The 72,089-nt window shown below is 41.3% G+C and overlaps 1 protein-coding gene across 1 annotated transcript; it reads right to left on the reverse strand.

The window, feature by feature from the left end:
- Positions 1 to 12,081: 12,081 nt before the first annotated feature.
- Positions 12,082 to 50,567, reverse strand: LOC126237236 (glutathione S-transferase 1-like). Its single transcript, XM_049947134.1, has 6 exons — positions 50,511 to 50,567; positions 29,765 to 29,927; positions 22,662 to 22,720; positions 19,900 to 20,038; positions 17,499 to 17,663; positions 12,082 to 12,358 (listed from the first exon to the last, which is right to left on the reverse strand). The coding sequence occupies exons 2-6, from the start codon at positions 29,906 to 29,908 to the stop codon at positions 12,209 to 12,211; spliced, it is 657 nt and encodes a 218-aa protein (XP_049803091.1). The 5' UTR covers positions 29,909 to 29,927; positions 50,511 to 50,567; the 3' UTR covers positions 12,082 to 12,208.
- Positions 50,568 to 72,089: the final 21,522 nt, after the last annotated feature.

Genomic DNA, 72,089 nt, shown 5'->3' on the forward strand with positions numbered 1-72,089 from the left:
AGCTCAGACAGTTCTAAAACAGGTCTTGGTGCTATGCTAATTCATTAATTTGAGATAGATGGAGTGGCAAAACATCGTAATATTGCTTTTATGATATGGGTGGTCACAGAGTGTGAACACGACTATTCAGTAACTGAACTTGAGGCTTTGTATGGGGTACTGTGGAATGCAGGATCTACTTATTTGGCCAGACAACCAAGGTTTGTACCAACCACAGAGCACTGGAATTTTTAATGACTGCAAAACTGATTCAAGTTCATTTAACGAAGTGGCCACTGTATCTTATAGAATTAAATTTCACCACTGCCTACATTCCCGCTCAGGATATAATTCTTACTGGTGCGCTTTCAGGGTCCCCTCTAGGGCTGAATCATGGGACTGAGAATTGAGGATGATCTCAGAGAAAACTATTTTAGTATCAAGTATCTGGAGAAAAAATGGCTCTAAGCACTATGGAACTTAACATCTGAGGTCATCAGTCCACTAGACTTAGAACTACTTAGACCTAACTAACCTAAGGACATCACACACATTCATGCCCAAGGCAGGATTAGAACCTACGACCGTAGCAGCAGCGCGGTTTCAGACTGATGCGCCTAGAACCGTTCGGCCACAGGGGCCGGTGCATCTGGAGAAAGTCACATTTAAGAATTTCAGTACAACGTCCTTTGAGTACACTGCCAACGAGCAACACAAGGATCCAACATGAAGGAGATAAAAATAAAGTGTACTGATAACAACAATGCTGCCATTCGACAATATTGTTCTTAGAAATATTGTTCGTGAAGAGAGGTGAAGATGATTTGCAGTAGTGATAGTAATTTCCAGAATTATTGATGAATGGGTCAATAAAATGATGTGGTACACTCATTTAAGCCATGCGCACTTTGGTGACAGGGATTGTTTTCACACTCTATGTCAAACATGCTACTTTTCGAATATGGAGAAATGCGTTTCTAATGGTTTGCTTTCATTCAAACCTGGTCAGAAGATGATACCAGTGACAGGTCTCATCATCCACCATCGTTTCTGATAATTCCATCGAGATTAAAAGGTCTTGCAGCAGCAGACGTGTTCAGTTCCCTTCCAAGAACTAATAAAATGGATTCCTGTATTGTCGCTCCTATCGTATTAACTTCCAAATTTGTGTCACTAACACCATTAAGGGGAGCTGTTAGTCAGTCTGTTGTAAGCACATGCTTTAACCAGTTTTGGACAGCTGGAGAAAGTGATATTGGACAATAGTCCAAAATTCAGATCAGTAATCTGGAAGTGTGCTTTAAATTGTCACAAAAAACTGTTTACGTATTACTATATCATCCCGTTTTAATATATAATGGAATAACTAGGAAAACTTTACAGAATTTACTATCAAACATGCCATAAGTCATGGTATTCGTATATTCGAGGAATTCGTTAATGAAATACCAAATTATTCCAACTCCCTACGAAGAATTCAGATGCCCATAGAATCAGCTCCAATGGGATAAAATTCGAGAGGTCGTACCGTTTTGGACATTCATCAAGTTAAGACATAGCGATGTTGTCTAACTAACATCAAGGAGTATCGCAAGGGCTGGTGAGCTACAGCAGAGAAATCGTAAGTGCAAGACAGTAGCAAAATCAATAGTCATAGGACAAACGGTGTTGATAACATCACGTAAATTATCCAGTAAATGACATCATTGGTAAACATGTTTTTCCCTGAATATTTAGAACTCTGCCAACTGAAAATACCAAATGATTCGACCTCCCTAGGACCAATTCATGTGCCCATAGATTCATCTCCAATGGGATAAAATTCGAGAATCAGTACTGTTTTGGACATTCATCAAGTTGAGACATAGCGATGTTGTCCAACCAACCTTAAGGAATTGGACTTAATAATAATTAAAGTAATTAAAGCGAACTGCTGAAGGAACAACAGTAGCCACGAAAGGAATAATTAGAGAATGATCAGGAGATAGGCAATTCAATAATTTTATTTATTTTTATTTTATTTTTATTTTATTTATTCAATAATTTCATTCATGAATAAAATATTAATACTTTTATTTTCCATCACTGTATCGTGGAAAATAAACATAATCTATTTAACCTAAGGTATTAGAACTATGGTAAACCATTGGTGAGAATTAATTCGAGAGGTTTGGATGACTTTTTTCTTGTTCCCACAAGTATCCATCTTTTCGGCGTATGAACCAGCATGTAAGTGTGTGTATGTGATTTTGGAATGACTTGAAGGTGCTTATTCTTCTTGTATCCTTGGCATCATGTTTGGATTATAACGTTTCTTATTTGAAGTCTTCAGTTTCGCAGTCATCTTATTGTTATACATATTTCCTGTTTGTTACGAGGTTTCACTTGTCAGTGCAGACGATTTCCAGTTGCGATAATAAGCTGTTACTTATAATACACATCGCCACGCCTCTGTGCTTTTCTACTGTTATATACCTAGGGATCTCTTTATAAACGTTCACTTTAAGGAACGATATGTTCTCAAGAACTACTTACTTCCAGATATACTTGTAATGGGCTTTTGTTAATGAATCGTTCTTTCTTGTAGACTGCAGACTTTTGGAAACAGACCGTGTCTATCGTTTACTAAATTTTTTCTCTTTGTTGTTACTGTCGTTTTCCACAGAAGGAAGCATGCTACCTGGTGGTTCGAGCCTGACTGGATGAATGATTTTCCTCCTTAAATTTTCTATTCTTATCTTCCTATCTCCCTTGTACTTACTTGTGGTACATTTTCCTATACACTGTTCTGAAGAAGGGCACTAGGTACCTAAAACCAGTAAGGAAATAAAATTTCGTTTGCAGCACTGGTTGCTGATTTTTTCATCGAATATACTTACAGTTGCTGATGACTGATAACGATCTAAATATTGAAACTCGCTAATAATGCGATAATTCTAAGAATGTATCATCTCTATGTTTTTAAATTTTTATACCTTTGCTTCTTTAATTTTCTAATATTCTTATTTTTCAGATGGAAATATCTGTCTATGATTGTTATGAGCTCTTGATAGTTCAGTGTTCCTATAATTACAATGAGGATGAGCGGAGATTTTTTTAAAAAAGCGTAGTAGAGAAATGGTAGTCGGTTCCGATTAATTGCTGTAGTCAGTGTAGTGGGAGATAGACTGGTGTGGTAGACTGGCCAAACGTTTAAAAGACAGGATGGCAATCGTAATCATCCTCGCAGGAGGAGTGCACTCAGTGATTCTTACATGTGATATCTGGGTAAATACATTAAATGAAAGTATAACTTTGTGTAATGTAGTTCAGATTGAGGGAGTTGACACTGCACATGGCAAGAGCCTGGGCATAGTTTAAATTCTTTTTTTAGCATTTCAGTTTCATAACTTTATCTACCTTTGTGCATGACATTTACTGTACTGTAATAACATGGCCACAGTGAGGCCATTTTGTAAGATTATGTGTAATGGTCTTCTATGAGTCAAGCAACTCTTATCAAATGAATCTTTCAGGAGCAATTTTCTTTTCTATAGTTTCATCTCCAAAGTGTATATCTGTATTCACTATAGCTGTATGATATCTCGTACACAGTGTTTCAAAATAATGAATTATCTACATATTTTATTTTACTGTGAAGATATTCAGGTCATATGAGGTCATTTACCATCTATAGTTATCTAAAAGGAATTAATGTACTTTAATGATTTTATCTGAGCTATGTATCCTAAAGTGGCGGTTATGCTTAATGAATTTTGATATGCTTTAAATCTTATCCATTTTCTTGATGAGGGAAATGTTGACGATCAACTCTGAATGTGTTGTGCTGATCACACTACAGGAAACATTCCAAGCCGACTCTCTTACTCCAGGGGAATCTGATGAAAGACGTCTGCTTTAGTCATATTTCATATGTTCTATTTATTTACGTATCATGATGGGACGCACTTATGGTTTTGTATCGGTAACCCACTGATCGATTTACGCATTTTTTCTCCTACATCACCTACAATTAGGTTTATGCCTGTGATCTTCCGACCGAGTTTTAACTGAGCCAATGAATAGCAAGGTCGTGGTAGCCTCACTTGGAGAAGCTAGTATTCTAAACGAGGAAGTGGCAGTTGGAGAGTAGCAGGCAACTGTAGTGTAGCAGTCAGCTGGAATGTTTTTTGTTGTGGAGTTGAGTAGGTAGACAATGTTCGCCAGGACATGGCCACTATAAGTTGCACGTGATGGTCGGTTGTCTGATGTATCCTGTTTTGGCAGTGCTGTGGATAGAAGGCGTGACATTGGTATGACTTTGCAATGAAGGTCGCTAAAATACGACCTACTGAAACGCAGAGAGACAGAGAGCTCGTGACCTAGTGGTGAGGACTTGAGACGAATAGGTGTATACCTCTCCTCTCAATTTCTCTGCTCAGCAATACAAGATAATACGCACTTTTTCTTTACGACTAGGACTCGATCTTTGTATGACTATGATGAGAGCAGTAGTTCAACTGGGTAATGATTTTTCAAAGTCTGAAGTTCAGCAGTAATTATGATGTTAGAGAAAATCTCATAGCCTTATTTCAGATCTGCACCTTCCATTAATTTTGTTAACAGAAGCATCAATTTCATCAGATAGTAGAAGGGTTCAAATGGCTCTGAGAACTATGGGACTTAACTTCTAAGGTCATAAGTCCCCTAGAACTTAGAACTACTTAAATCGAACTAACCTAAGGACATCACACACATCCATGCCAGAGGCAGGATTCGAGCCTGCGACCGTATCGGTCTCGCGGTTCCAGATTGTAGCGCCCAGAACCGCTCGGCCATCCCGGCCGGCTAGTAGAAGGGAGCACGTTCGACGTGTAGCCCAGTGCCTACGTATAAGTACTCAGATTAAATATTATAGTACCTATTCCAAGTCAGTTCATCAATTAAAAATCATTTCTGCACGTGGAAGCTGCTCACAAAAACTTACTTTTTGCATTATCCTGTTATTTTCAGGTCCTATGATATAACTCACTTCGAGAGCTTCGAGACGGTGACTACCTGTTTTGTGGTGTTGTGGCGTTGCGAGGTCATATCGAGGAAAAGCTAAAATTTGAGTTTCTGTCTTCCTAATGTAGGAGATATTAAATAGAAGTAGATGTTCCGTTGCGATGTATAATTATGTGTATCTTTAGAATAGAAACACCGTTCACCTCTACTCTCAGCACAGTTTCTACCTGCAGAAACAAAATATTGAGCGCACAGACAGGCCATATGAGAGCCATCTATCACCAATACCTGTGATAAATGAATCAGTAACACTACAGTCCCTAAGCTGTCCTGGTACCACTGAACACATTCCTTGTGGTCGTTAGATTTTTTTCCGGCTATGTACATAGAACAGTAGATATTAATTCGCCGAAATATCAACATTAGAGATTGTTTACAAATGGTTATTGGAATTTATACAGAGTCTTCATAAATTCCCGTTACGAACTTCTAGGACTTGTGGAGGGGAGTGAGTACATAATATTTTGGATATTACCGTTTCCGTTCTACGACGGTTTCAGTTCAGATGTTCAACTGATCCCCTTCCGTTTGAGGAATTGAGTTAGGCGTGACGTAGTTCAGTCGTCAGGTAGCAGTTCTAAAAGAAACAGAACGAAACAGCCGTTTATCACATAAGCACATTTGTTTGCATTACCTCTTGAATACTACGTTATTTACGTACAGTGTGTTGCGTTCTTTTTCGGTTTGGAATAATGTAAAAACATAGTGTTTGTGGGGTATGCAAATATATGCTTAAATGATAAATGGATTTTTCTTTACCTTTCGTTTCGAATTGTTGCCTAGTAATTATACTGCGTCACGCCTAATTCTACTCCTCAAGCAGATGTGGATGAGTGATCTGATTTGAAACCGTCGCACAACGGAAACCGTACGTATCCAAACATGGGATGCTATTCAAAATATTATGTACAAGTCTTAGAAGTTTGTAACGGTAATTTCCGAATATCCTCTATGAAGAAGTTTTCAAGTTACTGATCTTCTTTCAGTAGGTTAAATGATCAGCTATCTATTGACATGAGGAATTTAAAAGTAGCATTCGATCGAAATTTTTCGTAACAGGAGAAAAGATGATTACATAAGTTTAAGTGATAATATATTTCCTTCAGAAACTGTGACAGAAAGCTGAAGTGCTTCAGAATATGCAGCTTCAGACAACGAGTCGTTACGGTACAATGAAGGCAAAGTGTAAGAAAAGGAACCTCACTTATACACTCCTGGAAATGGAAAAAAGAACACATTGACACCGGTGTGTCAGACCCACCATGCTTGCTCCGGACACTGCGAGAGGGCTGTACAAGCAATGATCACACGCACGGCACAGCGGACACACCAGGAACCGCGGTGTTGGCCGTCGAATGGCGCTAGCTGCGCAGCATTTGTGCACCGCCGCCGTCAGTGTCAGCCAGTTTGCCGTGGCATACGGAGCTCCATCGCAGTCTTTAACACTGGTAGCATGCCGCGACAGCGTGGACGTGAACCGTATGTGCAGTTGACGGACTTTGAGCGAGGGCGTATAGTGGGCATGCGGGAGGCCGGGTGGACGTACCGCCGAATTGCTCAACACTTGGGGCGTGAGGTCTCCACAGTACATCGATGTTGTCGCCAGTGGTCGGCGGAAGGTGCACGTGCCCGTCGACCTGGGACCGGACCGCAGCGACGCACGGATGCACGCCAAGACCGTAGGATCCTACGCAGTGCCGTAGGGGACCGCACCGCCACTTCCCAGCAAATTAGGGACACTGTTGCTCCTGGGGTATCGGCGAGGACCATTCGCAACCGTCTCCATGAAGCTGGGCTACGGTCCCGCACACCGTTAGGCCGTCTTCCGCTCACGCCCCAACATCGTGCAGCCCGCCTCCAGTGGTGTCGCGACAGGCGTGAATGCAGGGACGAATGGAGACGTGTCGTCTTCAGCGATGAGAGTCGCTTCTGCCTTGGTGCCAATGATGGTCGTATGCGTGTTTGGCGCCGTGCAGGTGAGCGCCACAATCAGGACTGCATACGACCGAGGCACACAGGGCCAACACCCGGCATCATGGTGTGGGGAGCGATCTCCTACACTGGCCGTACACCACTGGTGATAGTTGAGGGGACACTGAATAGTGCACGGTACATCCAAACCGTCATCGAACCCATCGTTCTACCATTCCTAGACCGGCAAGGGAACTTGCTGTTCCAACAGGACAATGCACGTCCGCATGTATCCCGTGCCACCCAACGTGCTCTAGAAGGTGTAAGTCAACTACCCTGGCCAGCAAGATCTCCGGATCTGTCCCCCATTGAGCATGTTTGGGACTGGATGAAGCGTCGTCTCACGCGGTCTGCACGTCCAGCACGAACGCTGGTCCAACTGAGGCGCCAGGTGGAAATGGCATGGCAAGCCGTTCCACAGGACTACATCCAGCATCTCTACGATCGTCTCCATGGCAGAATAGCAGCCTGCATTGCTGCGAAAGGTGGATATACAGTGTACTAGTGCCGACATTGTGCATGCTCTGTTGCCTGTGTCTATGTGCCTGTGGTTCTGTCAGTGTGATCATGTGATGTATCTGACCCCAGGAATGTGTCAATAAAGTTTCCCCTTCCTGGGACAATGAATTCACGGTGTTCTTATTTCAATTTCCAGGAGTGTATTACTGCTGCAGCAGGGAGTGAGCGAAGCATTAGTGTGACGACCACAGTGGTACCGTGAGTCGACGAACCAGCGAGAGCGATAACAGGAAGCGGCCCAGTGTTCTCTTCGTTCCGGAGTGATTGGTCCCACGAGTGTGGTGGCGGACAGCAGAACCACCTGGTCCTGGAGAGTGCGCGTGGCGCCTGGCAAGTGAGCAACCACATATGCAAGAAGCGAGGGCCGGACGGTGTTATCTTGTGGTCCAGCAGTGTGTGAAGCAGCAGCCTAATTGTTGAACCTCGGAGCACGCAGGTTGGATGCTGGCAACATGTGGTAGTTGGCCAGTGTGCATTGAAGGAAGAGGCGGCCACCATAGTCTTGGTGTCTGACGATAGCCAGTTGTGGAGGAACATGGCAGCAAGGCCTTGAAGAGGTGCCTGAGGTGCCAAGTAGTGGCTGGCGGCTGACAACACGAACGAGCAGTCGCAAAAGCTAGAAGTACGGGCTCGCCGGTGCTGCCATGGCGTACAGAAGTACATTCCTTGCTGTTCCGGGAGAGCACGAACTTGAGCGGCTAGTCGGGCTTTGTGTGTGTGTGTGTGTGTGTGTGTGTGTGTGTGTGTGTGTGTGTGTGTGTATGTGTGTGTGTGTGTGTGGCTTGAATTCAGTGCTTCCCGAAGACCAGAGTGAGTTGTGTGCTTACAGCAAACAGAACAGGCACTAGTGCTACATAGTGTGCATAGTCAGAGATTTTGTCCAAAGCTGCCTTTAACTGATTTTGACTATGGTTGGTAACTCTTTGTTGTTATTCTTCTGGCTAACACTATTTACTGCACTTCTTGCATAAGAACAGGGTGTCAGAAAGAGTTTGGAAAGTTCGTAAGGGTGCTACGGTATAGGCTGCGCTAAGAAACATTTGTTAAGAAAAAAAAAACATTCCCTTTGTTGCGCCGTTTCCGATTTAATCAGCATAGAAGTTAGCCAGTCATTATTTTACCTGCGCCAACTTATGCAGCCTGCCAGAGACATTGCAGCCAAACGTGTTCTCAGTTGTTTTTATCAAACTGAACAATTGGTTCAAATGGCTCTGAGCACTATGGGAATTAACAGCGGAGGTCATCAGTCCCCTAGAAATTAGAACTACTTAAACCTAACTAACCTAAGGACACCACACACATCCATGCCCGAGGCAGGATTCGAACCTGCGACCATAGCGGTCGCGCGGTTTCAGACTGAAGCGCCTAGAACCGGTCGGCCACTTCGGCCGGCCCAAACTGAACAAACGTGCTTTAATTTATCAAGTCAAAGAAAGTCGCGTTTTATTTGGTAAAGAACATTTGAACAAGTTTAGTTCACAGCCCACAGATGCCTGTGCATTACCGCGTTTTAGCGCGTGTACGTGCTTCAATTTGCGGGTGCAACAACTTGACTGACTAACGTCAGCGCTAATTAAGTCGGAAACGACACAACATATAGAATTTTTTTCTGAACAATTATTTCGCAGTACAACCTATCCTGCAACGCCCTTATAACCTTTTCAGACTGTTTATAACAACCGTCTGTAACGTGAAGCAATTTGTATTCTGACTGTATGATGCACTTGCGTCTGGAAGGTAAAAATATCGATACTGATGGTTATCATTGTGTACTCGGGATTCTAGTGTAATTTATTGTACCTTTTCCTCGTATCGTTAATACTGGTTTTCCCTAACAAGCGCGCCGGCCGGAGTGGCCGAGCGCTTCTAGGCGCTACATGCTGGAACAGCGCGACCGCTACGGTCGCAGGTTCGAATCCTGCCTCGGGCATGGATGTGTGTGATGTCTTTAGGTTGGTTAGGTTTAAGTAGTTCTAAGTTCTAGGGGACTGATAACCTCAGAAGTTACGTCCCATAGTGCTCAGAGCCTTTTGAACCATTTTTTGAACCATAACAAGCTTTTGTTTTGTTCACAGTGGATTCATTAAGAAAACGTAATTACTGTAGCTATATTATACACATTTACTGCCACACATAAAATATGTGATATTCATTGTCTATTCATTAAAAAAGTTTTAATTAATGTTATTCATTACGTTTTTGTTTGCGAACCTTTTATTTTTCTTTGAATCTTAGGCGAAATTTTGTATCATAAAAGGTTGCTTTATTGATTGTGAAATCATTTGAAAGATTGTCTGTAAGGTTCTATGATTAGTATGTTTATTATTAATAGATTCGCTTGTTTAGAATTATATGTATTGTTTATATTATCAATAAATTGTGTATTTGGTAAGAAAGTTATATAAGTACATCTACAAGTACACACGTCTCAAGCCACCCAATGGCGGGTGGCAAAGGGTACTTCTGGTATCAGTAACTGATCCTCCCATGCTGTTCCACTCGCGAATGGCGCATGGGAAGAAAGATGTCGGTAAGTCTCTGTCTGGCAGTAATTTCTCAAATTTTCTGGTCGTGGTCACTACATGTGATGTATGTGGGAGGAAGTAGCACGTTGACCGGCTCTTTCGGAAAGTGATCTCTCAAAATTTCAATAGTAAACCCCTCTTGAAACGTCCCCCAGTGGAGGTCATTGAGCATCACGGTAATTCTCTCGCGTTAACTGAAACAATCTCGTGACGGAAGTGGCCGCTTTTTGTCGGATCTTCTCTATCTCTTCTATTAGTCCTACCTGATATGGATCCCATGTTGATAATACTCAAGGATCGGTCGAACAAAAGCCTCATAATCCACTTCTTTCGTGGCTGAGTTACATTTTCTTAAGATTCTACCTATGAATGTCAGTCTGGCATCTGCTTTTCCTACTACTTGTGCGATGGGGTCACTCCGCTTTAGGACACTCTAGGTAGTTATTCCTAAATATTTTACAGTAGATACTGTTTCCAGTAGTTTCTCATCGATAGTGAAGTAATACAGTAGTAGCTTTCTTTTCCTGTGTGTGAGCAATATATTACATGTATTTATATTCAGAGTAAACTACCAGAACCTGCACCATTCATCGATCCTCCACGAGTCATTCTGCATATCGATACTGTCTCCTGGCATTGCTACCTTGTTATTGACAAACGTTTCACCTGAAAACTGTCTTAATGAGCATCCGACTGTATATAGTAAGAGTCTTATCTTTACGCTGAATATCAAAACAAGACATGGTTGTCTCACTGGGAGGTCCGCGATCGTTCATTAAGTGAAATATGGCGTTTCAGTCTTCGATCGCTATTCTTTATTCTCAATAACCGGTTTCGGGCTAGCTGCCCATCACTGTCATAAGTGAACTGTGTGTTCTGTACGGACAAGTTACTCTGTAACTACAACATATGATCTGAAGATGGGCAGCTAGCCCGAAACCGGTTATTGAGAATAAAGAATAGCGATCGAAGACTGAAACGCCATATTTCATTTACGCTGAATTATCATATGTCATGGGACAGGCACCTAAGATTTCGTGGGGCCCACTCTGGCCCTGCGGATCGCAGTGAGACGCCGTGGAAGTGAGTCTACAAGTCCATATTATCGCTCTGGAAGCAGATGACACCAAATCGTTTGCAGAGCAGCAGCCAATTCTGATCTGTTCGTGGGTGCTGCAGGACCCATGGCATGGAGCCTGCGTTTCATGACATCCCAGATATGCTCGATTAGCTTCAAATCTGAGCTCTGGGGTTGCCATCTCAGTCTTTGGACATCCCGTGCATGTTACCACAAAATCGTAAGGCGCTGAAAGGCTAAAAATGGGTGGATATGGTCCCCGAGCAGCTCAACATACCGCCACCATCGCCTTGGCAGGCACGATCCATCGATTCATGAGGTCTGCACCATACACGGTGCCTCCCAACGGCATGGGAGTGTCATTCGTCGACTATATCTCATTATGGTTACAGTGTCCATCCCTGGTGACTGCCGACAAATGAAAGCCGTTGCGCCAGGTGAAGTTGGATTAACAGTCGCATCCACGTGCGGCGCCGGTTCCCATACCCCATGCAGCTCAGCTTCCTATGGATTATCCACTGGGAGACGTGTCTAGCTCAATTCTGTGTTGAACAGAGCCGTGATCTGTTGCACTGATGCCCTTCATCGAGGGTGGCTGGACGGCCGTTAGTTCATCTTTTGTGGACTGCGACACCGTCATTCAACCCTTAACGATACACTAAGGACACGGTTGAAAGTGCGAAGCCGAATTGTTACACCATTGCCGAAATCGAAATTCCCATTCGTCGGGCACCGACCGTCATACACTGTTCGAACGGCATCAGCTCACGACGACGTTGCATGTTACCACAAGTCGCTTACACAGCGACTTCTCAAAAGGTCTCCCATACAACCTGAGCGCCCACTCACTTACACTCCTCAGCTCATGATGCTGCTAATTCGACCATACCAACACGAAAGATGATTCTCACACTATCATGAGAGGAAAAATTGGGAGACCTACAATCATTCTTTACAAATGGAAACATCAAGATATTTACTATTTTATTTTGGTCTTCTCTTTAGTTACAGTATTGCTCACACTTTTAGCACAACAATACAGTATTTCCACAGGTGCAGTATTTACTCATTAAGAAAAACAAATGGATATTTAATACTTTCCATCCTGCAAAAATACTTTCAGCGCATTCTCAGCTATCTCGTCATACTTCTTAAACAAGGGACTAGTCTTATGGAGTAGGTCCATCCACCTCTGGATATTTTTGTAATTTGTGAGGTCTATTCTACTCTTTTGTGGAACCTGAAAAAGACAAGAAACAAAACATGTAGATATTCTACAGGCTCATTAAATCCCCAGCGTCAAAGCAATAACAAGAGAATTAAGTCTATGTTTCCGTGTTAAGGTCTTAGACTTTGAGAATTGATGGGGAATTTAAGAATTAGCGAATAAAATGAAGAGCTCACTCTGCAGATGCCACAAGAAAAGTGTACAAGCTCGAAAAATTACTGAATGTCTATGGTACCATTTTTCTAAGTACCAGGGTGTGGTAAGAAGAATGTTTCATGATGTTAAAAGTAAAGATGCAAAAAAATGGTTCAAATGGCTCTGAGCACTATGGGACTCAACTGCTGAGGTCATTAGTCCCCTAGAACTTAGAACTAGTTAAACCTAACTAACCTAAGGACATCACAAACATCCATGCCCGAGGCAGGATTCGAACCTGCGACCGTAGCGGTCTTGCGGTTCCAGACTGCAGCGCCTTTAACCGCACGGCCACTTCGGCCGGCCCAGTAAAGATGCAATCGCGTTAAATAAGAATTGCATTCTAGAAAAGTGTCACATCTTTCAGTTCCACTGCACTTTAAGCGAGGAATCTGAAGCATCACGTGCAGAATTCTGAAGGCTGTAAGCGTCGCCGAACAACTAGATAACACATTTTAATAACTCACATAGTATATTCATCCCGCAATACAGTGATTTTGGGTAGAAGAGTATTATACTGCACTGAGTAGTTAATATTACACCCTCTGACGAAACAGGTTTAATCAGAAGAAAGTATCCAGATTTAAAACTGATTTTGCTTCACGAACAGCTGTAGTAATGTTCGACTAAACATAACACGAAGTCTGAAACAAACTCTGGGTTGATGTAGTTATAGCTCTCCTGTTCAAGCAGTAACTTACGGATAGTGCTACTCACACATCCCAATTCACTTGTAACTGGGCGAGTACTTACTGGCTGTTATTCAGTCTTGAAATGCAGGAAGAGATTTGGTTTACTGATCATTTTTATAAGAACTGAGAATGATATTTTCCCTCATAGCTATTTAAATTTTTCACATTTGACATGTTGTTCGAGGACCATAAAGAATTTGAATGCATAGGTTATCAGTCAGTGCTCACCTACACTAATGTGATCAAAAGTATCCGGGCACCTGTCTGAAAATGACTTACAAGTTCGTCGCGCCCTCCATTGGTACTGCTGGAATTCAATATGGTGTTGGACCTCCCTTAGTCTTGATGACAGCTTCCACTCTCGCAGGCATATGGTTAATCAGGTACTTGAAGGTTTTTTGGGGAATGGCAGCCCATTCTTCACGGAGTGCTGCACTGACGGGAGATATCAATGTCGGCCCGTGAGGCCTCGCACGAAGTCGGCCTTCCAAAACATCCCAAAGGTGTACTATAGGATTCAGGTCAGGCCTCTGTGCAGGCCAGTCCATTACAGGGATGTTATGTCGTGTAACCACTTCACCACAGGCCGTGCATTATGAATAGGTGCTCGATCGGTTGAAAGATGCAACCGCCATCCCCTAACTGCTCTTCAACAGTGGGAAGCAAGAAGGTGCTTAAAACATCAGTGTAGGCCTTTGCTGTGATAGTGTCACGCAAAACAACAAGGGGTGCGAGCCCCCTCCATGAAAAACACGACCACACCATAACACCGCTTCCGAATTTTACTGTGGCACTAAACACGCTGGCAGATGACGTCCACCGGGCATTCGCCGTACACACACCCTGACATCGGACCACCATATTGTGTACCGTAATTCGTCGCTTCACACAACATTTTCCCGATGTTCAGTCGTCCAGTGTCTACGCTCCTTACATCAAGCGAGGCGTCGTTTGGCATTTACCGGCGTGATGTGTAGCTTATGAGCAGCCGCTCAACCACGAAATCCAGTTTTTCTCACCTCCCACCTAACTGTCATAGTACTTGCAGTGGATCCTGAAGCAGTTTGGAATTCCTGTGAGATGGTGTGGATAGATGTCTACCTATTACACATTACGACCCTCTTCAACTGTCGGCGCTCTCTGTCAGTCAACAGACGAGGTCGGTCGGTACGCTTTTGTGCTGTACGTGCCCCTTCGCGTTTCCACTTCACTATCACATTGGAAACAGTGGACCTAGGGAGGTTTAGGAGTGTGGAAATCTCGCTTACAGACGTATGGCACCCAATCACCAGACCACGATCCGTGATTACTATTAAAAATAGTCTTGATCACGATTTATCTAACAAGGTGACCGGTTTCGACCACTACTGTGGTCATCTTCAGTCCATTGAGTAGGAACCTCTTTCTGTTGGAGAATCTCCAACAGAAAGAGGTTCCTACTCAATGGTCTGAAGATGACCACAGTAGTGGTCGAAACCGGTCACCTTGTTAAATAAATCGTGATCAAGACTGTTTTTAATAGTAATTATTTATAAGACATTGATCACTGCTGTTCCCGTAATGCATTCAAAAGTAATTCACGATCCGTGAGTTCCGCGGAGCACCCCATCCTGCTCTCTCACGATGTCCAATGACAACTGAGGTCGCTGATATGTGCTACCTGGCAGTAGGTGGCAGCACAATGCACCTAATATGAAAAACGTATGTTTTTGGGTATGTCCGGACACTTTTGATCACATAGTGTATGTTGCCTATTGGGTAAATCAGTTTCAAGAGTTACGTCCTTCACAAAAGCCCATATTACTTCTTAGCCTAAGGTTGCGTCAGTATATATCAATAACGTCCATCCATTCAGGCCTCGTACTAGAGGCTATGAGAAGGACATAACTGTCACAGTCGCTTTAGCCAATAAACAGTATACATCAACACTGACTGATAACCTCTTTACTCATAGTTATTTGAAGTCTAGAAAAAATCAAATAGTTAAATGTAGTCTACGTCTAAACTTGTTTCCACTGAAACTTTTTTTTTTACCTGTGGCTTCTGTTATGGCATTACTAAAGAAACATATCAGTGATTCCTGCCCACTGTGCCACATTGGATAGCACACTGTAATCCTCCTATCACGTACAAGAAAGCTACTAAACGCCCTTTGTCTTACTCATCCTCATCCACTCCACTCCCACTCCATATTACTAGATTTGCATACTCTCCAAATCGTTGCTTAACGTTTTTTAGGTGTTGGTACCTTTTGCCAATCATCAACCAACAATAAGCGTTGTTTCAGTCGTTTCCGGATTAACCTTCCGCATTCCATTTGCGCTTCTGCATCATTTTCGTGCTGCTCCCCATAAACATAGGTTACTTACAAACTGCTCAATAAAAACAAAATGCTGAAGTGGTACGCGCCAGAATTATCAAATGTATTGAGTCAGTGCTTCTGAGCTAGGCTAGTGAGAAAGCAACAGAAGCGAAAACTCTGTGCCGTACGAACGAGATCATCTACAAACGCAGGCACCGCTGATGCCGTTTTCTGCAAGACTTTTTAGATTAATTTGAAAAAATTACAGTTGTTATTTCAACATCTGCTTGTGTAACGCATAATATCGTATTGATCTGCCGATACCGGGCAAGTGACTTTCAGGTACAGCGTCTGATCTGTACGGGAATGTACACAATGGATGAATGAGGACAGATCGCAGACGCATGGTTGCGCCATATGCAAGTTTATGTCTGGCAGTAAGTCGTGCTCGGATAGCCAAATGGTAAGGCGAGCGCTCGCGATAAGCGGGAGATCCGGGTTCGAGTCCCAGTCTGGCACAAATCTTAATTGTCGTCATTCCAGTCTACAGGTGAATGTCGTCCTTATTCGCAATTGAGAATCCATTTGATGTACTTCACAACGGCTGTAGTGGCTGGAGTGCCTATTGCTTGGGACATGCATTCTTGCATGCATGCATCAACCGTCTTCCTCTCGACTGCGAGGCCAGTGTGCTAACCACAGCGCCACTTCGCTTGGTGTGTAATACCTGTTGCTGATAATATTTGGTCAGCCGCTCCTTCCAGTATATCTATTTGCAGTCAGCAGCTACGCCTGTGAAGTCCAATGCGTTCATTTTAGTTTCCATGAATGCTTTCTACACATTCAAGTGGTGAATATGGAAACCACTATAAGTAAAACGACCTATCGGAACTCAGAAAGACGTGAACATGTAGCAAAAACATTACGTTCGTCATAATTATTTTTAATAAAGTACAGAAAACATACACTCCCAGAATTTGTTGTATAAACTAGATGAACTCTTGCATTCTCCGCTACACTGAATTTCACGGCTCCGTAGAATCAATGAAACTTCGTAAACTAACACTGTTACATAAAAGCCTTGTTTCTGACTGAAGTGAATGTAGTCTTCTTGCAAGAAAACCAAAATTAAATTTGGATGACATATTTACGTCATAGGCCGAATGAGTGATCAGTCCGCACTGCAGCCGAATTATGGCAAATGGTTATTTTTAAACACTAAGCAATCACAAGTATTATGCAATTCTTAAAGTAAATCGTGATTTTATATCGCTGTTAGAAAAAAAAATAGTTCTGTACTGAAATGTTTACACCTACAATTAATAGTCACACACGTTCTCATGCTGACAAAACGTGGCTAAGTCCTTAAATATAAAACACGTTTTTTATTCCAATAAAATATTCACATCGTGTAAATCACCTTGCGTTTACCGAAACAACCTGAAAAACTAAGGCGTAAATCGGACAGTATTGCATCTGAAGATGAAAATACAGGAACTGAAAAGCTTTTGCGATTAATAATTAATATTGCTGAATAAATAACATTGTTATAGATACGTGATAAAACATAAAATGAAGGTAAATCTTTTAACTTCGCAAAGAAGTTGAGGAAGACAAATGAGAATGTCGAGCTGACGTAGTTAAGAGCTGAATGTGAAACCTTACAGTAGGTATCTACATCATTTATTACGCAACTTCCCAGTCAGAAACGTACTGCATGTCTCGGACAGGACACAATTATAAAGGATGAGGAGAAGATGCAAAAGAAAATAAATAAATAGAAATATATTACAAGTTCTTTGAATGCTCTGAGTATTATGAAAAAATAAAAGTACACGAGAGCTCATAACGGAATAGCTGTAAGATGTAAAAAGCAAACTATACTGCCTCCCCACAATTGTAACGTACTGTAATTCCTAAGTTTAAGAAAATGGCGCTCTAGTAGCGTACAAAATGTACTTACGTCAACAAATGTGATGCTGCAGTAGCAGCAGTAGTCAGCAATGGTTAAGCTGTCCCCGGCAATAAATTTGTTGGTGGTCAAGAACCGCTCCGCCGTCTCCAGACTGTCTATCAGACTGTCCCTCGATTCGTCACTCGGCTCCTTTTTGAAAAGCAGAGGGGCTACCTGCGGGAAACATCATATCAGGATTAGAGAGAGTCACATGATACCTTCATTAAAAATTTACGTAACTATAGTATGTGATGAGGCTAAACGAGATGTTAAACAATCAATATTACGGTTGTGGCAAGTTGCTAATTGAACTATTCTCAGATTATTTTCTTCTAACCTTTGCAAACGATGTACAAGACGTCTGCTTGATGCTGAATAGGGCTTTCAATGAGCAGCAATGTTCCGATATTATCATTGGTCGAAAGATAAATGGAAGAAAGGGGGAGTGTAATCTAGTATGTTTGAGTTTAACATCTCTGCGACACGAAGTCATTCTAAACTGAACATCATCTTATTTGTAGCCCTATGATAGAAGCAATCGCCGTTCGAGATCTCGACGGAATGATCTCGGCACTGACGGGAAATGATTTAGGCATAAGAGATTGGGAAACTAAAATTGTAGGTAATGTTTAGAGTAGCGGAATTTCCCCCATTCGGAAGGACACTCACGAAAACAGTTTACGGTACCAGAAATATAGTGACTGTCACTACTTTCCGCAGGGACCAGATGCGTCATTTCACGGATACACTTCCTGATTTGGCGATGTGACGTTTTTGATTATTCATTTATTTTCGTTCGAGAATAATTTGTTAATAGAATGTTCCATCCATGTTTTATGAAGGACAGGTCATGGTGAGTCACAGAGCTGATGCCTCCATGCCACCTCTTCCTGCAGTTATGTGAACTTCAACTGTCTGTATGATTTCTACGGCTTTTTTTAAATTGTTTTTCAACATACGTTCGTAAACATTTGAGATGTATAGCCGTCTCTAGATGTCTGTGAGGCCAGTAAGACTTTGGTATAAGAGACTGCAGGTCTTAGTACTCATATCTGGTATGCAGATATGCTTCTGCCCATAATGTTTTCAGCATTTTTAGTACGTGGAACTTGAAGGTAGCTATGGTTTCCACTGGAAAACTGGCTTCCCTCAGCAATTTCGATTGATAAAATATATAATTTCATGTTTATAGGTATAATATGTTACTGGCAGTCTACCAATATGTAACTTTGAGCTATTTTTGAACCATGAATCGTTCCTCTAAGTCCTTATCACTCGGTTACCGTAGGCAATGGAGCATTTTTACTTCGTTTTAATGAAAATGGTTCAGGAGTTGGTTTATGCAACACTGTCGATCGCTATGAGGTAACTGACTTTACTCACAAATAATACTGTGTTCATGAGTGTCTTTCGGTATGAAATAACGTGAAGTCTTCCCAAAAGACTGTTCCCAAAAGACTGTTTCCCCTATTTTTGAAAGCATATTTATTCAGCATCTAGTAACACACACGTATTATCGTAGCAACGTGAGCAGCATTATTTGAACTTAAATATTTAACTGCCCTGTGAAATTCAAACTGCATAACTGGATTACCTGTATATCTTCCGCCGTTTCCATCATCTCGGCTTCAAGCAAGCCATTCCCATCGACTAAATTGTAATTGGTTCAAATGGCTCTGAGCACTATGGGACTTAACATCTTAGGTCATCAGTCCCCTAGAACTTAGAACTACTTAAACCTAACTAACCTAAGGACATCACTCACATCCATGCCCGAGGCAGGATTCGAACCTGCGACCGTAGCAGTTCCACGGTTCCAGACTGCAGCGCCTAGAACCGCAAGACCACCGCGGCCGGCTATTGTAATTCAAACTTAAATTTTACACCTGTAACCTTCCGTGTACTACAAACAAATTTCTGTGTGTACTTAAAGTAAACCAAATCTCCGTCATTTCGTTCAAGCTACCTAAGACGTCACAAAGTCAGTTCTAGGTGCAGATACTCCGTTTCCTATTTTCTTCACATTCATCTCAACTAGCCTCGCTTCTTCTTAATAGTTTCCATCAGTATCGTTAGTGATTTAGCCTATTTGCTTCTTAGCAATATCTCATTAAGCAATAGCAATAAAAGTACTTAAAAACCATTTCACTTGTAATACCCTTACTTGAACACATTTTAACTGTGCACTGCAAGTTCAACTGAAGATAAGTGACTACCTTTGCTTCAATACGCCGATTTTTCAACAATGTTTACTTTACAACAGTCTCCAAACTATTTCAATAAGTAAATATAGAGGACACCACATATCACCAAATCATTACATGTCAAATTATGATATTTAGTTAAGTCTGTTTTTCATTTATTTGCAAAAGTAATTGTCTTGCTTCTAAAATGAGACACAAATACTTACGACATAGTTTAAAACTTTGGTATACAATGCGACGTCGAAAAACAGCCTCTCATGAACTATAGAGCGTTTCAGGATGTCCTTCGGGTACAGGCTATCATTCTTTGCATATTTGTCCACTATGTAGGTCACTATTGCATGACTGAAACATGAAATAAACTGAAATCAAATCCTTCTGATAAAATAAATCTGAAATATTATAAATGAGCATAATAAACGTTCTTTCGCGCAATCGAAATCACTTTAGAATTTCTAAGAGAAACTCTTTTTTCATCTGATGCTTGACGTTTATAGATAATAATAACCAAAGATGTAAGGAATCATTTTCTCTGGAAATTGCACTCCTTTAGAGAACATTTAATTTTGCTCTTAAATCCCAATGAAGGTTATACCACAGATATCTATGATACATCAATGAAAATCAAAGGTACATTCTAAATAAATTTCAAGTCAAAAGCTGTTTCCGTATTATTTTTGCAAAAAAATATTTAGGCTGTACCATGGAACTTGAAAATAATTTTTCCTAAGGATAGTTACTCTTTACTCTGTACTCACTGTCTGCTAAGCCAAATTATATTCCTGTGGTTGATTTAAACACATTATTTACTGTAGGAGTAAATTACTTTACAAAAATTACCAAATACACATCTACCTCAACGGTCTGAACATTGTGCAGTGTGACAAACTGCCTATTGGCTTCTGTCTCGGGTTCTTCGGCCGACGTTCATCTAATGATTTTTCTGACGTTTCGCCAGCACGAGTGGCTGGCATTGTCAAAGCTTCACCCTCCATTGCCGGTGGTGAACTGGAGCCGAGCTCGCGGCCGCAGACTATATGTACCTGGCGCGCCAACGTCCGAGGGCTTCTCCGCGGTCATTTCCGGTGCGGTTCTCCTCTTGCTACCTGCGACGGTCGTTCGCTGCAGTACGGGAAGCCAGGATCCGTTGACCTTAAGGCTTGACAATGCCAGCCACTCGTGCTGGCGAAACGTCAGAAAAATCATTAGATGAACGTCGGCCGAAGAACCCGAGACAGAAGCCAATAGGCAGTTTGTCAACAAGTGGCCACGAAAGCCTCAACAATTTTGTATTGTGCAGTGTGTGATGAATAAATTCGTTGGCTAAAGGAAATATAAATTATTAAAAATAAGATAAATAATAGCTGTTCTGGAAATGTTTCATGTTTTCAACACCACTGTAGAGTGTACAAGAACGAAATCACTTTGAACTATTGTATGAAAGACAGATTATAAGTTGAATGTAATGAAGACCACATAACTTTTACTATCATTGTTAAGAAGGTAAGTTTCATTTAATAAATGGACAAGGGATAATATATTTTTGGAAAATGATTCCCATATTTACAGTGCCAACTATAATCAACACATACATTAACTGCAGGTAGAAATAAATTCTATCTTGACATAATTGCAACAGTTTTCGAAAAGTTTGCTAGTAGACTGTCTGGAATCAGAAGTGCGTGAAAGGAATTACCTGTCTACAAGCAACTATGGCTTCAACAGATGTACTTTTACATTTTTAAAGTGTTCAACAAAGGCAGGCAGGTGGCACTGAGGGTACTGCCGAACAACGGGGACTTGGGACCCTCTGACGTAATTAAAGCATGTGCCAATGTGGCACCCCTCTGATCACGCCTCATGAGGGTACGAAACGAGAGGGCTGTAAAAGCGCAAAAACTCTTTGCAGCACGTCCATATTTCGTTGAATGGACATGAACGGCCCTTAGTGGTTCCGTCCTGTATGCCAGAGTTGAACTTGCAGTCGCACTGCGCTGTAAAAGGGTGTGATCACGTCCAGTGGAGTTGCTGGTCCACGATGGCCTTTGAGAAGACTTGAATCGGCCGCGGAGTGTCAACAGTACCAAGGTTGTCCAGAACGTCGTCCTGCTGCTCATTCAATGCTATCTGTCGTTTCCGACCGCAAAGTGTATGGAAATTAGCGCCCTTTATGTCACTCTCCCAAGGCCTTTCCTTGCCGATTCCGAGTGGCGGTGTGCCTGAAGTGTTTCCCTCGACCACTCGAAAAAAAAAAAAAAAACCGGTGATTTCAATGCGGCGTGTCACAGTACTGGTCTACATTGCACAGACGTTAACGTATGGACTGAAATGTGGTTAAGGGTGTCGTGATGGCCTTCCCATCGTGTGACACATCCGCATGGTGTTAGGCATAATTGTGGTGAAATTTGATGACAGTGCGACATCATGAACCCACCTTGCAACGCATATGAACTTCAGAGCTCTGGCTTTTCCTTTGCATGTTTCGACACCTCCCTATGTCAAGCGTCGCAGAGCCCGAGACTGAGGCTGCAAGTCGCCACGCTTTTGCACCATTACAAAGGAAGTTTTTAGGGTCCTTTGACCCAAATTTCAGACTTATGTGCCGCAGCGGGATACAGTTACGGGGTTTCGAAAAGGTGATCCTTTAATTATGTCACTTAGTGTTGTTATTAAAATCTTATATAAGTATTAAAATCAGTCGTCCTAGCAAATAGGCCCATTAAGACGACATAACTGCTGTCCATATCACAAGTAAATTACAAAATATTGCTCACGCAAAGTAATTTCATTAAAGCTGACTGGAGCATTTAACCATATCAAGCACCAGCGTTAGTGCACGTCAGCTCATCCCTAATCAACGTCTAAATTCGTTTCCAAAGTTACAAGTGCATTCAACACAAAGTACAAACAACCAGTTAGACTTTGTAATGAATCCAGTATGGAAAGAATAACATTTTAGTACACTTACCTGTCAGACAAAAAGTATCCTCCATCATCAATGGTTGGAATCTGGTGCATTGGGTTCATCTGTAAATGAAATAAACATGAGAATGAGTATTTAGCTCCAGAAAGTAGAAATAACAGAAATTACTAGAATGGAACAGAAATTGCACAAATGTAGTATTATCAGAAACTTGGTATTAGATCAGATCGAAGAGGAATGTCAATTCTTTAAACCGCAGCATATTAGACAATTACTCAGCACTGATTTTTGCGTATCGATTTCACATGTCTAAGTTATTTTAAAATATATTTACCAGTAACAAGACGTATGTGAAAGATTGAAATTCTTATGCCTCAGATGTCAACCGCATGTCAGAATGAGGAAGACTGACACGTTTGGCTACCCGGCAGAATAACTGAGGCTGAACCGTAAAGAAGAACTAAGTGTCAACTAAAAGTGCTATGTGTGAGATACAGTTAATTAGAGGCTCGGTGGAGGGTAAAGTCTTCCAACTTGTCTAAGCTTCTTACATCTGTCAGATACAGTACCGCATAGGATTTGTCGACCGGGAAAAAGCGTCCCGCGACGTAAAATTGTGCAAGATGTTCGAAATTCTGAGAAAAATAGGGATAAGTTATAGGGAGAGAATGTAACATATATTATGTATAAGAGCCAAGAGGGAAAAAAGAGTGTAAGACAGGGATGCAGTCTTCCGTCCCTACTCTTCAGCCTGTACATCGAAGAAGTATGACGGAAGTAGAAGAACGTTTCAGGAGTGGTATCAAAATTCAAGGTGAAAGGATATCAATGATACGATTGATATCAATGATACGATTCGATGATATTGCTATCTTGATTGAAAGTGAAGAAGAATTGCATGATCTGCTGAATGGAAGAACAGTCTAATGAGTATAGATTATGGACTGAGAGTAAATCGAAGAAAGACGTAAGTAATAAGAAGTAGCAGAAATGAGAACAGCGAGAAACATAACATCAGAATTGATGGTCGGGAAGTAGATGAAATTAAGGAATTCTACTACCTAGGCAGCAAAATAACCAATGACGGACGTAGCGAGGAGGTCATAAAAAGCACATTAGCACTTGCAAAGAGGGCGTTCCTTGCCAAGAGGAACTCTACCAGTATCAAACATAGACGTTAATTTGAGGAAGAAATTTCTGAGAACAGGAGTGAAACATGGACAGTGGGTAAACAAGAACAGAAGAGAATCGAAGCATTTGAGATATGGTGCTACAGACGAATGATGAAAATTAGGTGGACTGATAAAGTAAGAAATGAGGAGCTCCTGCGCAGAATCAGAAGGAAATATGTGGAAAACATTGACAAGAAGAAAGGTCAGGATGGTAGGACATCTGCTAAGACATCAGGGAATGAGTTCCATAGTACTAGAGGGAGCTCTAGGGGGCCAAAGCTGTAGAGGAAGACCTCTCTTGGAATGCATCAGTAAATAATAGAGGTAGTAGGTTGCAAGTGCTACTCTGAGATGAGGAGGTTGGCGCATAAGAGGCATTCATGGCGGCCGAATCAAACCAGCCAGAAGATTGGTGACAAAAAAAAAAGAACTAAGAACAAAAAACCACATAGTTATGGAAGTGCATGTTTATTGTTAAGTTAACTCTTTGCTGCTCGCAGCAAGCTATTGCGTTGTGACCATAGTTCCTAGAAATTTATGAGCTTTAGAATATCCAAAATATCTGTGTTTTTCTATCACTTTAGATCCTGTAGTTGGTAGGAAATCATATTCCAACTCTTACTTTTTAAGCATTTAAAAACTGCGTATGCGCATTTGCGTCACTGTGCAGTTTGTTGCTTGATTATATTTACTGATAAAGTACTTCATTATTTTATGCAGCTTCACTTAAGAGAAGCTTTTCTTTGTCCTGCACGAAGCACATCGTCTTCATTTAGACCTGTGGGGTTGGTGCATCGACCCGATCGTGGGTTCCTATGGCTTGACAACTGTTGTGATTGTCGCTGATTGCTGTAATTAAGTGGTTACCACACAAACACTTTCACTTACTTATATTTGGTTTCACGTATCCCAAAAATTAAATTAATTTTCGTAGTAAGAATAATTTAAGATTGCTTTCCCTGGACAGAAAAGTGATGCATAGTAAAGCAAATTTTAAATTCTTCTCGAAACACAGCCTACGTGACAGTAATTTCACAAAATACGAACCCTATCACAAAGCATCTAAACATAAAATAACAGTCCAATATTAAAGAATCTGGCACTTATAGACCAAATTCATATTATACGTTAAACAGTAACTCAAGTCACAAGAGTAGCCCTTGAAGTTCTGTACACGGTGTTGAAACTGACTTTCACATTATTTTGTCTAAGCACTTTATATATGTGAATATAGTTGATGATTACACTTAATAAAATACTCCGGGGTATTACACCGTGGTCGAATGGATTTCTCATTAAAACCTAACGTTTCGTCCCCATCTGCAGAGGATGTTGTTGATGTATGATCTTCTCTGAGAAGATTCTGCGTTGTTGTTCTTTCATTATAGTTTATTGAACAGAGTAAACTTAGGTAGCCTGTTATCTAAAAATTAAGATGTTAACAAATGCAACGATAGTTTGACGACGCAGCTTTACTAGCTGTCTACGTGTGTTGTGGACTTCAGTCCAGAGACTGGTTTGATGCAGCCCCCATGCTACTCTATGCTGCGCAAGCTTCCTTATCTCCAAGTAACTACTGCAACTTACACCCTTCTGAATCTGCTTAGTGTTTTCGTCTCTTGGCCTCCCTCCACGATTTTTACCCTCCACAATTTTTACCTCCACTCTGCCCTCCAATACAAAATTGGTGATCACTTGATGCCTTAGAACATGTCCTACCAACCGATCCGTTCTTCTGGGTCAAGTTGTGCCCCAAATTACACTTCTTCCCAGTTCTCTTCCGTACCTCCGCATTAGATACGCGATCAGCTCATCTAATCTTCAGCATTCTTCTGTAACACCACTTTTCAAAAGCTTCTAGTTACCGTCCACTTCCATACATGACTACACTCCATACAGATACTTTCAGAAAATATCTCCTGAGACTTAAATCTACACTCGATGTTAACAAATTTCTCTGCTTCAAAAACGCTTTCCTTGCCATTGCCAGTCTACATTTTAGATCCTCTCTACTTCGACCATCATCAATTACTCTGCTCCCCAAACAGCAAAAGTCATTGACAACTTTAAGTGTCTCTTTTGTAATATAATTCCCTCAGCATCACCTGATTTAATTAGACTACATTCCATTATCCTCGTTTTGCTCTTGATGACGTTCATCTTATATCCTCCTTTCAAGATACTGTCCATTCCGTTAAACTGCTCTTCCCAGGCCTTTGATGTCTCTGACAGAATTACAATATCATCGGCAAAACCTCAAAGTTTTAATTTCTTCTCCCTGGAGTTTAATTTCTACTCCAAATTTTGCTTTTGTTTCCTTTACTGCTTGCTCAATATACAGATTGAATAAAATCGGGGATAGGCTACAACGCTGTCTCACTCCCTTCCCAACCACTGCTTCCCTTCCATCACCCTCGACTCACATAACTGCCATCTGGTTTCTGTACAATTTGTAAATAGCCTTTCGCTCCCTGTATTTGATTCCTGCCACTTTCAGAATTTGAAGGAGAGTATTCCAGTCAACAGTGTCAAAAGTATTCTCTAAGTCTAGAAAAACTAGAAACGTAGGTTTGTCTTTCCTTAGTCTATCTTCTAAGATACGCCGTAGAGCCAGTATTGCCTCACGTGTTCCAATTTTTCTACGGAATCCAACCTGATCCTCCCATTACTGTTAATATTTTGCAGCCGTGACTTATTAAACTCATAGTTTCGTAAGTTTCACACCTGTCAACATCTGGTTTCTTTGGAATTGGAATTTTTATATTCTTCTTGAAATCTGAGGGTATAGCGCCTGTCTCATACATCTTGCTCACCAGATGGTAGAGTTTTGTCAGGGCTGGCTCTCCCAAGGCTATCAGTAGCTCTAACGGAATGTTGTCTACTTGTTTCACCTTAGGTCTTTCAGTGCTCTGTAAAATTCTTCACGCAGTATCATATCTCCCATTTCATCTTCATCTACGTCCTCTTCCATTTCCATAATATCGTCCTCAAGTGCATCGCCCTTTTATAGCCATCTGTATACTCCCTCCACCTTTCTGCTTTCCCTTCTTTGCTTAGAACTGGCTCTCCATCAGAGTTCTTGATATTCATACAGGTGGTTCTCTTTTCTCCAAAAGTCTGTTTAACTTTCCTGTAGGCAATATCTACCTTACCGGTAGTGATATATGCCTCTACATCCTTACATTCGTCCTCTAGCCGTTGATGTTCAGCCATTTTGCACTTCCTGTCGATCTCAGTTTTGAGACGTTTGTATTCCTTTTTGTCTACTTCGTTTACTGCATTTTTATATTTTCTCCTTTCATCATTTACATTCAGAATTTCTTCTTTTACCCAAGGATTTCTACTAGCCCTTGTCTTTTTACCTACTTGACACTCTGCATCCTTTACAATTTCATCTCTCAAGGCTACCCATTCTTCTTTTACTGTATTTCTTTCCCCAGTTCTTTTCAATCGTTCCCTAGTGCTCTCTCTGAAGCTCTCTACATCCTCTGATGACGTCACTGCTGTACTGACTCAGTTCTAATCAAATCACAGTGCTAAATTTTGACTCTGGAGTTTCATAATACTACAGTTTTCATGTCACCGCCACGTATTGTTAGCGTATGTATGACCGAGGAACAGGCGATTGCATGCCGGGAAGAAAATGGGTACTGACTAACTGACAAGCAACACGATCTTACCTCACAGATTTTCATTTATTATTCCCACAGTTCGCACATCCCTAAAACCGTCTATTTCGTGCATTGTTTACTAGTACCATGCGGGCGTAATTCTTGATTAACATTACAGTTCAACTTTAACTAACCTTTATGCTATGGTCTCGTAATATCAATGCCTACAGCGCATGATTGGGGATTGTTTTGTGTTGTCCTCCGTACAATACGTGTTCTATTAACCTACTACTTCCAACACAATCTCTCAGCGTTCATGCTCATGCTGCGAAACGATCTCACTGTAATCGACTGCCTAGCAAGAAAACTATTCTTCAGTATCTTGCACGCAAATCTCGTCGGAAGACATATTAATTCCACAAAAATTCATCTGAAAGTATTTACTTTATTTGCTAAGGATCTCATGAAAATATTAAATGATCGATCTGCACTGTTTCCATTCCATTACATTTGATCCCAATACCCACGTCACTTGCATAGCTATGTACTGGTGTTGGCAACTTATTTTTGCACCGTACCCCCCGGTGCTATTCTCTATGCATTTCTTTGTACTCACCATTATGTAGCTTGATGAGACTGCTCCACACGCTCAGTATTTCAGACACTATATTTTTCCTGACAAAGTTAAATTTAATATCCAGAGCGACCCTGCGCATTTCCCAGTGTAATTCGATCATTTATGAACCGCCGGGTATGTGGCTAATGTACTCACCAGTATTTTGCCGACGGAGTACAAAATTAAAAGCTTCACACGATTTTACTTATCTAGATTAGCTTCATCACACGAATTTTCCCACGTAAACATACAGCGTGGGTGGTTGCCCGAGTTGAACTCAATACGTGTCATTGCATAAAAATTTTAAATAATGAATTAATAGAAAAGTATGAAAAATGAATTGTTCCCGTATATATATATCAGACGCAATCCTGAAATTAAGAGTAGTTCAAAGACTTCTGGTCTGCTTTCTCCATAGCCATAGAGCTCATTGTGACAGAGGCTCTACATAAATTTTTCTCACCCTTGAGGAAGTACTTCACCCAGTCAAAAATCTTCACACGGCTTTCTTAATTAATCTCATCTTGAAACCTCAAACACGGTGGTATTTCAATGCGCGCCGAACACAGACAGTTACATTATTTCTTAATCACGTCCAACAAAGATTAACCGTTGGTCTGAAACAAAGAATCCCAACATCCCCAGATTTACACATCTAAAAATGCATCAAAATTCCTCCCCCCATCTGTTTGTCAGAGTTGTTGTCCTGGATTGCTGGGTTGGCTATTTTAAGCACACTATTAAGTACTTCATATCAGTCTGCAGAAAAATACTTGGAGCACAAGACAAAGTTAAGCGTTCAGATTGGGTCCTCTTTAGGTGAGCAAGAGATTGGTCAAAGAATACCAGTGACTACCCATGCATTATCTAGCGTCTCCTCCACACACACACACACAGCATCAAAACAGAAATAAATTATAAAACAATACAAATGAGGGCATAAGAACCAAATGAGATAGAATGTGAGCATGCAAATCCGAAAGTATTAAATAAATATGCCGAAGTCGTATTCAGACAAGAACAACGATACTGCTAAATAAGTGAGGAAAGAAACTGTGAATTGTCTCCATTTGTGTGGAGAAGTTTGTTAAAGTGTTGATTTGCAACAAAAATTAAAGGGAACTCGAAGTAAAATTAAAAGCTCTAAACAAATTCATCTATGGATCGGTCATTAGGAAAGTGTCTAGAATCAGTAATTATAAGGATGGAATATTAATTACTGGCACTCCCTCTGTTAGAAGCCTTACGTGCGTTCACTGGTGGTGAGACTGGGGAGAGAGGTTGTGTTACCATTACGATTCTATCCTTCTTGTTTCAAGAAGAGGAAGAGGAAATTATGGTAATGTGAACTAGAAGTAACTGTTGTAGTGAATTCCATACTTTTCCATAGATATTTGTAAGCAGTTTCTGAAATTGTTATCCTTGTGGTCATTCACAACAGGACGATTATAAACGTACATTGCCAGTCGCTCATAGTCATAGTCATCAAAACTGATCTTCGACGGTTTAAATGAAATAACATATGGCGCGCACAGTGTTTACCATAGCCGACAGTTTTAATGCCAGGCTGGTAGCTTCAGTTGCGAGAGCCAACCGCTGATGTCACGACGGCTGACTGGCGAGCAGCACCAGCGATCACCGGCCCGTTACTTTGTCTGACAACAGTACCCATCTGCTAGCTGTCGCTGCCAGCCACTGTCACTGGCAGTTCCAACTAATGGTTCTTCAACCCTCCGCCAAGTGAGTTACCTTGAGATATTCGGGTTTCTTGCACTCTCCTCTCAAGGGGTAGGTCCTCTTGAGGTCTACGTCCACTCCCACCGCCTCGGCTACCATCCTCGCTGCTCGCGCCGGTGGGCTCAGGTCGTTGCCATATACCGTGATGGTCGGCATGGTGCCTCGCAGGATTATCCTGAAAAAATTAAACAAAATCACCATGACAGGATCTGTTTATGCATTAAGGTAACAGAGTCCCCGGCTACAGCTTTGTTGTAACGGTATGACAAAAAATTACTTACAAACAGTAGTGGTTACTCACAAAGGAGCAATAATGAACAAAAGGTCAATTATAATTGATTAAATTGTTGCTACAGTAAAACTATCCAAAACAATGGTTGTTTTCAGTCCAACGACTGGTTTGATGCAGCTTTCCACTCTAGCCTAGCCCAAGCACACCACTTTACTTCTGTAGGTCTGTAACTACTGCATTCTGAGCCTTCAAAACTATCTTATTGCAGTCAAGCCTGTTTCACTGAATTATTTTTATCCCTCTCCCCGCCCGCCTTCATTACCAAATTCCTTCGCCCTCATAATCGATTAAGTAACTTTTCATTTCTTATTCGATCACATTTCCTAATCTTTTATTTCCTTGAGACCTCTTATTCTTCGCCTACATTTCGCTTCCATATTAGGTTACTTTACAGTAAATATCTAGATAGTTAAATTTATATCAGATGTCAAGATACAGTACTTCTGATTTTCAGAAACACTTCCTACTGCTGCATACAGCAGTTCCCTCGCCTGTACTTCGTTGTCGTCAGTTACGTCCCTGTCCAAATAGCAAAACTCATATGTTGCCATTAATGTCTTGTTTTGTAATATAACACCCTCCACGCCACCTGATTTTAGATGACAACGTCCACTATACTTGAGATACTTTTGCTAATGTTTATCATATACACGGATGATTGGTTGGTTGATCTGTGGGTGAAATAGACCAAACAACGAGGTCATCGGTCTCATCGGGTTAGGGAAGGAAGTCGCCCGGTCCCCTTCAAGGAACCATCCTAGCATTTGCCTGAAGCGATTTAGGGAAATCACGGAAAACCTAAATGAGGATGGCCGGACGCGAGATTGTACCTTCGTCCTCCCGAATGCGAGTCCAGTGTCCTAACCACTGCGCCACCTCGCTCTGTACGTGGATGAACCAGAATATTATGACCACCTGCTTAATAGCTTGTTTGCCCGTCTTTGGAACGAAAACCAGAACTGATTCTGCGTATCCGGGATCCTACAGTTTATTGGTAGGTTTGTGTAGGTATGTTTGTGGAGGTATGTGGCATCAGATGTCTACGCACAGGTCATGTAAATCGTGTAAATAGCAGGTCGCTGATTTGCTTCGCGGTGTTGGCGCCCGATAGCAACCCAAATGGGTTCTGTATGATTTACATCATGCTAATCTGGTCGCGTGAAGAGTTTGACAGAGCACTGAAAGACCTGAGTCGAAACAAGGCCCCCGGAGTAGACAATATTCCATTGGAACTACTGACGGCCTTGGGAGAGCCAGTCCTGACAAAACTCTACCATCTGGTGAGCAAGATGTATGAAACAGGCGAAATACCCTCAGACTTCAAAAAGAATATAATAATTCCAATCTCAAAGCAAGCAGGTGTTGACAGATGTGAGAATTACCGAACAATCAGTTTAATAAGCCACAGCTGCAAAATACTAACACGAATTCTTTACAGACGAATGGAAAAACTAGTAGAAGCAGACCTCGGGGAAGATCAGTTTGGATTCCGTAGAAATGTTGGAACATGTGAGGCAATACTGACCTTACGACTTATCTTAGAAGAAAGATTAAGGAAAGGCAAACCTACGTTTCTAGCATTTGTAGACTTAGAGAAAGCTTTTGACAATGTTGACTGGAATACTCTCTTTCAAATTCTAAAGGTGGCAGGGGTAAAATACAGGGAGCGACAGGCTATTTACAATTTGTACAGAAACCAGATGGCAGTTATAAGAGTCGAGGGACATGAAAGGGAAGCAGTGGTTGGGAAGGGAGTAAGACAGGGTTGTAGCCTCTCCCCGATGTTATTCAATCTGTATATTGAGCAAGCAGTAAAGGAAACAAAAGAAAAATTCGGAGTAGGTATTAAAATCCATGGAGAAGAAATAAAAACTTTGAGGTTCGCCGATGACATTGTAATTCTGTCAGAGACAGCAAAGGACTTGGAAGAGTAGTTGAATGGAATGGATGGTGTCTTGAAGGGAGGATATAAGATGAACATCAACAAAAGCAAAACGAGGATAATGGAATGTAGTCGAATTAAGTCGGGTGATGTTGAGGGTATTAGATTAGGAAATGAGACACTTAAAGTAGTAAAGGAGTTTTGCTATTTGGGGAGCAAAATAACTGATGATGGTCAAAGTAGAGAGGATATAAAATGTAGACTGGCAATGGCAAGGAAAGCGTTTCTGAAGAAGAGAAATTTGTTAACATCGAGTATAGATTTAAGTGTCAGGAAGTCGTTTCTGAAAGTATTTGTATGGAGTGTAGCCATGTATGGAAGTGAAACATGGACGATAACCAGTTTGGAGAAGAAGAGAATAGAAGCTTTCGAAATGTGGTGCTACAGAAGAATGCTGAAGATAAGGTGGGTAGATCACGTAACTAATGAGGAGGTATTGAATAGGATTGGGGAGAAGAGAAGTTTGTGGCACAACTTGACCAGAAGAAGGGATCGGTTGGTAGGACATGTTCTGAGGCATCAAGGGATCACAAATTTAGTATTGGAGGGCAGCGTGGAGGGTAAAAATCGTAGGGGGAGACCAAGAGATGAATACACTAAGCAGATTCAGAAGGATGTAGGTTGCAGTAGGTACTGGGAGATGAAGAAGCTTGCACAGGATAGATTAGCATGGAGAGCTGCATCAAACCAGTCTCAGGACTGAAGACCACAACAACAACAACAATCTGGTCGCCGATACATCAACGTCAGTCCACTATACCTCTCCTCAAACCACTGAAGCATGGTTTTGGATCCGAGTCACGGACGATTACACTGCTGAAACACAACATCGCCATCGGTGTAGAAGTCAAGCATAAAGGGATGGAGGTGCTTCGCAGCTGTCAGCGTGTCTTCCATTACTGCCACAGATCCCATTCAAGGGCAGGGGAATGTCTCCCATACCACAATATTGCTTCCACCAGCCTGCCTCTGTGGAGCGTTGCACGTGCCGAGCCGCCGTTCACCTCAAAGACGGCATCTGTCGGAACGACGATGGACCTAGTGCAGCAAAAATGTGATTCACGCGAAGAGCCGACACGTTTACATTGATCGACTGTCGAATCCCGATGGTCCCATGCCCACTGCAATCGTAACTGACGATGTCGTTGGGTCAAAAGGTGAACACCTAGGGTGATCTGCTGTGGAGTTCCATGTTCAACAATGTACAATGAACAATGCGTGCACCACCATTGTGCTCTTTCGACAGAGTTGCCGCAAATCACAGTGTATCCTACTTTAAATAACAGGCACCCTCTGAACCCTCTGTGAAGAGTCGTCGACGTCCAACATCTAGCGGTAGTCCATCCACCTTTTTCCGTAGATGCTCACGACAGTAGCAAGTCAACATTCCATCAGCTACGTCGTTCTCGAGATACTCGTTCACAGGCTCTGCGTAATAACTAGCTGCACTTTGTTAAAGTCGCTTATGTCAATGGATTCCCCCTTTTGCTCCCCATGTCTTCGCTACCATGACCCCCCGTCCATGTCTGCCTCTCTTAGATACTTTTGTTGCTGCGTCACGTGCCCGCAAAACCACTAATCGGCATCCAACGTCGCCGTGGGCAGTGGTCATAATGTTTTGGCTTGTTGTTGTTGTTGTTGTGGTCTTCAGTCCTGAGACTGGTTTGATGCAGCTCTCCATGCTACTCTATCCTGTGCAAGCTTCTTCATCCCCCAGTACCTACTACAACCTATAACCTTCTGAATCTGCTTAGTGTATTCATCTCTTGGTCTCCCTCTACGATTTTTACCCTCCACGCTGCCCTCCAATTCTAAATTTGTGATCCCTTCATGCCTCAAAACATGTCCTACCAACCGATCCCTTCTTCTAGTCAAGTTGTGCCACAAACTTCTCTTCTCCCCAATCCTATTCAATACCTCCTCATTAGTTACGTGATCTACCCACCTTATCTTCAGCATTCTTCTGTAGCACCACATTTCGAAAGCTTCTATTCTCTTCTTGTCCAAACTGGTTATCGTCCATGTTTCACTTCCATACATGGCTACACTCCATACAGATACTTTCAGAAATGACTTTTTGACACTTAAATCTATATTCGATGTTAACAAATTTCTCTTCTTCAGAAACGATTTCCTTGCCATTGCCAGTCTACATTTTATGTCCTCTCTACTTCGACCATCATCAGTTATTTTACTCCCTAAATAGCAAAACTCCTTTACTACTTTAAGTGTCTCATTTCCTAATCTAACTCCCTCAGCATCACCCGATTTAATTTGACTACATTCCATTATCCTCGTTTTGCTTTTGTTGATGTTCATCTTATATCCTCCTTTCAAGACACTGTCCATTCCGTTCAACTGCTCTTCCAATTCTTCTGCTGTCTCTGACAGAATTACAATGTCATCGGCGAACCTCAAAGTTTTTACTTCTTCTGCACGAATTTTAATACCTACTTCTAATTTTTCTTTTTTTCCTTTACTGCTTGCTCAATATACAGATTGAATAACATCGGGGAGAGGCTACAACCCTGTCTCACTCCTTTCCTAACCACTGCTTCCCTTTCATGCCCCTCGACTCTTATAACTGCCATCTGGTTTCTGTACAAATTGTAAATAGCCTTTCGCTCCCTGTATTTTACCCCTGCCACCTTCAGAATTTGAAAGAGAGTATTCCAGTTAACGTTGTCAAAAGCTTTCTCTAAGTCTACAAATGCTAGAAACGTAGGTTTGCCTTTTCTTAATCTTTCTTCTAAGGTAAGTCGTAAGGTTAGTATTGCCTCACGTGTTCCAACATTTCTACGGAATCCAAACTGATCTTCCCCGAGGTCCGCTTCTACCAGTTTTTCCATTCGTCTGTGAAGAATTCGCGTTAGTATTTTGCAGCCATGACTTATTAAACTGATAGTTCGGTAATTTTCACATCTGTCAACACCTGCTTTCTTTGGGATTGGAATTATTATACTCTTCTTGAAGTCTGTGGGTATTTCGCCTGTCTCATACATCTTGCTCACCATATGGTAGAGTTCTGTCATGACTGGCTCTCCTAAGGCCATCAGTAGTTCTAATGGGATGTTGTCTACTCCCGGGGCCTTGTTTCGACTCAGGTCTTTCAGTGCTCTGTCTAACTCTTCACGCAGTATCTTACCTCCCATTTCATCTTCATCTACATCCTCTTCCATTTCCATAATATTGCCCTCAAGTACATCGCCCTTGTTTTGGTTTATCAGAGTAATATCTGTCCTAGAGACATGGACAGTGTCCTGGGGATTCCGTTCAACATATCTTCCAAGCCCTTAGTCTTCTTTGAGAGAATTACAGTGTGACCGGCAAATCTTTACGTTTTTATTTCTCCTCCCTGAACGTTAATTACCTCTCTAATTTCTTTTTCTTCTTATTTACCGATTGCTCAATGTTTACAGTAAATAACATTGGGGATAAGCCACAACACTATCTTACTTCTTTCTCATCAACAGCATTCCATTCTCATTAACAGGTCTTGTTCATGTTCCCTTGGGGGCTGTGAATTTTATTCCTGTGGTACTTGAGAATATCAACAATGGTTCAAATGCCTCTAAACGCTATGGGACTTAACATAGGAGGTCATCAGACTTAGAACTACTTAAACCTAACTAACCTAAGTACATCACACACATCCACGCCCGAGGCACGATTCGAACCTGCGACCGTAGCAGCAGCGCGGTTCCGGACTGAAGCGCCTAGAACCGCTCGGCCACAGCTGCCGGCTCAGAATATCAAACAGCGTATTCCAGTCAACACTAACATGGGCATACACAGTGAGGGGCAGGGGGGGGGGGGCAGCTGCCCCCCCCACCCCACCCCCCCACCGCCCTAGAAGATATTTGAAATCGTTCGTGCAGATCCAGGAGTAATTTTTTCGTCTTCGGCACGTTACTGTCGGCAAATCCTAGAAGATTATTACTGAATTAAAAAGTTTTTTTTTTAAACAAGTGCATTCTTATATTTAAAATGTTTATTGAAAGCAGTTTTTCACTAGTTTACTGTTTTATTGAGTAAGAAGTGCTGTATGTTGTCTCGAGTCCTTGTTTCCTGAGACTAGTATGAATGACCTGCCCCCCCCCCCCCACCCTAGTTCAGATCCTGGGTACGCCCTTGAACACTAACACTAAACAACAGAATGCAAATGAGCGGCTTCATACAAATCAATTGTAAGCATTAGAGACGGTTTGTGATCTGAGGCCAACAGAACACTAGTGGATTAGACTCGTCGCTTCAGTGGCGCAGAGACTGTATATATCGGATGATCTACGCGTAACACTGGCATCAGGCGCCCATCAGAGCTAAAGAGAGCTGTCGCCATGTGCGTGTTAATCCTTCCATTATCCGCAGAGAGTGATTTATCACCACGGTTTCCTGTTTCGATTTTATTCACTCTAAAGTAGATGGTCCTCGACTTGACTGGAGCAGGAGGACGAGGCAGAGATTAGTGTTTAATGTCCATTAGACATCGAGGTCATTAGCGACGGAGCACAAGCTCGGATTAGGCAAGGCCGGAGAAGGACAACGCTCATGCACGTTCGAAGAAACCATCCCGGTATTTGCATAAAATGGTTAGGGAAATGACTTAAAATCTAAATCAGGATGGCAGGACACTGATTTGAATCGTCGTCCTCCCGAGTGCTAGTCCAGTGCAACTGTAATTACGAGCCATCCTAAGTTACTACACCGCTGGATAATGCGCGGACGTCGTCGCGAAGGAGATATTCATTCAAGGCGATTATCCACGAGAGTACCGAACGGTCATTGCCACGGGAAAAAACGTTTCCATAACTACAATAACTGACGTACCATGCTGAGGACCAAGAGTGGCCTGTTCTCTTGCAGGCTGACATGCCTTATCTGCCGCAGTGACAGAGTTCACATTATATTTAGCGACAAGTCAGTATTATCAGCCAACAAATATCATCGAGAGCCGTGCCGTCGGACGAGACTGTCTTTATGTAGGGCGTTGTGGCTTTAAATGTACGTACGCGCGCTATTTTCGTCCTCACGCCGTATCAAAGTTAAGAACTTGTCCCAGTGGAGAGGAAGACAAGCGTCATTCATAACATGATTTTACAGGCCCAAAGAGATGACGTATTTGATATTACTTTCCGTTCTCATGTTGTGCCAAGGTAATGAAGTCCCAGTGGAGAGGAACACGGGCGTCATTCAGAACATTGATGCAATAACAATTGGAACATACATCATAACATCATTTTAAATCTGATGTTGAACCCACGACGAAGACGGAGGCTCTTGACTGTCACGTTTATTCAATATATGTAACGGTTTAATATGTGAAACAAATGTACGACATATTCACGACCGTAAAATAGAGACAACTAACGTAGAAACGCGGCATTACCTAGGTATTTGTTTATAGGTGTGCGTCCACGCCCGTAACAAGCAGCGACTAGCCATGTGCTTAATGTTAATGATGTCGTTACTGTTGAACTATGTGTCGCACAATGGTATAATTTTGTAGGAATATTCAGCGGCGTATGTGAATACTACCTGAAAAACGTGTTGGGAATGGAGTTACCAGCAATAAAGCCATAACTTAAGTCAAGCACTATGAGGCAGTTTAAGCATCTCGCTGTTTATAACGCCATATCTCCTGAACTGTGTGTCGAATAATATAATTTTGCAGTTACATTCAGTAGTAAATGTGCATACTATCTGCAAAATTTGTCGCGAGAGCAGTGAACAGTAAAGAAATAATAAATTATAACGTTTTGCCTTTTGCCGTACTTTCACTGCGTGACAGAAGAAAAATAGTAAGTGATAAACATTTTTCTTTCATAGTTTCGCAGGGGTTGTCAACGAGAAAAAATTTCATAAAGGTTTCAAATTATACCTAAAGTTTGTTAAAAGTCGTTACGTGCTCCGATTCTCATATGAAATATGGGAATTCACGCGTCTTTCTCACACTCGCCCCCACGCCTTTGATAGGTAAGTAGTTCTCATCCACCAAAGTAATCTTCGTCTGACAGTAAGGTATATGTGTACCAAGACTGGTTGAAATCGGTCCAGTGGTGCAGGAAGACATACGAAAAATACACACATGCACACACACACATATTTTTATAATATGTGACGATTTGTAAACATTACAAACAGGAATCCAGAACGGTTAACTACTTTCGTATTCTGACAAATCATATGAAGTTAGTTACAGTGGTAGCCGTACACTACAACTCAGCGGTCGTACTTCATAGTAGGGGTTGAGAGCATCACCGTCACCACGGGAAGACCCTCAAAGTCGCCATAATTCAAATGGTTCAAATGGCTCTGAGCACTATGGGACTTAACATCTATTGTCATCAGTCCCCTAGAACTTATAACTACTTAAACCTAACTAACCTAAGGACAGCACACAACACCCAGTCATCACGAGGCAGAGAAAATCTCGGACCCCGCCGGGAATCGAACCCGGGAACCCGGGCGTGGGAAGCGAGAGCGCTACCGCACGACCACGAGCTGCGGACGCCATAATTGAAATAATTAATGACGAGGTACATTTTTTGCAAAAAATTTGAGGTGGATAGGAAACGAAAATACGAATAAATTTATATTTTTAAACTTGGAAGGCCAGAATCAGTTGACATAAAATTCTCGGTATGGTACCGTGTTGTATTATAAAAAAATTATTACTGGTGAACGTTTCGGCCACTAGGAGGATGTGACGTGTCATTATATTACCGTTTCAATTCTATACTTGTGTCGACATTATTCGTTATTGGTTCGTAATGAGAAGGGATAAGTGTTTCATATTAGTGTTTAAAAGTCATGTATGTGTTTTTGTTAAAACTATCAATTAATTTGGCAACAACGAAAACTAAATTCAGCTCAGTGATATGCTGTCGTATGCAGTTCTATAATGTCGTTGCAACATCTTCCTTTTCAATCCGATGTAACGTTCCCTGGCATTTTCACAGTTTATTTGTACCATATACGCCGCTCTGGGCAAGTTGTATATACATCGTAATTATTCAACAAAAATATTACTGAATGTGGTATAAAATACGTTTGTTATTTTCATTATGTTTTATTGTAATATTTCTCTGTATTTAGGATAGGAATTTTTCTGTATTTAATATGTGAATGTAAAATGTGTCAGTATTTGCGGTATCAGAGATATAAAAATTTGCCAGAAAAGAATAATTTACAAAGAAATGTTAATAGTCGGGAAATGCTATATAAGGACTAAACATTATGTATTCTTTGGTCGTCTCTGATCTGACGTGATCGAGGTAGGACGCTGTGAAGAAGCTTTTAACGAATGTGTAGACTTCTTTTGTCTCTGTCTGGACTTAGCCGCCATTAGACGATGCGTTACGAATTAATGTGAGTTGAATTGTTGTTTGAGCTAAATATATCAGTATTTATCAAAAGTGTGAATTATTTATGTAAATTAGCTTGCCCACGTCATCTATAAAATTTCTTTAAGAATTTTTCAGCATTTTTTAGCGGTGTTGCTGGGCTGTGCCGCGACCAACAATCGCAGATCTGAAGAGGCGGCACATTTAAAAAATTATCAAACCCGTAAATCGGGAACAGAAGCATAAAAATCAATAGTGAATTAAGAAATTGTTCTTTCTTTTCAGTGATCCTGTGGCTGATAAAATTTGAATTAATTATACGTTTGTGCATTCGTAGGCGGATAGTTAATGTTAGTTAACATTGAAATTTAAACAGTTTGGTTCTTTAAAATAACTCAAATGCGTAGTGAAGTAGGTTTGATCAGTGATAAATGTCAGCTTGGCAATAATTAAAACATTTTCTGCTGATAGAGATAATCTTGTGTTCTATGGCTATTGCCGGGATAAGATTCAGTAAAAATATTTAAAAAAAAAACCACTGCATCAGGAAAGTGTATGCCAAGGCCGAACGATCTAAAGGACTCAATTCTCAACTAAATATTATTATCCAGTTAATATGAGTGCACGTAATATTTTTCTTTAAATGTACGTAATCCTTAAGAAAGTAAAAACTTTTTATTACCACACGAAAATAAGAGAGTGGTTCTACAACAAAGTTCGCACGAAAGAAACTTAACTTAAAAGCAAAAAGATAAAATTTATTATTTACTCTTTAACGAAATTTCAAATCAATTCCAAATATTTCGACGAATTTCGTTAAAATTGGCGCCCAACGTGGGGCCAGAATGTGCAGTGGCCACTAAATACCCGTGAGATAACTAGGGAATTAATATAGTCGAACTTTGTTGCAGAACATTTAATAATTTTTCTATGTATTGTATGTATTTCATAACCAATATTGTGTGGTAATACCTGTGTATGATTTTTTGCATGAGAACACTATGTATCCAGAGGCAAGCTGAAGAAGAGAGCTCATTATTTCGAAAAATTAATTACCTACCACAATATCAGGGGGCAGCTGCACCCAAGATAGATCACCAAAAGGTAAAGCTACAGTGTAGTTGTCCTGTGGGTAGTAAAGTAGCCTCAGTGCAGTGTTCTCGGATCATTAGTGGTGTGCTTGTTGTTAGTACTTTGTTTTAAAATAACAGGACATTTAGGTAGTTAGTCATTGTAGTATATAGTAAGTGTGTATTAGTTAATGTCCATTTCTTGTGTGATTATGTCAGTGAAACCTGAGTGTTAGGATATTTAGTTCAGATTTTATTTCTTGTGTTTACTATGGTTAGACTGCGTAGTCAGAAAGATATCAACATGGATAATGAGCAACAGTCAGTAAGTAGTGATACCGAGTTGGAAAGTGGGACACAAAGTAATGTTAGTGACGTAGTTCAGGAAGTACAATGTGAAAATCTGGGGGCAGAAGGGCAAGAAATGTCGCCACGGCCACCCAGTGATTCAGTTGATAGCGGAAATACTGTGCCATCCGCAAGCACTGGACACGGACCAGAGAGTGGTGTGATGTCAGAAGTGCAATCATTAAGAGTTATGTTCGAGCGTATGCTCAATTTCCAAGCTGAATTTGCATGCAAACAAGCAGAGCGCGATAAAGAACGTGATGCCAAACAAGCAGAGCGCGATAGAGAACGTGAAGCTAAACAAGCAGAGCGTGACCGACGCCTGCATGAGAGGGACTTACAGTTGATGCAAACTTTAGAAGTTATGCAAAGTGAGATTGTTAGTTTGAAACAAAAATATGAAACCATACCCAAAACAGTGCAAGAATTAAGCGAAAGAGTAGACAGTGTTCAAGTGGCTAACGCCAATATCGTAGAGGAAATCAATGTCCTGACTAATAGGGTCGAACAACTAGAACTCGACACAACTCAAGTAATTGAGGACAAAGTGATCGAACAAGTGCACAAAGTAGAACGTAAATTCACAAAGGAATTAGATGAGAAAGTGCACGCCGCAATTGAGGCCAGAGAGGTGGACTCAACTGCGGATGTGCAAAATCTTAAAAAGATAGTGCAAAAGGACATTCCGCTGTGGCAGCGGAGTGTGGACCGCCGTCTTGCCGAAATGGAGCTAAGCTTGCGGCATGACGATGCGCAGGCGTATGTCACGCCAGCCAGGTCCAACAATGATAGGCATATAAATACTGCAGTAAAAAATTGCGACTGCGAGACAGAACAGGCAACCAATGTAAGCGGAACAAATAAATGTCATTCCAAAGTAGTGATTGAAGAAAGCCTGATTAGGAACCGACAGTTTCAGATCTTTACAACGGGGAAGAAATCTGTTCACCCTGTAGTGTTTATCAAGGGATTTAGAAACATTTTGCCTAGCGTTTGGAGTCATACCCAGAAAATACAGTTTGTTATGTCTTACATACAAGGAGATGCTGCATTATGGGCAACCGAAGCAGCTGACAGTTGTGATACATATGAGCAATTCGAAAAGGCATTCTTGGCCAAATATTGGTCAACATGTATTCAGGAGAGATTACGGAAGGAAGTATATAATACAGAGCCGTATTCTCCACGACTAGGCAATTTGCGAAAATATTTTGAGAAGTACATTAACAAGACCCGTTACTGGGACGAACAGATTTCATCCCGGGATTTGATCAGACTTTTGAAATCACACTTGCCGATACATGTAAAGGAAAAGCTTATACACGTGCCTGAAAATGATATGGAACATTTCTTGTCTGTTCTGGACTCAATTGACCTGATTCAGGAGGACGTTAAGGCAGCCTCTGAACAGGCTAGAAATAACGGAAACGGTTATAGAAATGGTAGAAATAACACGCCTCCACCAAGTAATGGAAACGGCGGAGGTAATAATAGGAGACAAGAGTATGCACAAAACGGAAATAGAGGTAGAGACCGGAACGGCAATAGTCCGCCGGTGAATAATGACCGAAAGAGGAGGTTCGATGACCGGTATGAAACAGGCCCACCAAGCAATCATAGATGGAAAAACGCCAGGGGGCCGTACAACATTAATACTTATAATGAGGCAAACCGAACTTGGCCACGGAACCAGAGGCCCAGTTCGGACCGGCAAAACAGTGATAGATATGACAATAACCGACCGCCACCACAAAATGCGCCAATTGCGCAACCGTGGCGGCCGACGCAACACAACGTGCACATAGTGGAGGTCAGTGACACAGAGCAGCCACGCCCATCCACTAGCAATAATTCAACAAACTAGATGCAGCCGAGATACGCTCTCCATCGTCGGCTGAGGTTTGGAGTGAGAGCAGCCCGACACAGAACAAAACGCCGAACAAAATCTGTATCCTTAGGTACAATGACGGGGTACAGATGGGAGACGAACTAATAACTGAACCATCCACGTGCATAAAGGAACACAAAGACAAAGTACAAGCGATAATAGAGATCAAAATTAACAATATTGATGTGCAAGCAGTCATAGATACAGGTGCTACTGTCAGTGTTATGAGTATGGACTTATTCAAGGTACTGGGGAAGGAAAGGCGTATGCTGACTTTTCCCGTGAATAATTGTAAAGTCACTGGAGCCATAAGTGCACAGCGACAAATAATTAAACTCCAAGTGCGGGTAGAGATGTATATAGGGGAAGAAGCCATAGCGAGCTCATTCCTGGTAGTAAAGGGTTTAAAGGTAGCCTGCATTTTGGGGGTAGATTTTTTAAGAGAAAGGGACGCAATAATCGACCTTTCTCGGGGAAAATTAAGTTTGATGAATGCTGGTAGGAGAATAGAATTGTCCATGCTCAGATCTGGAGAGGTACCTGTACCTAATTGTAACGCTATTAACATAAAATGTAGGAATCAGTCGATACTACATTTAGACAATCATTGTCTAGGACAGAATCTCTATTATCCTGACGTACAAGGTGATCAATCAAAAGCGAATATGGACGCATTAGTGAACAAAGTGTCACAGTCCGAAAATTTGAATTCTATGCAACAGCAGGATTTGGTACAGTTATTATTTAATTATGCAGAGGTATTTTCAGAACGACCAGGAATTGTTAAGGGATATCAGTACAAGATCGAGGTAAAGCCTCACAAAACTTACTGTCGAGCCTCATACTCCATTCCTTGGTCCGAATAGGAAATAGTAGAGAGAACATTTGGAGAGTTAAATACATTTTTCAGGTTATACATTGCATATAAACACACGAGATGGAAGATAAGAAAAGCAGGGTGCAACCTTACCAGGTGCGCTCAGAAAAGGAAAGAAAAATATAACCGACATATGACGAATAACCAAAAATTTAGTGTTGGGGACTTGGTACTCTTACGCAATCATCCTAAGTCCTCGGCATCCTTGAAACAGAATAGCAAGTGGCAATTGGTGTATAATGGACCTTTTAGAGTAGTAAGTGTGCCACATGAGTGTAGCTATCTCTTAGCAGACCCCCACTCAGGGAGAGTACGGGGACTGTATTCGCGTAAGGATGTAAAAGCATTCCTACAATAAAAGACTAATAGTCCTATGTGGACACCGTTCTTTTGTAATTAATGAACATTAATAGTGTATGTACTAGTGTAGAAGTGTTTAGTTATAAGAATATGATTGACTTTCTTATGTGTATGGATATTTATGTTATGTACTCTTTTAATTTGTGTTATCTAAACCATGCTCTAAATGTTTGCACAGATAATCTGATTAGTGCAATTATTTGTAGTGTTAAGCTGTGACAAAGTTCAGTCAAGAAGAACATTTTAGTAAGGATTAGTTAGTGTACTACATAATTTCTAATATGTGTGTCAAATTTGAAATATTTCTTGGCACAATCTTTTCTATTATGAGTATGTATGTATATATGTGTAGCTGTCAGATTGACAGACTCGAACCCAGAATAATATCAGTAATATGATGCCCTGAGAACTTTATTATCTCACCAATGTTATCAGAGAAAATAATGCACCCAGTAGTGACCCGAGGGCACCACGGGAGGCAAACTTGTTGCAAATTTATGTAGCGCAAAGGTACGCACAAAGAAGCTTCAATTGAAGCATGTGCATATTCAATCAGTTAAAAGGAGCTAGCCAGATACAGTCCAAGTAAATTTTTGCCTACAGAGACTACACTGTAGTTACGTAGGACGTTGATAGTAAAGTGTGACATGAGTACAAAGGAGTTATTGAACAATATGCCTGAATCCGGCTGGAATGCACAAATAAAATCTAATCGAACACGAATATAGATGACTATGGGCAAACTAATACGAATTTTGAGTAATTGTTACCATCTACGCAAATCTCACACCTTGGTAAAGAGTTACAAATGTGCTGTTACAAACAAAATTGAGCAGCGGACATTGTAAATAGAAATAAAGGAACTTTAACAAAAGTGCAGTATTGTGCGGCAGAGACAGACAGTGACTGTTAAACCTGCAGCAATACGTCACGGAGTAGTTGTGTATAAGTAACAAAAAACTGTATCATCGCCGTGTGTGCAAGTGGACAAGGAACTAGCACGACACGAACAGTGAACCGATAACGGACGGTGGATCAACTTAGTGTCAAACTTTAACTCTTTGTGTGTCAAGGGACGCTAGGAAAGCGCATTGACTACAGAAATACATTTTGATTTTGTCCTAAGGTGAAAACTTGCGTGTGACTAATGACAAGTCATGACATGGTGAAGAATATTGTGTGCCCATAAAAAGTGTTACTGTGACAACGAAACATTGTGCAAACCAGACTAGTGAAGGCCTACTGAGTAATAACTACCACTGTGTGCATTCTTTCCCACAGCAGGAAAAATGCCTATAAGGATAGTACACTGTTTGTGAACTTGTTGCATGTTTCCTGGAGCACCGCGAGAAGACGTCGTACGGGCGAGCTGATATCCAACGCGCATCCGGCTACATCAGCTATGCAGCGGCCACAGCAGCCCGTAGCAGACCAGACAGCCACGCCCCTCCGCGCCTTAGCTGTCAACGCCGGGGGCGGTGACCTACACGGAGTCAGCGCGCCGCGCCGAGCGCCGCCCAACAATCACTCCGCACCGCTCACCAAATACAACATTATTGACTTTTTGAAATGTTCACATAAACTGAATAACATGTTAATGACTTCATTTCGATAAACATTGAACATTTACTATGTATGTCCGTGAGTGATATATCCTAGGACAAGTGACTTTGTAGTGTATCACAAGAATAATAGTATCACACACAAAAAACCTTCCATTGAACTGTATGTGACTGTGATATTGTGTAATTGTGTAACCCCGTTTGTGACACACCGCTAATTTAATTCAAATGAATAACTGTTAAAAGGACAATATTGACTATAAACCAACTGGGATGGCTGGGCTCCGGCACAGTTTTGCCCAGGTTTCCTGTTTGCCTACGCCCAAATGGGGGAGCCATGAACTTATATAACCCTGGGACAAAATAAAAGAGCCATTCCGTAAAACATACAGAAGTGTAAAGAACGTAACTGGCACCATTGTGTCAAAGTGTAAAAACTCTTTGCCAAATGCTGCCAGGGGGCAATGTAACGTTCCCTGGCATTTTCACAGTTTATTTGTACCATATACGCCGCTCTGGGCAAGTTGTATATACATCGTAATTATTCAACAAAAATATTACTGAATGTGGTATAAAATACGTTTGTTATTTTCATTATGTTTTATTGTAATATTTCTCTGTATTTAGGATAGGAATTTTTCTGTATTTAATATGTGAATGTAAAATGTGTCAGTATTTGCGGTATCAGAGATATAAAAATTTGCCAGAAAAGAATAATTTACAAAGAAATGTTAATAGTCGGGAAATGCTATATAAGGACTAAACATTATGTATTCTTTGGTCGTCTCTGATCTGACGTGATCGAGGTAGGACGCTGTGAAGAAGCTTTTAACGAATGTGTAGACTTCTTTTGTCTCTGTCTGGACTTAGCCGCCATTAGACGATGCGTTACGAATTAATGTGAGTTGAATTGTTGTTTGAGCTAAATATATCAGTATTTATCAAAAGTGTGAATTATTTATGTAAATTAGCTTGCCCACGTCATCTATAAAATTTCTTTAAGAATTTTTCAGCATTTTTAGCGGTGTTGCTGGGCTGTGCCGCGACCAACAATCGCAGATCTGAAGAGGCGGCACATTTAAAAAATTATCAAACCCGTAAATCGGGAACAGAAGCATAAAAATCAATAGTGAATTAAGAAATTGTTCTTTCTTTTCAGTGATCCTGTGGCTGATAAAATTTGAATTAATTATACGTTTGTGCATTCGTAGGCGGATAGTTAATGTTAGTTAACATTGAAATTTAAACAGTTTGGTTCTTTAAAATAACTCAAATGCGTAGTGAAGTAGGTTTGATCAGTGATAAATGTCGGCTTGGCAATAATTAAAACATTTTCTGCTGATAGAGATAATCTTGTGTTCTATGGCTATTGCCGGGATAAGATTCAGTAAAAATATTTAAAAAAAAAAAACCACTGCATCAGGAAAGTGTATGCCAAGGCCGAACGATCTAAAGGACTCAATTCTCAACTAAATATTATTATCCAGTTAATATGAGTGCACGTAATATTTTTCTTTAAATGTACGTAATCCTTAAGAAAGTAAAAACTTTTTATTACCACACGAAAATAAGAGAGTGGTTCTACAACAAAGTTCGCACGAAAGAAACTTAACTTAAAAGCAAAAAGATAAAATTTATTATTTACTCTTTAACGAAATTTCAAATCAATTCCAAATATTTCGACGAATTTCGTTAAACCGATCACACTTATCCATTAGCCACTGTTATAATTAATTCACCCTCGTTTCTTCATTTTGGTTAATCTGTTTGAGAGTATTACACTATTTACTAAACATAGCAAGAATACTCATAAATAAATTGAACAACGTTGCGTATAAGAACTTTTGCTATGTAACTGATTAACTTGAAAACTTATGGGTTTTTCCCATTAAAATATTATCGCATCGTTACCTCTACTCACTTTCTTTTTCCTGCCACGTTCCATAGTAAATAAATGCAAGTGAAATTAAACAGTTTATTTAAAAAATGTTGACACTGTGTTCGAGAATCATAACAGTTTGGAAGCCAAGTATTAGATACATCGAATAAATATTGCTTACTTCATTAGTCATCTTCAATTAAACTAACTCCACATACAAATATGTAAATGAAGATAACGAAAAACGTTTAAATAAAGCAACTTATAAAGTTCTTGTGACGTAGAAGTGTGCTAAATGATCTAAATGGATAGTCAGTAAGAGGAACGAAATATGTGCTACTGCCTAAAATAAACCGTCCCACGTGGGGCAATAAATAATTTAGAAAATATTCTTAATCATCGGATGTAGACATATCTGATATTTTGGACAGGATCTCTCTTTCGAATGAGACATTGGTTCAGATAGATGTTTATATTCGGCGGCCTTCCTAGTTCAAGCTTTCCGTGGTATCCTTAGACATCACTTCAGGAAGAGCCTGAATTGTTTCATCAACAGTAACTCGATTCGCATTCTTTCACATCCTTTTCTCTCATCATATTCTCCAACTCTTAAATATTAATAGATGCGCAGTCTCTAATTCCGCTTTATACTTCTGGGTAATTAGATGTTATTACCAGAGCATTAACAACAGGTATTTATCAATTCGTGCAGCTGGAAGCAAAGCTTAAACAATATTTTAGTACATGTGCATGTGTATTTCACGAATCTACAGTGAGATGATTTTTATTTGGAGCTTCTAATTTCTCTTTAGAGTTACGAAACCCACTTCACTACTTTTGAGTTTTGCCAGAAAAAATTTTTCGTCCGTGCTACTCATTACATATAAGTGCAACTAATTGCAAACGTTACGAAAATCGAGAATAAATGTAGAGAAGACATCGGTTCTGACGGACCACCGATGCCAATGTCAGATCTAGTTAAATTACTGTCGTTTTAGAATTGATAAACTCTTTTTCTATCAATTATCTCTATCGATCATCCAGTTTTGCTTGTCATCGCAAATTTTTACTCTTCACTGTTATACAACGTTGGTACATAACTTTCAAAAATTTCTGAAATGACAAGTATTTTCCTCTGGTACGATTTGTAAAACTTACGGCTAAGTTCCCTGACGGCCATAGAAAGTGTTACACCATGAACACTTTGACCGAACGAAAAAAGAAACTGGTACTTCAGTATTTCGACAGGGTATGTTGATCAAAGTTTGATCCTCAAACACGTTTACTTTCAGTGTTTGTTTTACAGAAAAAGCCCTTCTTACTGGTAAAGAATGGTGTGAGTACATGATGTCTATTACGGGTGTCTAATGTTGCTGAAGGTCTTCAGTGGTGAACTTCAGAAAGCATGCCCCGATTACGCGCACTTACAACTCATTGTTAGCTTTCGCACTTTGAGTAATGTCGTGGCACGTGAAAGCACCGCACGATAAATCGCACAGACAGTTGCCTGTACTGCTGTGACTGTAGAACAAATGTTGACAAAACTGTCCCCGAAAACGCTATGGCAAGAAGGCCAGGCACGGGTGCATCCAGGAATACACGAGAAGATCGTAGGATTGTGTCGATTCGCCCTGATGAACAGATGGATGGCAGCAGGTGATATTTAGACTTAGTTTGCGGGCAGAGTGTCCCGACGAAACGTTGTACGTCTTTTGTATCGAAAAAGTATGACGAAAATGACTCTTCATGACGACAAATATTGTAGTTTCGTGTAATCAATGAGTTTGAGAAGAAATTCGAAAGTGTTAAATATCAACTAGGTGCTTGTGTCTTTTACAATGAAATGCCCGATTAAGACTTATCTGTAATTATCTCCTAGACGCTGAAGTCGAATGAAGGTAAATGCTAATATAACACCTTCTCTTGAAAGATTAAATAGTAAATGCAATATTTGTGATACTAACAGTGCTTGCATGAAGTTTTCGTAACGAGGCGGTGGTTATAAGCAGTAGAAAGTGCCGGAAACTTCTGATGGCGGTCTCTAGTGCGCTTTCCTTCATGTAATTCTAAATTCGATCATTAGACTGAAACATCAACCAGGAAACATAATTTGTTCCTAGGTACACTATCCTTCACGTGCAATATTCTCCCCTCTGTGACAATAATAATAACCCTGTTGTCGTATCATTCATGACGTGGGTACCATGTGGTATATTCCAGCAGGGCAATGCAAGATCCCACGCTTCAGTTCACATTACAAACACTTGAAAACTGTACGGATCCTTCACTTGCCTACCCAGTCCCCTGATTTGTCATCCACAGAACAAATCTGGGATGACATGGGGAGAAGTATGCATCGTATCATCCTCCAGCCAGCAATTTCCACGAACTAACACAACATATGTTTCAGGTGTAGCAAGATCAGTCCCTGATTCTATCAGTATATTATTCACTATCACTACGGCTTCTGAAATCACTAATGGATAGAATACGTGTAGAGAGTAAAAAACTTTTTCTCAGGCCTACTTTAGACATTGACCGTATGGAATATACTAAAACATGGAAACGTCCTGACAAGATCATAGTTTAGATGGTTCGTTGTTGCCTTCCCTTGACCTGTTACCGTAGAATCAAGCCTTTACAGATGTATGGACTTTGTAAATGTCTTTAATGGTCACCACCTCAATGTAGTGTTTTCACGACTGATGTTGCTATTATAAGGAGGCAGTGGAACGCGCTGCCCTCCGACAGTTTATTACTCTGGAGTTGTACCAAGATGGTCAACTAGATTTAAGCTACCGCCGGACAGATTACTTCAATACCACACGACTGTGCTTCATAAGACACTGCAGAGAGGTCGAAGATTTAGTCGAATATGTTGGCGTGCAGTTGTCACAAATTAATCTCCACTCTCTCACTTTACCTCGCCAACCAAATGCAAAAATTTCTGTTACCTTCGTGACCTGAACTGACTGCACAGTGATTAAGGGTCGTAGCACTGTTGGAAGACGCGGTTTATCGTACTTTGCCAGAGAAGTAATTGAACTTCATTCTCATGTTATCTTATGAGGCTTACCGCTAGTCGTTGAACACTGTCAGATAAAAGTCAAATTCCAAAAATTTTAAATTTTAGCACATGATGTGTACTATTTGTTATAGTTAAAAAATTGTTTAGGCTGTAAAGCAGCTGAACTTACGTGTGAGCTAATGGAAGGAGTCCTCTGGAATACTGTACGCAGAAGGATTCTCCTGTGTTTATATAACTGCACAACTCTAAAAAGACACTGATAAGATAACCGTTATCACCATGAAACAGCGAAATGGACAGCCGCTGCGGCTGGTGACTTGGAATTAATATGTAGCGTAGTGTAACGCCTTTTATCGCTACAACTACCTGACGATGACCAAACATGAGTAATCATGAGTGAGTAATCATGAGTGAGTAATCCAAACCTCTGAGAAAAAATAAAAGTGTGATCCAATAAGCAACAGCGTAGGTGAATTTCACTAGTGCGGGAACTAATAACATCCAATATTCGCAGTCTCAGTAGTTTTCTTATGTAGGAGAATCAATGAAAGAACGTTTCTTTGCGGCTTCACGCTGTGATATAATGCGAAAAGTAGTAGATTCATTTTCCATGCAACCTCTCTTCTTTTCAAACCATACGCAACATTTGTTTAAAATAGCTCATATTTCAGCAGGTAAGTTCCTTTGTATGATGCTTGGCCGCTCTTGCACCGGTTCTTAGCACTATAACTGTGGGTGGTGGTGGTGGTGGTTAGTGTTTAACGTCCCGTCGACAACGAGGTCATTAGAGACGGAGCACAAGCTCGGGTTAGGGAAGGAGTGGGAAGGAAATCGGCCGTGCCCTTTCAAAGGAACCATCCCGGCAATTGCCTGAAACGATTTAGGGAAATCACGGAAAACCTAAATCAGGATGGCTGGAGACGGGATTGAACCGTCGTCCTCCCGAATGCGAGTCCAGTGTGCTAACCAGTGCGCCACCTCGCTCGGTCTATAACTGTCAATCGAACTTTTATCCATTACAGTAATCCTCAAGCGGAAAAAAAGTGTCCATGTCTCAGTCTTTTAAAAGACGCACAACGCTATCAAAACATCAGAAAGTTTTGTGCTGTTCAGGAGTGCAATCGCTGTGAACTATCCACTACGTGTATTTCTGTTACTGTAACTCCTGTTTCTATTTAGTCATGTAAGGTTCAACATTCACAACTTTGACCCCATATACGCTTTAATAGTGCGGAAACACCTTGGTCACTACTCTTTTAAGACAGTGTTACTGTGAATACAAAAAGAACTGACATTTAGAACAAGAAGTTCCTGAAATTTTCGCTTGGAGCAGAACATAGTAGAGATGTGACTTATGAAGGTTGTACATACGACTGGTAAGAGAGAAGTATGTCAAAGACTTTTGTCAGTAAAAGACAAACATTAATGAAGAAAGAGGCTGAAATGCTGACGACAAAACAAACGTATCAGTGTCGCGATAGTTTCCATAGACTCAGTCTATCAGAAGTAGGCATGTACGAATATTGTAGGCTTGTTGCGTACAATGAAGAAAATGAATATTTCCGTTTTTAAATTAACGACGGCAATCATAAGTCATTTCTGGCAATATAACACGCGTAATGTTACCGGATCGTAATTCTCGGTTTGGACACGTCATAGGCGATGCCTGACGCCCATCATAATGATGCGTTTTCGTCAAGGAAACTGTTAGCAGGAAAGGCATCAGAAATACACTAAATTGTTCGTGAGGCTGAACATCAAAAATGGTTCCAGTTACACATTCCTTTCGCTTGAGTGAGTAACTGCGTGCAAGAGGCTAAGAAAACGGAAGAACCTGTTTCGCGTTAGTATCTCTTCTATCCTCGCATCAGAAAACGCAGTAAATTATAAATAAACCGCAACATATTGTGGACAATTATTAAGTGCCACTGTTGCTTTATATTTACCTTTGAAAGCCATCGCGTCACCTGAAGGTAATCTCGAAATACAGCATCACTACAGAGCAAATCAGTACATTTTTACTGCTCTTTACTCTTTTTTCATTAATAATATAAAACGTACCTCTTGCGGGTTACCTTGATGTGTTATCTGTTATCAATTTCTGTGTGTTCTATGTGTTATGCATCTGTTCAGATGAATTTTTTTAGTCATCGTGTATCCGAATCTATGGTATACGACGCAATTGGCTTCATTTGTTACGTAGACCAAATTGCGTATACAACGATTAAAAGGCGCGAGCGATCACTTTAACCGCTTTGGCTATCGGCAGATGAATACGATACTGCAGTGTCTGTGTTATTAAGAAGAACGGTACAAAGTCAGAGAATTGCCTCTTACGTGTTAACAACACAGACATTGCAGTATCGTATCTTTCGTAATGGCATTGCAGTGCCCTACCTAGTTACCTGAATTAATTTTGGTGCACGATTTATTCGTTGAACGACTTCTGTTGAACAGGTACCATGTCGTTCATACATCATCTCACCTTTGCCTTTCGTCAGTCTTTGAACAATTACAGTGGTAGATTTCAAGACAGGGTTTAACATCAGATTTTGTGAGGCTACAGTCGAGCAATCAACATACTCCTGCGGATGTCAGAATGACTTGTACATCGTGACCTCAGTGATTCACAGATCACGTCTCACAGAATCACTTGAATTTACACTCCTGGAAATTGAAATAAGAACACCGTGAATTCATTGTCCCAGGAAGGGGAAACTTTATTGACACATTCCTGGGGTCAGATACATCACATGATCACACTGATAGAACTACAGGCACATAGACACAGGCAACAGAGCATGCACAATGTCGGCACTAGTACAGTGTATATCCACCTTTCGCAGCAATGCAGGCTGCTATTCTCCCATGGAGACGATCGTAGAGATGCTGGATGTAGTCCTGTGGAACGGCTTGCCATGCCATTTCCACCTGGCGCCTCAGTTGGACCAGCGTTCGTGCTGGACGTGCAGACCGCGTGAGACGACGCTTCATCCAGTCCCAAACATGCCCAATGGGGGACAGATCCGGAGATCTTGCTGGCCAGGGTAGTTGACTTACACCTTCTAGAGCACGTTGGGTGGCACGGGATACATGCGGACGTGCATTGTCCTGTTGGAACAGCAAGTTCCCTTGCCGGTCTAGGAATGGTAGAACGATGGGTTCGATGACGGTTTGGATGTACCGTGCACTATTCAGTGTCCCCTCGACGATCACCAGTGGTGTACGGCCAGTGTAGGAGATCGCTCCCCACACCATGATGCCGGTTGTTGGCCCTGTGTGCCTCGGTCGTATGCAGTCCTGATTGTGGCGCTCACCTGCACGGCGCCAAACACGCATACGACCATCATTGGCACCAAGACAGAAGCGACTCTCATCGCTGAAGACGACACGTCTCCATTCGTCCCTCCATTCACGCCTGTCGCGACACCACTGGAGGCGGGCTGCACGATGTTGGGGCGTGAGCGGAAGACGGCCTAACGGTGTGCGGGAGCGTAGCCCAGCTTCATGGAGACGGTTGCGAATGGTCCTCGCCGATACCCCAGGAGCAACAGTGTCCCTAATTTGCTGGGAAGTGGCGGTGCAGTCCCCTACAGCACTGCGTAGGATCCTACGGTCTTGGCGTGCATCCGTGCGTCGCTGTGGTCCGGTCCCAGGTCGACGGGCACGTGCACCTTCCGCCGACCACTGGCGACAACATCGATGTACTGTGGAGACCTCACGCCCCACGTGTTGAGCAATTCGGCGGTACGTCCACCCGGCCTCCCGCATGCCCACTATACGCCCTCGCTCGAAGTCCGTCAACTGCACATACGGTTCACGTCCACGCTGTCGCGGCATGCTACCAGTGTTAAAGAATGCGATGGAGCTCCGTATGCCACGGCAAACTGGCTGACACTGACGGCGGCGGTGCACAAATGCTGCGCAGCTAGCGCCATTCGACGGCCAACACCACGGTTCCTGGTGTGTCCGCTGTGCCGTGCGTGTGATCATTGCTTGTACAGCCCTCTCGCAGTGTCCGGAGCAAGTATGGTGGGTCTCACACACCGGTGTCAATGTGTTCTTTTTTCCATTTCCAGGAGTGTAGTTACAGGTGACGCACGAAGTATAAGTTAGTGGACTGAATTATTTAAACAGAGGTGGCCCTAATATAAATGAAAGACGGGTGCTGTAATTAACAAAATACAGTTAATATTGATAAGTATCAACAAGTATTACAATTGAACTAAAGTATCAACACCTTGGCAAAGGTCAAATAATGAACCTGGACTGAACAAGTTAATCAGAACACATCTGGGTAAGCAACTAAGTTAACAGAAGCCACACAGTGATTGCCGATTCTTAATCAAGGTGGAAGGAAAGAACAACGAAAAAAATCATGCATGCACATAGTGCCCGGTTTGAGCGAATGTCAAGCCTGCAGTTACTAATAAGCGTCTTGAAATTAAATGTTGAAGTCCTGACATTAATCTGAACTATTCATGTATACCAATACCTTGGCCACCACGCAGCCCAGACTTAACCCCGCTGGACTTTTTCTTCTGGGGCCACAGTGAATAGATCAGAGACATCAATCATTTACGGGAAAGAATTGTCGCGGCGGTTGCGACAGTTACACCTGAAATGTTGATGAATACGTGGCGAGAAATGGAATATCGTCGCGGCGTGTGCAGGGCAACAAATGGATCCCACTTTGACGTCTACTAACATTAAACAGAACTTGAAGGAATTGTCTTTCGTGATATGTAATCATTGATGTAATTTCTCGTTAATTTCCCCATTACATTTATACTTAAAGCTAGGGAGTTCTTTTTCAAACACCCTGTATATAAAGCCAAATATCTTTAAGAAATAAGACACAGCATTCAATAAAATTATTATGTGCAATTTTACAGCTCCGGCATTGAGCAGTTGGCAGACCGACATAGGATCGCTTTACCGTTTCATACACAGGCACCTCGGTCGTCAAGGCCGCTCCGCTTGTCTCGTGGCTAACCAGGACAGCGATAAACTACGGGAAACGCTTGGAGGGTGGGGGGGGGAGGGGGATGACACAGGCTGACAAATTGAAGTACAATAGATTAAGATTCTAAATTAACAATTTGTTAATTACAAGGCTCAACAATTTCGAGTGGGGAATAAAGACCAATTCAGGCCAAAGGAAATCACAATTACGTTCCTTTATTAGTTCATCCCAACAGCCCCATTACAAATTAGGAATATTTAAAATTAGAGCTACCAGAGATGAGAAAATTCTAACCACAAACCAGTCAATAAATTCGCACCGAACGTTCACAAAGACCACAAAATTCAGTAGTGGAATAGTAGGCTTGTGCAGGCACTGGAATCAGCCTAACGGCCGCGATCGTATAATTTTTTAGCTACAAATATAGTACCGTCTGGGAACATTGCTTGTCTCAAGCGCTGGCTTATTACTCCACCACTAAATACTTGACATGCTTGTCCCAAAGTTCCATTAGAACTTTAAAGAGTACAGGACGCTCTCCTTTACACATAAACGTGTTCTCATCAGAAAATTGCCTCACCAAATTCATAACCGGCATTGGTCGTAGGTGATCCCGAGGAGTGCTGGATGGAAAAGCAGAAAAGAAGACTTTCACTCCTCCCAGCGCCATCTCAAAGGCAGCAACCAATTGACTATCGCTTGGTGTCTTTCCTCGGTTCGGCGCTCGCAACCCGCCACATCGTCGACAATGTGGAACGGGCCTCCTTTCACAGCGTAAAGCTCCCTTCATCTCTCGCGGCCTCACTAGCCCCGCTACCACTCATACCTCATAGCTCTCGCCCCCAAATCAGAGCTAGCCGAACTCTTGTCCAAAGATCGCGAACCAGCACGCGAGCGGTATATCGAATCGATCGCTACGGCTCAAGGGCTCATTTAAGTTATCCTCCAGAAGAAAAACAATGAGCATGGAATTTTACTAGTTAGATATCGCGCTCACTGACAAAAACCTCAACAATATTATTATTTTCATTCCTGGATGGAAATTAACTTACATTGCCATGTGGGGTAGACATGCGGTCTTAGGCGTCTTGTCACGGTCGGGGCGGCTGCCCCCCGTCGGATGTTCAAAAAAAAAATGGTTCAAATGGCTCTGAGCATTATGGGACTTAACATCTATGGTCATCAGTCCCCTAGAACTTAGAACTACTTAAACCTAACTAACCTAAGGACAGCACACAACACCCAGTCATCACGAGGCAGAGAAAATCTCTGACCCCGCCGGGAATTGAACCCGGGAACCCAGGCTTGTGAAGCGAGAACGCTACCGCACGACCGTCGGATGTTCGAGTCCTCCCTCGGACATGAGTGTGTGTGTTGTCCATAGCGTAAGTTAGTTTAATTTAGATTAAGTAGTGTGTAAGCTTAGTTTCGTCCCCTAAGAGCTTACCACAATTTTACAAATTTTTAACTTACATTAGCTGGGTTTCCAAGTGTACTGGAGTTTGATTATGATCTCTGGCACTTTTGATAAAAATGGTCACTTATCACTCTCGTTTCTGTGCTTCAAGATGCGCAGTTTTGAAATGCTGTTGCAAACGGCACAATTTTGTACTGCCATTACAAATGATGCAGTCTTGTAACACCATGTCTGTGCAAAGCTAATTTTAATGTGCTTACTGATATGCTATTAAACCACTAATTTTTTACTCAGAAAAATGTAGAAGTACGTTTAATTCAATTAAAGCCAAGTGAAGAACTCTCAGGCTGTAGGGAACGTTTTGTAGGGAGAAAAGAATTTTCGACCTCTTTTAGTGGTGCAACCTTTTCTAATTAGCAGGTTCCAAACCTGGAATGTGATTCCGAAAGCCCTGAAAAATACTTGTCTACGACTTCAACAGATTATAATCATCTTCCAAACATACTTCTCACTTACTGGAAATCATTGCTTATCCCAGTGCGAGCGCACTTTTATTCAAAGAGGCAGCATTCCTAATAAATAAAAACTTCCTTTCGTTTGCAATTTTTACCACTTCCCATGTATTTTATATCCTTCACGAAGTAAGTAATAAGAAGAATTCCTACTTCATCATAAGAGTATCTCGTGATAAACTTCCCGGCGGATAAAATAAACTTCGCCTTCTTTGATGCAGTGTTGCATATTTCCATCCTCTGACTTCAAACGTAGTAACAAATGGATGGACAAAATCAGTCGTGTACTATTTTAATCAGGCCAGACAAATGTCTAAAAATTCGTTTTCGTATTTCCTTTTCGCCAAATTTAAATAAATTGACACCCGTGTTGCGCAAACTTTCTCGTAAATAATTGTTTGTGTATAATGCAATTTACGATAAGATACAGGTTATTTTATACATGTTTAATAAGCAATCGGATGATACCATACTGTGCACATTTTTATGTTTTCATTTGCAGTAACACTTTAGGATAGTCCTTCACCAGCATCATCGTCAAGAGAAGTACGAGAGTATTGGAAACGAACCATCCACTTCTTAACAGTTGAAAATGAAGGAGCACACTGCTTCTAAACCTTCGCCAGTTACTATTTATTTTCAGACGTCACCACATAATTTCATGATGAGATATTACTCTAGTTTATCTTTGGCCCTCATATTAGCAAAAGGGCACGTTACCTTCAACATTCTATTTACATCTGTATCCCTTGAACATAGTTCCTCGTTGCATGTTGGTGTTACATAAACATGACAGACAAACCCAGCATAAACAGCTTAACAGCGTACCTGAGGGAGAAATACATGTAATCAACCCTTATTGTAGAAGGACTGATTAAATAACTCGCTGATGCAAACCGAGCAACGTGGCGCAGTGGTTAGCACACCGGACTCAAATTAGGGAGGACGATTGTTCAAACCCGCGTCGGGCCATCCTGATTTAGGTTTTCCGTGATTTCCCTAAATCTCTTCAGACAAATGCTGTGATGGTTCCTTTGAAAGGGCACGGCCGATTTAATTCCTCGTCATTCCCTAATCCGAGCTTCTACTGCGTCTCTAATGACCTAGTTGTCCTGCTCCTCCTCTAGGTTGCAGTGGTACTTCTCACTGTTTCAAGTATATGTTCGGTACTGATTTACTTCTGTTTCGCTGTCCTTTGATCTAAGAAGCAACCGGTATTAACTGAAGTCTTTCTGCTGGAAACTTATTCTACGCAAAGTTGTCAGTGTAATAGTAGGTGCCGTAGGTATCAGCGTTATTGTTTTATTTGCTACAAAAAAGGAAAAGAATTACTTCAATTCTGCCTTATTGTAAGGAGTAAGTTTCTCGAACATTGTATATGCAAGAGATGGAGGAGGTATTTCCAACATCATACGTATACACACACACACTACCAGTCTGCCGCGTCGAGCTCCTATAAACTATATTTTGGCCTTTCGGACACTTTCACTTCTCTGAGCGGCATCACAATATTTGTTCTGTTTTTGTGTTACGCAACAGCGCTGTTGTAGAAGTGTGGAATCCCGCTGGAAGTTACTGAGTGAAAGCCTCGGGAGATAACGCCCGCGAGGGCAAAAGTTATCTCCTCCTTGAACTAGACCCAGACCTTACAGGAAACTGTTTATCATGCAGCACCGGTCCTGACTGTTTCTTCTTCATCATCGTTGTGATGTACAGTAAATCGAAGAATATAACCTATTTTTCCCGTTCGCTTCTTGTTCTGCTCTCAGAATTCCATCGTTGTTGATATTAGGAAGAATTCCACCAACAGCTGGTAAAATTGTTTTTTGTTAAAACCAAACCGGTTTCGCAGCATAAACCCGCATCATTAGATGTAACCTACAAGGTAAAAAGATACAGTGTCAACCCAATTTGTGCATATTAAAATTAATAAGGGAATGTCTAAGATACACTCACAACGTCAGAAGATCATAGGCATACTCGTCACCCCTTGCCAAAACTTACTATTCGGTGAATGTTGTCAATACTGTGGCGAGCGAAAGGTAACAAAGATGTCCTCCATTCTTCAAAATCTGCCGGCGTCTAAAAAGAAAAAAGAAAAATATTTTATAGTGAGCGGATGTTAAAAGTTTTTAAAAGTGGGCCGAATGGCGATAAGAAACTGTAACTGAGGACATGATCAATCGCGACACTATGTAAGTTACTGCTTGGAATGTATCACGTGACAGTGTCTTACCGGATTGACGTCACGGCCACTCCCTGCAGGGAAAAGTAGAAGAGGCCTCACGAACGACAGAGAAAGAGAAAGAGAGAGGGAGAGAGAGAGACTAACTGGCTGGCGGAAAGGAAGCTCTCCAAGTGGACAGTGTGACGTCATGTACGACTAGAACCGCAGGCTCGCTACCTTTACAAGCTAGACTAATACAGAATGTCACTACGTACTAATAGCTAATCGTATAAACTATCAAAATTTGCCAAATTCCTATGGTGCTTCAGTTCTAATTCGTTGCCTTCGCACTTCGTTCTTTCAGGGAGCCCCTTGTAATTATCGAACACGGTTCAGAGTACCTACTTATTGCAGATTTCCTTTGAACCAATCCCAAATTATTTCAGATTGATTGTTTTTTTTTATTTTTTCGACTCATTTTGAGAGTTCTTTTATGTTACAAACTGAAAGTTTTCTCCGTTAATCATCCCTGACTCATTCTTATAATACACTACTGGCCATTAAAATTGCTACACCAGGAAGAAATGCAGATGATAAACGGGTATTCATTGGACAAACATATTATACTAGAACTGACACGTGATTACATTTTCACCCAGTTTGGGTGCATAGATCCTGAGAAATCAGTACCCACAACAACCACCTCTGGCCGTAATAACGGCCTTGAAACGCCTGGGCATTGAGTCAAACAGAGCTTGGATGGCGGGTACAGGTATAGCTGCCCATGCAGCTTCAACACCATACCACAGTTCATCAAGAGTAGTGACTGGCGTATTGTGACGAGCCAGTTGTTCAGCCACCATTGACCAGACGTTTTTACTTGGTGAGAAATCTGGACAATTTGCTGGCCAGGGCAGCAGTCGAACATTTTCTGTATCCAGAAAGGCCCGTACAGGACCTGCAACATGCGGTCGTGCATCCTGCTCAAATGTAGGGTTTCGCAGGGATCGAATGAAGGGTAGAGCCACGGGTCGTAACACATCTTAAATGTAACGTCCACTGTCCAAAGTGCCGTCGATGCGAACAAGAGCTGACCGAGACGTGTAACCAATGGCACCCCATACCATCAAGCCAGGTGATACGCCAGTATCGCGATAGCGAATACACGCTTCCAATGTGCGTTCACCGCGTTGTCGCCAAACACGGATGCGACCATCATGATGCTGAAAACAGAACCTGGAGTCATCCTAAAAAATGACGTTTTGCCATTCGTGCACCCAGGTTCGTCGTTGAGTACACCATCGCAGGCGCTCCTGTCTGTGATGCAGCGTCAAGGGTAACCGCAGCCATGTCTCCGAGCTGATAGTCCATGCTGCTGCAAACGTCGTCTAACTGTTCGGGAACGTGGTTGCTGTCTTGCAAACGCCCCCATCTGATGACTCAGGGATCGAGACGTGGCTGCACGATCCGTTACAGCCATGCGGATAAGATGCCTGTCATCTCGACTCCTAGTGATACGAGGCCATTGTAATCCAGCACGGCGTTCCGTATTATCCTCCTGAACCCACCGATTTCATATTCTGCTAGCAGTCATTGGATCTCAACCATCGCGAGCAGCAACGTCGCGATACGATAAACCACAATCGCGATAGGCTACAATCCGACCTTTATTAAAGTCGGAAACGTAATGGTACGCATTTTTCCTCCTTACACGAGGCATCACAACAACGTTTCACCAGGCTACCCCGGTCAACTACTGTTTACGTATGAGAAATCGGTTGGAAAATTTCCTCACGTGAGCACGTTGTAGGTGTCGTCACCGGCGCCAACCTTATGTGAATGCTCTGAAAAGCTAATCATTTGCGTATCACAGCACCTTCTTTCTGTCGGTTAAATTTCGCGTCTGCAGCACGTCATCTTCGTAGTGTAGCAATTTTAATGGCCAGTAGTGTATGTTTACAGTACATAGTTGTGCTCTTGCGTGTAATGTCTTCTTTTCTCTATTTGTTTGAACATAATCATCCACCATTAACCATCTTTCCCTCAAATTGTTCCTTTTTCTTTCTTCCTTCTATATTTCATACAGTTTCGTTTCTTATTCAGAGTGAACTATAGAGCGAATCAGTCTTTACGTATGTTACATTATTTATCTTTGAAGGAAATCACATTCTTATACTAGGTTTGGGTTAGCCTACTTACATCGATTCCTGCTGTGCCATTGCTTCTTATTTACCAAGCGCTGTTGTCTTCGTCCAGTCCCAAGTATATTTAAATTTGTCTGCTCTCTTTATTTTCTTTAAACATCAGTTTCGTAGTCTTTTCTTTTTCAGATCTGAACGACATGTTATCTTGTAACGTATCTTTAGTACTATCCTTTCTACTTCCACATCCAGTTTTTTCAACCATTTCTTGAAAGTCTTGTTTGCTTGCTGTTTTGTCCTAAACCGATGTTTTGAGACCGTGGACGTGTACAAAATAAAGGTTGGGTGTTGCAAAGGAGGAAACAGCTACCATAACTGTTAATAACGCTATTTATGTACACAAATAGCGCCATTAATGATTTCGAACCAACAGGTTTATCTTCAGATGGCTGTTCACATTTACATAAGTTGATCCTTGCAAACGAATGAAGAACAACTGCCAACATCAGTAACTTAAAAGTAAATATACTCGCTGTAGCAAAGCTACTTCACTCACTTAATAAAGTCAAGTCTTCTGGCCCGGATAGTATACCACCTAGGTTCCTTTCAGAGTATGCGGACTGAATAGGCCCATACGTAGCTATCACATAGAGCCACTCGCCGGCCGTTGTGGCCGAGCGGTTCTAGGCACTTCAGTCCGGAACCGTACTGCTGCTACAGTCGCAGGTTCGAATCCTGCAGCCGCGCGGATTAGCCGAGCGGTCTCAGGCGCTGCAGTCATGGACTGTGCGGCTGGTCCCAGCGGAGGTTCGAGTCCTCCCTCGGGCATGGCTGCGTGTGTTCGTCCTTAAGATAATTTAGGTTTTTTTCGAATCCTGCCTCGTGCATGTATGTGTTGTAAGGTGTCAGGCAAATCCAACACCTTCCATGAAAACGCTGACATAATAAGCAAATCCAGTAGTATGTCACATAGCTCCGAATAAATCGTGACATTAAATTAACCAAAGTAATACGAGTAACGAGTGAGCAAATGGAATACCACAGACTAACACAAGAATGCCTAAATGCATGTCATACCTTCCCACCGTGAGACAGACGCAGTTCCGAGGGGAGAAACGAGAACAGAAGCCGAGAGCAGAACCGTGTTAAGCGAGAAGTCCCTACGATAAGGGACGGACACCCACGTCGCCAGCTAAACGGGCCGACCACACCACCCGCAAGTTTTTAGCGTGAGATTTTTTCGCGTCTCTGTTACGTTAGGACCACCCCCAGCCCATGTTAAAAGCTAGAGCCCTCCAGTAGAACAGTATAGATCTTACGATAACACAAAAAGGGCTACACCACCCGCAAGTTTTAGCGTGAGACTTTTTCGCGTCTCTGTTACGTTAGGACCACCCCCCAGCCCATGTTAAAAGATAGAGCCCTCCACAAGAACAGTATAGATCTTACGATAACGCTAAAAGGACCACACCAGGTGCAAATTTTAGCGTGAGACTTTTTCGCGTCTCTGTTACGTTGCAAACTTTAAAAACATTGCCCCACCACGAAAAGTATAACGTTTCTCATTGGATAGACAGAATATTTGTAGGCAGAGCTTAAGGTTAACATTGAGACCCTGATTGGTCAGATGAAAACACAGCCAGATAGTTTTTTTTTAAACCAACTTCGGTAAATGGTAGTAAGGAGAAGTTAAGAGAGAGTTGCTTCCGAGAGGGCGAGCTGGACGGAGCTGCGCCAGCCGCCGCCCCCTGACGAACACCGACAAGGTAAGGAATGCACGCGATGCCGCATTTTTGAGTGCATAAGGCTTCACTCAGAACTGCAGAAGTCTCATTTGTTACATCCCCTTTACGTAATACTAATGTCGATCGTCAATTAAAGCTCATGGTATTCACATTTGCCACTTGAAGTAAAAATCTGAAACGCGATGATTTTTCTGTTATATAGTTATTGAGAAGCCACATCAGCCACTGTAATTTACGACAAGTTAGATAAGTAATTAAAAATAATTGAGGGTCACTGTAGACCATTTTGATAGTTTGCTCTTTTGTGAAACTTAATTTAAACCTAGATTAGAGATGTGATATGGCGTAGGTCATCCTTCGATCCATTGTAGAACTTGGAAACCCATTCAGGGAATATTCGTTCACATTTTTGTTGAACACAGTTGGTTTTTACCATCCTGTATTAAAACATTTCCTTTTATCAATAGTGCAATTTATAAACGATGTTTTGTGAGTAGAATAAAATTTCCAATGGTGAACTTAACTGCTTTTTCGACGTTATTTTACCAGCTAACTAAAAATAGGAAAGCCTTGAACCCCTTCCACTAAATTTAGTTAGTATTAAGATTCATTTACAGGGAGTGCAGTGGAGCTGACGCTGAAATCATTAAGTATTTGGCTATATCATCGCTAGTCTCACTGAACTCTTCTGAATTCTACATGTCATGTGTGGTCTGGCGTGTCCTTACCAGCAACAGGTCCCAGGTTCAAACTAGTCAATTCCCTAAAAACACGCTCAGAGCGTCGTTGCGCAAAAGTGGTAGGGAGACACGATATAGAACAAACAGACACCACGCAGAATGCTTAGAGTGTGTAGTGTTCTTAGGTTAGTTAGGTTTAAGTAGTTCTATGTCTAGGGGACTGATGACTTCAGATGTTAAGTCCCATAGTGCTTAGAGCCATTTGAACCAGCCCCTCGCTTGACGAAATATCCGTGCCGGAAGACTGGAAAGTTGTGCAGGTCACACCAACACAAGAAGCTACCCAGGAGTAATCCGAAGAAGTCCGTTTGCAGTAGGATTTTTGAACATATACTGTGTTCAATGATTATGATTTACCTCGACGGTAACAGGATACCGACACAAAGCACGGATTAAGATTACATCGTTCTAGTGAAAAACAACTAGTTTTTTATTAGCACGAAGTAAACAGTACTATCGATAGCCGATCTCATTTTGATTACGTACTTCTACAAGGCTTTTCACACGGTTCTTCACAAATCCAATCAAATCGCGCTGCTATGGAATACCGCTTCATTCGTGCGACTGGATGCGTGATTTCGTGTCACAAAGGTCGCAGTGCTAGTAATCGACGGAAAATCATCGATTAAAACAGAAGTGATATCTGGAGTTCCTCAAGGAAGTGTTATAGGCCCTCTGATGCTCCTAACCTATACAAGCGGTTTAGGAGACAATCTGAGCAGCCATCTTAGACTGTTAGCAGGTGATGCTGTAATTTATCATCTAGTAAAGTCATGAGAAGATCAAAACCAATTGCAAAATGCTTTAAACACGACATCTGTATGGTGCGAAAAGTGGTAATTGTCTCTGAATAATGAAGAGTATGAGATCACCCACATGAGTACAAAAGGAAATGCGTTAGATTGTTTCGGTTACGCGATAAATAATATTATTCTGAAGGATGCCATTTCAATTGGTATACCCGGTAATTACATTTACGAACAACGTAAATTGGAACAATCACTTAGATAATTTCTTGGGGAAGGCAAACAGAAGACTGCGTTTTATTGGCAGAACACTTAGAAAATGCAACTTGTATACGAAAGAGACTACACTCGCCCATCCTGTGCTAGAATATTTCTGTATTGGGGGATCCTTAGCAGGCGGATTTGACGTCGGACATACAAACAGTCCAAGGAATGGCAGCTCGTTTTGTATTATCGTTAAGTAGGGGAGAGGTTGTCATGGATATGATAAAGGAGTTGAGGTGACAGTCATTAGGACAAAGGTGTTTTTCGTTGGGGTGAGATCTGTTCACGAAATTGTGCTCATAAAATTTTTCCTCAGTTTGTGAAAATTTTGTTGCCAACCTACATACGGGTAGGAACAAGTGATCATCGTAATGAAATAAGAGAAATCAGAACTCTAACTGGAAGAGTGAAGTGTTGACGTCCTACCCGCTATTAGATATCGGAACGGTAGAGAAACAGTGTGAAGGTTATTCGAAGAACTATCTACCAGGCAATTGAGTGTAAATTGCAGAGTAGTCATGTAGATGTAGATGTAGAAATGTGAAGAGCGTCTAAAGATGAACCTGCCGTTTCCAAACCGGTAACGGCCCTATCTCTGTAAACGGGTAGCGTCATTAACGCTATCTTTTTGTTGTTTCCTACTTTGCAAGAATCAGCCAGAATCTTCTTTATTTTGTGCTTGTAATGCCAGATCAGCCGCGGAAACTAGATTGTTTACCTTCAGACCTCAACATTTTCAGCCTGAAAGATACAGTCTGTCCCATCCTCGTTAACTGTTCTCCTTTACTATCTCATTAATTTTTCTAGTGCGAGGCTAAAAGAGGCAAAACAGCCTTCTCTATAACTTTCTTCTGTATGTCCAATCGCTGCACAGTGTCTCGAAAAAACGTGAAACATCCCCTTAGAAAATTTTTATAAACGACAGTGCTGGAAAACCTCTACGTTATTTGATTTTCAAACAGCTGAGTAAAACTGAACGTACTCAGACATTTATCTCTTTACTTATTCGGATCAATATTAAACTGACACACAATATTTTTAGCGCAACGCAGTCTGACTTTCAATAATCCCTACGAAAGAATGGCCGTGACTAACAATAACCTATACCTTTCATGAATCAGTTACCTCACAAAAATCTTCGTTACTCGAACTACTGCAATACTGCGAGCGCCAATACTGCCAGCTAAATAGAAGATTCTAGCTACTGAAGGCATTAACTACTGATAGGCATAGTTAGCAAATGAAAGATTTTGGTAGAGAATAAACAATGTATTTACCTTAATAGTGTTCAAAAGTCATATACATCAGTTCATGACATCCAGTCTCACAAATTTCCTTTTTCTGACGGACACACATCCAGATCGTCCGCTCTCAAAACTCCGCCATCTCACTCCCCACATCCACCACTGCTGGCGGCTCACCTCCAACTGCGCAACGCTACGCGCTGTTCACATCAAACTGCCAAACACTACAATAGCGAATATTGCAACATTGCCAACCAGCCACAGACTGCACACAGCACAGAGAGTGATTTTCATACAGAGCGCTACGTGGCGTTACCAACACAAAAACCTAAACAGCCTACTTACAAACGTAATTTGGAGTTACTTTTCGTTAATATCAGATTTTTTTGTGAATAATCTATTCCATACTCTTTCAAAATATTCTGACGTGTGTAACAGTTGAGTAACAAGCACGTTTTTATGAGAAAAAAAATCAACGAACGCAACTGCCATGTTCGTTCCTCTGACTGTGCTTGCTCCTTAGTAAGAATGTATTCCACATGGTTCCGCAAATCCCTCTGGAAGTAGCTCATAAAGATCCTGAATGCTTATACATAACGCTGTTTCCAAGAACGATAAGTAAACGTTTCGAGATTAATAAATATCAGTAAATATCAATTAAAAAACAGTGGTATCTCCCCACCAACATATCTACTGCGCCTCCTGATACATACTGTATGCCAAAATGCGGAGACACTAAGTATTAAGACGTCTCAAAAACGACAGGTGTCGACGCAAGAAGAGATCTGAGCAAAGATCCGAGTCAGTGTCCTGAATATGGACGTACAATCATAGAGAATCAGTCCATATTCTCATAGCACATAAACAGAAACCTGCCGATAACTATGGAACTAATCCATAAAATACGCGTTTGAGGGCGTCAGGAATACTTGAGTGCTGTAGCCGAGAAGGGTCTGATGTAATCAGTCACATTATTTAACACAGAAAATAGTTTATTCTTTTTAACAACTTGTTAACAAGAATACGCAAGTTCTTCCACTTCGTCGTTAGAATATTCGTAGTTAAAAGTAAGCGTTAAGACTGTAGGGAGACAGAGTACAGGTATGCACAGCTTTCTCTCATCGTCCTCAGTTATTTTCTGGCTGTAGTCCACCCTCTATCTTCCTTTATAGTTTTTACTCTCTTCTTCCCCTTCTAGTACTACGGAAGCTATTTTTTGGTGTCTTAACAGATGTCCTGTCATCATGTCCCACTTTTTGGCAGTGTTCTCCATGTATTCCTTTCCCGCCGATTTTGCGGAGAACCTCCTCATTTCTTCCCTTATTAGTCGACCTAATTTTCAACATTCTTCTGTAGCACCACATCAAACGCTTCGATTTTCTTCTGTTCCGGTTTCCCACAGCCCATGTTTCACTACTTTACAATGCTCTGCTCCAAAAGTACATTTTCAGGAATTTCTTCCTCAAATTATGCTATTAGACTTCTCTTGGTCAGGAAAGCCCACTTTGCTATTGCTAGTGTGCTTTCTATGTCCTCCTTACTCCCACCATCATCGGTCATTTTGCTGCCTAGGTATCAGAATTCCTTAACTTCGTCTACTTCATCGTCCTTCAATACTGACGTTAAGTTTCTCGCTGTTCTCATTTCTGGTACTTCTCATTACTTTCGTCCTTCATCGATTTACTGTCACTCCAAATTCTGTACTCATTAGACTTTTCATTCCATTCAGCACGTCCTGTAATTTATCCTCACTTTAACTGCGGATAGCAATGTCGTCGGTGATTCTTATCATTGATAGTTAAAAGACTTTTTTTAAAAAATTGTGGTAAAATCTTATAAAAAATTGAACAGTCTACTTATAGCAGCTACAAGGGGACTGAACAGTTTTTAGAACATTATACCAATGAGACTTATATGATGACTGATATCTTTTCATCTTGAATTTCCATCCCATTCTTGAACCTTTCTCCTTCCCATTTTTATCAGTATTTCTTTGACTTATAGATCGAATAGCAGGGACGAAAGAATATATTCCTGTCTTACATCCTTTTTAATCCGAGCACTTCGTTCTTGGTCCCTCTTGGTTTTTGTACATATTGTATATTATCCGTCTTTCCCTATATCTCACCGCTATTTCTCTCAGTTTCGGACACATTGCACCTTTTGCATTGTCGCACGCGTTTTCCAGATCGACAAATTCTACGAATGTGTCTTGATTTTTCTTCAGTCTTGCATCCATTTTCACTTGGAACGTCATAATTGCCTCACCGATACCTTTACCTCTCCTAAAACCAGACTGATCGTCATCCAACAGATCCTCAGTTTACTTTTCCATTATTCTGTGTAGTACTCTTGTAAGCAACTTGGATGTATGAGAAGTTAAGTTGATTGTGCGATAATTCTCGCACTTGTCAGCTCTTGCTGTCATCGAAATTATGTGGATGATGTTTTTTCCGATAGTTTGTGATACATGACCAGTTTCGTACTTTCTACACACCAGTGTGAATATTCGTTCTGTTGTCACTTTGTCCACTGATTTTAGAAGCTCTGCTTTAATTGATCTTACTGTCCTTGCTTTGAATTTCACCGAATGTTGTTTTGACGTTTCTATATGCTGATTCAGTGCTTCCGATAAACATTCTCTTTTTGTTTGTTTTCAATAAAAACGCCTTCTCTTGCTGCACTGTGCTTTGTTTTCCCAGATGCGTCCCGGCTTTTTTCACTTTTAGGCAACATCAGTGGGATCTATAATGATTTACTTACGATACGCTTTCGTTTTGACATGTATTATTGGTAGATTATAAAACCGTTCACTCCTTGCTTTTTTTAAATAATTGTTTATTTACAGTTCTTCCTGTATTTAGTTGGTAGCCGTGTTTCCTGTCCACGGTCACATGGAGATCGCACAGCTGCTCTATTTACTAAACATAAGCATGTTTTCTGTGTATGGAACATTCTTCTTCACACTTCTCATTTTGTTTGCACTTGTTGTTTTGATGCATTCTCAGTCTTCTGTCACTAGTAGAGACATAACATTAATATAGACATAACTATTTCTAGTTCACTGTGCACCTCATCCTATTTGGTTTGTTTACGTACACGTACATATTGTCAAACTAATGCAGAATATGCTTAAAACTAACGTCTGTTCATTTATGTTATGTTTATATCTGTATGTGTGTGAGTGAGTGTGTGTGTGTGTGTGTGTGTGTGTGTGTGTGTGTGTGTGTGTGTGAGAGAGAGAGAGAGAGAGAGAGAGAGAGTAATCAAGCTTGTTTTATTTTTCTTCATTTGATTTGAGTTTTTGTTGAAATATGTTGTGAAGAGATTCATAGACAAGTGAGTGGAAAGAGGACTGGGAGGTACTATTACTATTATTATTATTATTACGATAGTAGTTCTCTATGGTAGTGTTACTTTGTTATTTTATCTATTAGCCTAAACAATGACTTGCTTGGTATATATATATACTAGATCATTGAACAAGGTTTTCTTTTCTGCTTTGTTTTTCTGTATGTGGTAATTTCCTTGCCGGTTTAGGAGGTGCCCTTTTATTGTTGATTCTAATTATTTTCATGTCTTCTTCTCTAGTGGTTGGCTTGTGATCGTGTTTTCTTAGGTGTTCTGCAAATATGGAGTGGTGTGTCCCATACTTCCAGGCTCTCATGTGTTCTTTGAATCTGAAATCAAATGTTTTGCCTGTTTGTACTGTATATCTGCCATCACAAGCGTTACACTGTAATTGATATACAGGGTGTAAATTTTAAGTTGACAAACCAGAATAACTCGAAAAATAATCTTCACACGAAAAAATGTGTAGAATCCAAAGTAGATTATTTTCGAGGAGGACATCTTCTGGTGCTAAAATTAGCTCGCTACCCCAGACCCCTGGGAGTGGGGCGTGAAACAAATTTAGTATTTCATATGGGAACCCACATTTTTTATTGCACAATCTACTTATGAGTACGCCTTACAATCCTATGTATGATTTCTGAAGCTCTGCCAGAATATGATATAATCTAACAGGAATCTCTCGGCATTTTCCAAGTTTATCTCCTCCTCTTGTGATTCTTGAACAGAGTAATCGCTATTGCTAGCTGAAATTTATTGCACAACTTAGTCTTTCGACTCTCTCATTTCTTCTACCATCGTTATTCTCCCGGAACACCTTTTTCCACTTCTTCCCCCACAAAATTATTCCAATCCCCAATGAGTATTTGATTTTCATCTCCCTTTACGTACTGACTTACGCGTTGAATATCCTCATACACTTCCTGGGTCTCCTTATCTTCACCTTGCCTCTTTTATACCTGATGTACAGGGTGGTCCATTGATTGCGACAGGGCCAAATATCTCACGAAATAAGCGTCAAACGAAAAAACTACAAAGAACGAAACTTGTCTAGCTTGAAGGGGGAAACCAGATGGTTCTATGGTTGGCCCCCTATACGGCACTGCCAGAGGTCAAACGGATATCAACTGCGTTTTTTAAAATAGGAACCCCCATTTTTTATTACATATTCGTGTAGTACGTAAAGAAATATGAATGTTTTAGTTGAACCACTTTTTTCGTTTTGTGATACGTGGCGCTGTAATAGTCACAAAAATGTGGCTCACAATTTTAGAGATACAGCTGGTAACAGGCAGGATTTTTAAATTAAAATACAGAACGTAGGTACGTTTGAACATTTTATTTCGGTTGTTCCAATGTGATTCATGTACCTTTGTGAACTTATCACTTATGAGAACTGGACTGTGCGGCTGGTCCCGGCGGAGGTCCGAGTCCTCCCTCGGGCATGGGCGTGTGTGTTTGTCCTTAGGATAATTTAGGTTAAGTAGTGTGTAAGCTTAGGGACTGATGACCTTAGCAGATAAGTCCCATAAGATTTTACACACACACACACTTCTGAGAACGCACGCTGTTACAGCGTGATTACCTGTAAATACCACATTAATGCAATAAATGCTCAAAATGATGTCCATCAACCTCATTGCATTTGGCAATACGTGTAACGACATTCCTCTCAACAGTGAGTTGACATAGACTTAACTAACGTCGAAATAGTGCTGGAGGGAACTGACACCATGACTCCTACAGGGCTGTCCATAAATCCATAAGGGTAAGAGGGGGTGGAGAGATCTCTTCTGAACAGCACGTTGCAAGGCATCCCAGATATGATCAATAATGTTCATGTCTGCGGAGTTTGGTCGCCAGCGGCAGTGTCTAAACTCAGAAGAGTGTTCCTAGAGCCACTCTGTAGCAATTCTCGACGTGTGGTGTGTCGCACTTGTATTTAATAGATAAAACCTTTAAGTCATGATATCTTTCTTCTTTTTCTTTTTTTTATTCGTGATCCGATTTTGATGAATTAAAACCCATACGGTGTGCTCAGTTATCTACGACAACTCAAGCAAATTTGTCCAGTAGTTTTGGAGAAGCGTGTTCGAACAGACACGGCAGTTTTACATATTTGTTCTTGGTACAGAATAGATTTAGTGAATAACCTTCTAGTCTCATTAACTTATCGCAAACGATGTTGCTGCCTGTAGGAAGGTTGCAACCCCAGAAGGCTCTTGTGAAACTATGTAAGACCGGCAGAGAATCGACGATTGGTGCAGGGCTGGCAACTGACGCTGAACGTAAGCAAACGTAACGAACAGCATGTACATGGCTAAATGACTTCCATACCGTTAGATTATGCCGTTGTTGACAATTCACTGGAAAAAGTGACAGTCTTAAAATATGGTAACCATCCAGAGCGACCTGAAGTGAGATGACCAAATGAAACAAATTGTTGGAAAAGCAG

Source organism: Schistocerca nitens, chromosome 2 (genome assembly GCF_023898315.1).
Source record: "Schistocerca nitens isolate TAMUIC-IGC-003100 chromosome 2, iqSchNite1.1, whole genome shotgun sequence".
Taxonomy (NCBI): Eukaryota; Metazoa; Arthropoda; class Insecta; order Orthoptera; family Acrididae; genus Schistocerca; species Schistocerca nitens.

Coding starts and splice junctions, on each gene's coding strand:
- LOC126237236 (XM_049947134.1), bottom strand. CDS start 29,908: ATGCCGACCATCACGGTATATGGCAACGACCTGAGCCCACCGGCGCGA. Junction 22,721..29,764: donor AGAAACCCGAATATCTCAAG/GTAACTCACTTG, acceptor TTTCATTTACAG/ATGAACCCAATGCACCAGAT. Junction 20,039..22,661: donor GGATACTTTTTGTCTGACAG/GTAAGTGTACTA, acceptor TTCATGTTTCAG/TCATGCAATAGTGACCTACA.